Raw genomic sequence first — 54,814 nt, forward strand, 5'->3', positions numbered from 1 at the left:
GCGGAGCTGTGTCCTCGGCCTCTGAACTCTCCCCTGGTTCTGCCGTCAGTTCGTCTTTGTTCTCGTGTTCTTCGGTCGAAGGTTTAGTTTCTGTTGGTTCCGTCAGGCCTTCTGACTCCGCCCCCTGCCTGGCCTCACCTTCAGTCCCGCCCACATGTCCAGGTGTGTCATCAGTGACATCATCACTGTCTGAAACCTGTGATTGTTTCACACATTAAGTTTCAGAAATCATTTGAGAAGATCCTCCATGTTCTTGTTCCTGATTTCTCACCTGCTCGTCCTGAACGTCTCCTGAAGACGACTGCACCGTCTCCTTCACAGACTCCGCCCTCTCAGGCTCCTCCCTCTTAGTGCCTCCATCCGTTTCTTGCTCCTCCCCCTCCCCTCCGTCCTCCCCCTCCATCACTCCAGACACCTCCTCCTCCTCTACAGCAGGTTCCTCCTCAGCCTTCCCTCTGTTCTCCTCCTCCTTCTTCTTCTCCTCCTCTCTGGTCCTGGAGCTGGACGAGGATTTGGAGGAGGAGGCCCTGGAGTTGGAGGAGGTCCTGGTTCCAGAGATGGAGGAGGAGGAGGAGGCGTTGGCTCCGCTGCTCCTCTGGCTGCGACTGTCTCCAGATCCCCCCTGTCTCCGGTTCACACTGTCACAAAGAGAAACGTGTCAGTACATTTCTACAGCTTCCTGTTTATCACCATTTATCAGTAGATTTATCACAGCAGCTGTGATCAGCTGTGATCAGCTGTGTATCATGATGTACTATCACTGTGTCCTGACACTTAAAAACAGGAGGATTCTCTATGAAGTGAATGTGTTTGTTTATCACGTGTCTGTGTTCAGGTTTGAGTTATAGCTCAGACCATAACTAAGAATGAGGAGTAAACATCTGTGCACCTCCTCTATGTGAGGATCCACTCTCCTCTGAGGGGTGGAGTCCAGGTGGATGTTTGTGCCAAAGGTGAAGAAGTTCCATCGAAGTGTATCTGAGATATCGTGTTGACAAGAATGAGACGGACAACCCGAAAACAAAATGGCTGCTGCTCTGACTGTCGCCGGGCGGAGGAATAAAATTTAAGTCAAGAGTTATTTTATTGGCCGGATCCCTGTGAGTTTCAGGTGAGCACTAAAACCTGCTGTAAAGACTGTAACAGGTGTCCGGGGCGTCTGCTGCAGCCTGAAGCTCTGAACTCACGTGAGCGTTTTGTACTTGGTGCAGATGTTGAGGCGGATGGGTCTTCCTTTAATGTTCAGGGGGTTCACACTGTAATACTTCACCAGCATCTCTGCGTCCTCCGGGGTTCCCAGCTGGACAAACGCCTGGGTGGAGAGGTTGTATGTGTTTTTGTATGCTCATTAAAAAGCAAGAAAAAAAAGAAAAAAAAAGAAAATAATAATAATAATAATAATAATAATAATGATAAAATCTCTGCAACAATAGGAAAAAAACCCTCAGTTTACCTGGTCAGTTAAAAACAGGTGTTTCTCCACGATGCCGAAGCGTCTAGCGATGGTCAGCAGCTCCTTCTTCTTCTCCTCCTCTCTGGGCAGGTTGGAGAAGAAAACCACCTGGCTGCCGTGACCTTTGACCTCCCTGACAGGTCTGTCCCTCGACCTGTCCGAGGACCGCTCGTCCTTCTGAGGGTCAAACACAAAAAGCTGCGTCAGACTCTGAGGCGAGCGACAGTTTGATGAGTTTTATTTGTTGAAACGACGCGTCACCTCGATGACCATCAGCCTCTTGGACAGGTAGAAGGTGATGGGTTTGCCGTACAGAGACGCCGGATGCTGCTCGTAGTAGTTCACCATGTCCTGAGCTTCCTCGTGACTGTTCATCTCCAAGAAGGCCTGAGGGACACGGAGATGAACAGTCCAGGGTCAGGACATCTAAACACAATCTGTCATAATACAGCACAAATTCAAGAAGACGTGAAGCCGTCTCCGAGCAGCGGAGGCCGACCCGGTCTCTGCACCTTGTTTTTCAGGACCAGGTGTTCCCTCAAGCAGCCGAACGGCTCGGTGAAGGCGAACAGAGTCTTGTTGCTGAGAGGCTTCCTGTCGTACTTCACCACCACCACTCGGCTCCTCAGCTGAGGACAAACAACATTTCACTTCACTTTACTGCAGCACCTCAACCATTATCACACACCTTTAATTAGCAACCCCGTCTAACCCTGAATCAACTATCAAACTCTCCGACTGTGTTCCTTTAGTAAACACAGTCGGAGAGTTTTCTTCCTCCAGATGGTTCGATGCTGTGAGCCCTGACCTGTGTTTCCATTTACCCACATGATTAAATTCAGTGCATTAATTAGATCTTAGATTAGATGAATGTTTACAGGAGAGTGACAGAGGGGCAGACCGACCTTATTCTGTCCCAGCTGGTTGTTTCCTGACAGACCGGGACCTCCACCTCCTCCTGACAAACACACTGAGCGTTAACACGTTTTCTTTGTTTAATATCAATCTCCTGCTTTTTGTAAAGATAGAAGAAGAAGAATGAGGAAGAGGAGCAGAAGACAAGGAAGAACGAGGAGGAATAGGAGAAGAAGAGGAAGAATGAGGAGGAGGAGAAAAATTATGAGGAGTAGTAGAAGGAGAAGAAGAATGAAGAGGATGAGGAGAAGAAGTAAAAGAATGAGGAGGAGTAGAGGAAGAAGAAGAGTGAGGAGGAGGATGAGGAGGAGAAGAAGAAGAGTGAGGAGGAGGATGAGGAGAAGAAGAATGAGAAGGAGGAGTAGTAGTAGTAGAAGAAGAAAAAGAATGAGGAGGAGTAGAGGAAGAAGAAGAGTGAGGAGGAGGATGAGGAGGATGAGGAGAAGAAGAATGAGGAGGAGAAGAAGAATGAGGAGGAGGAGAAGAAGAATGAGGAGGAGAATAATGAGGAGGAGGAGGAGAAAAAGAATGAGAAGGAGGAGGAGAAGAAGAATGAGGAGGAGAAGAAGAATGAAGAGGAGCGGAAGAAGAGTAAGGAGGAGGAGGAGGATGAGGAGGAGAAGAAGAATGAAGAGGAAGAGGAGCAGAAGAAGAGTAAGGAGGAGGATGAGGAGGAGAAGAAGAATGAAGAGGAAGAGGAGCAGAAGAAGAAGAAGAAGAAGAGTAAGGAGGAGGAGGAGGAGGATGAGGAGGAGAAGAAGAATGAAGAGGAGCAGAAGAAGAGTAAGGAGGAGGATGAGGAGGAGAAGAAGAATGAGGAAGAGGAGCAGAAGAAGAAGAAGAAGAAGAGTAAGAGGAGGAGGAGGAGAGGAGGAGGAGGAGAAGAAGAAGAGTAAGGAGGAGGAGAAGAAGAAGAAGAGTAAGGAGGAGAAGAAAAAAAGGAAGAATGAGGAGGAGGATGAGGAGCAGAAGAAGAAGAAGATTAAGGAGGATGAGGAGGAGAAGAAGAAGAAGAGTAAGGAGGAGGAGGATGAGGAGGAGAAGAAGAAGAGTAAGGAGGAGGAGGAAGAGGAGGAGAAGAAGAAGAGTAAGGAGGAGGAGGAGAAGAAGTAGAGTAAGAAGGAGGAGAAGAAGAAAAGGAAGAATGAGGAGGAGGAGGATGAGGAGGAGAAGAAGAAGAGTAAGGAGGAGGAGGAGGATGAGGAGGAGAAGAGGAATGAAGAGGAAGAGGAGCAGAAGAAGAGTAAGGAGGAGGAGGAGGATGAGGAGGAGAAGAAGAATGAAGAGGAAGAGGAGGAGGAGGAGAAGAAGAAGAGTAAGGAGGAAGAGGAGCAGAAGAAAAGGAATAATAATGTGTGCGTCTCACCCCAGCTGGAGGACATCCCTCCTGCTGTCTGAGCTGAAGACATGGGGGCGGGTCCCAGCAGTCCTGCAGACAGGTTGGGGGTCTCCAGTACCCCCCCGCTGGAGCAGAAACACTGAGTTATCAAACAGCTCGGAGCTCAAACCTCTGAAACCTCTCAGATCGACAGAATACAGTTTACACCCTTAAAGATAAAGGAGAAAGCTCGACTTTACGGGTTACCACCGTCCACATGAAGGAAGGTGAATTATTGAGTATTATTAGTTATTAAGTTCAGTGTTTGAGTCGACACGGAGACGTTTGATGGATATGTTTCTTAACCTTTATACAGAAAAAATACACCTGGCTCCGAAACGATCGATTAGTTGATTACAGATAATTAAACTATTATGACAATCGATTAATAATTAACACAGCTTTTCAAAATAAAAATCCAAGAAGAAAAATTAAAAGTTTCAGCTTCTCAGTAGCGAGAACCGATTATCTCTGGATGTTGGAGTGTGTGTGTGTGTGTGTGTGTGTGTGTGTGTGTGTGTGTGTGTGTGTGTGTTGTGTGTGTGTGTGTGTGTGTGTGTGTGTGTGTGTGTGTGTGTCTCTTACCCTCTGCCAGAGGCCATACCAGGGTCCCAGTCTGGGTACCTGAATACAACACAAAATATAACCAACATTATACAACAGTTAGTTTGGACCGAGTCATTCCATGAGGCTGATATAGAGAATAACAGCACTGGGACTTTTCACTACATGTATCACTCCTCTTCACAGCTGTTCTATTAACCATTAATCAGCGTCACATTAACATTCAGATTGTAACAAACAAAGATGAAAATATTTCAGGAATAACATTTGAATGAAATGATGTCTTGTCGTCAGGAGAGGATGAAGGAAGAAGCCTGGATACTTCAGAAACACCTGAGGGAACGAGGAGACAAGGTAGCAAGCTAGCTAGCAGGACAACGTTTATGTGTTGCTTAGCGGATGTGTGATGTTCAGTGTGTGTGTATATGTGTGTGTGTGTGTGTGTGTGTGTGTGTGTGTGTGTGTGTCCATCACAGTGACTCACATGTCAAGGAGCTGTCGTCTGTTCTCAGCATGTCGGAGTCCGTTAATGTGCTGGTTCCACTCCTACAAACAGAGAATTACTGACACTCAGCGAGCTGTTCCTCCTGCAGTGAACCTCTGTTAGAGAGTTATCCTCAATATTAAACCTTTTGTGTTTGAGACAAATAAACACTGGATCCTTGTTTTCAGAATTCAAGAGCCAAATTCAAACTCCAGCCAGTATTAGAAATGAAAAGTAAAGTTGGCTTTAGGTGGGTCTCAGTCAAATGTCAGCTTTATAAAAACAGGTGTAACAGATGACTGCAGGTTCTCTTCACCACCTGAAATGTGACAATGAATTTCTTCCTGCTGTAACTAGACCTGGGTGTTAGAGCTGCTCGATTATGTATGTTCAAGTAAGTTCTTGTTATTATTTACAAGAAGGACGGAGCAGATGATAAATCCTGCCTGTTTCAGATATATAATTACTGGAGTATAAATCAACTAATGAGCAACAAGAAATTACAAATTATTCAAATCCACAATTAAATGATTCATATCAAAAAGGTGTTTAAACAAAATGAACATCAGCTGATATACCTGTGGAGCAATAGATCTGAACACCTGTTTTTAAACAGCTGATACTGAGATTCAAGTGTTTGAGGAGACAGCGAGTGATGTCATCATGTAATCAGCTGCTGATTGGTTCAAGAGACACTTTCCAGACTTGAATCTGCGTCTGCAGCAGGTTTGAACAATAAAGTTGAATTTTATTGTGACACTTTTCTGTTTAACTTCCAGGTGTCACATATGTGATTATATGTAACATGTGAATACTTTAACTGGATGATCTGAGGGTGAACTGATAGTGACAAGAACTGAATCTATCTGAAGATATTTGGCTGAAGAGATTCAGACCTGACTGGTTCATGTTGCAGAGCTCCAGGTGTAAGAAAATGAAGATACAGTTCATGCTGTCAGGTGACAAAAAACAAGGAAATTACACGATGCAAACTGGACTTCCAGTGACTGGAGCATGAGGGACGGTTACCACCTGCCACTGACTGACGTGGACAGAAGACTGGAGCTGAGCTCAGGTATCTGAACAGAAACATTTAAAGTTAGTCCGAAGGGAAAAGAGGAGGCTGGACGGTACTCACCATGGTGGAATGAACGTCAAAGTCACAAAGAGAGCACACATGGGGGAACATGGGGGGCATGACTCCCAAGAAGTCTTGGACTTTTCCGTTTGATGGGGAGCCCATCCTCCTCTGCATAAAGACGGAGTCGGACGACGGCGGCCCCATGCCGAGCCCACTGTAGGAATCGTGACGGGAAAGTTCAGAATACGGCCTCTCTCTGCTCCCACCCCCGCTGCTGCTGTAATTCAAGCCGTAGCCGCGGCTGGAGGAGACGTCCTGCAGTGAACTGTACCCAAAGTCAGTAGAGGGCTGGGTCCGGGCTGAACCCTGAGCCAGAGAAGGACCGTCCATCCTCCCCATGTGCACGTTGTCCCAGCTGTCCCTCCCTCCTCGATACGCAGCATCAGAGGACATGGAGGACGCCCCCCGCCGCTCTCCTGCGTCCCCCTTGCGGTTCTTGAGCTGCATGAGGATGTGCGGCAGCGTCTCCACGCTGATGTCCTCCTCTGGGATTTCAGCCAGAGCGTCCAGGTCAGAGGGCGACAGCCCTAAACTGGCAAACAGCTTCATGGTGCTGCCAAGATTGCTGCCCCCGCCACGCCGGGACATCTGACCGCTGCCGTCCTGGCCCTCCACACCACCGCCACCGCCCACCCCCACACCTGAGGCCATGCCCCCCATCTGCCGGCTGGATCTCTGCTCGTTCATGCTGAAGTTCAAGGTCTCTGCGGCAGCCAGGAGCCCCCGACCCACAGCGAAGTGTTTCTGACCACCGTCTGACTGCGACTTCTGAGACATGACGTCACAAAGTGGAGCCGCTCTCTCAGTACAGCTGAGTCAAGATAAAGAATGAAGCAGGTGTCTATCTTTAAGAATTGGGGAAGTTAATGTCAGTTAATGTCTTGTGCAAAGACTAAATGCGGTCAAAGTGAAGGGGAACTCCTCTTCTTCTCTGGAGAGTTTCTGATTTCTGCTGAAACACAATGAGGCAGAGACATTCTTCAGACGCTGCCTCCACTATGAAAACAGAAGCCAGCGGAAAGGCTCTGAGCCACAGAGGCATGTAAACAGAAGAAAATGACTGCGATTCATTAACAGCCACCTGAGCAGATGAAAGTTGTAATTACTGGGACATGAGAGGCAATTAAAAGAAGGCTAAGAAAGGAGACAGAAAAGGCTTTAAAAGACTCAAAATTCACCTCAGAAGAGGAGGAAGAAAATGAACTGATGTGGACAGAGAGTGATGGAAGCATCCTCAGTGAAAGAGAAACTTCAAAACATCAGAGAGATGTGATTAATATAATAAACCTCTATATCACTGTTTGTTAACGGCTTATAGTCACTTTTATAAAGACGTGAAAGAAGAATAAGAATCATTTTAACAGAGACTTTATTAAATACTTCATCTGCACAGACAGCGGGGTCCAAGAGTCTGAGACCACTTTCCTACTCTCAGACCTTTGAACCACACTGTACAGTACATGTACCCAGTGTCACTGACCCAGACCCACTTGTCTGGTTTCACACTCATTAAATGTGAATTTTAGCATCACTAACCCAAAATAGACGAAGTTTAATCCCTACTGTGTATTTGTAAATGATTGTCATTGACATCAAAGTATTCTAGAGTGTTGAAAGGATGGGGTGAACTGGACCAATACACAACACAGCAGGTTCAGCAAGTTAAATCCGAGTCTTTTTAAAGATTATAATTTAATACCTACTTCACAATAACACACACATCAAAATCAGAGGAGAATTCCTGATAATAACTGAAAATAATAATTTATCACAACCTGAATAAGCAGAATAAAATGGATGGAGAACCTTTATCCATGGAGTTAAGAGAACGTCACAGGTCTGAATCAATAGTTCTGGAGATTTCACAGCAGCTTTAACTAATAATCAGATATTTTACTGATTAACAGGCCTTGAAGTGTTGTTTTCAAAGACTCGTCAGGACCTGCACAGACCCTAAAGCAGTATACCCATAGTGAAACACTATCTGGAGAGTAAACGTGGAAAAGTTTCAGTTTAGTGAAAATTTCTACCACATTTGAATGAGGGAGAGCTGAAACCTGAGCTATGTTAGCAGCGAAGCTAACTCGCTGTTATCACCCCGGAGTTTGAAGCTACTGACGCAGTTTATCCAGAGAAGTTTGTAAATGAACGTGTGTATCAAGCTCCGTGACTTAAAATGCCGAAATTATTTATATTAGTTTTCATTTCACCTGGAGGCCGAGGTCAACAGTCGAGGCTAACGGCTACATACAACGGCTGCCACTAGCATTAGCCTGCTCCTACATGCTAATGCTATTCGTCAGCTAACGTAGTTTATAACTTCATTTCAGGGTTTTAATTTCCTACTGTGCCAATTGTAAATAAAACAGTTCACCATCGACTCATATATATAATGATGTCGTTTATATGTGTGAACTGAAGCACTTACCTTAGTTTTCCTTACTGCGTAGCTGGCAGCTAGCTAATCCTGCTAGCGCACAGGAGAGCGCAGCAACGAAGTATCGCGATATTTAGACTCTTCTCGCCATATCATCTGTGAATATGATAATTATCAATATGATTATTAATATGATTACTAAAACACACACCGTTCCGAGATTGTTCTTTAACGTGTATGTTGTTTGAGAGCGAGTTAAACGAACCGAACCGGAGCGCCGGAGTGCGGACTACAGTGCTGCCTTCAGGAACCTTTGCAAGTTTCCACTCTCTGAAGATGTCGCAGCTGTGAAGACGGCGGAATGAAATAAATAAAAAATATTCTTGATAAAACTGTGAAATACTGAGTCAAACTTTGTACAATATATTTTAATAATAGGAAATTCCACATTCATGGGAAGGGACTGGACACACTTTTTTTTAGATTTCTCGATATATATAATTTACACTTCCCACATCAACAAAACAAAACAGAGATCAATAATCTTAACGACAGAAAAAATAATACAATAACACACATTCACTCCACACGTCAAACAAGTAAACTCAACCTCAATATCTTCAAATCTGATTAATTTAAAGGAAATGTGTTGAATATATATAACTATACATCATATAGCGTATAGTAATGAAAATATACAATTGACGTATTAATGGAGGTTAAAATCAGACTTTATTGATCAACTTCAATCATACAACTGAATAAAACTGAGTGAAAGACATTAGTATTGTTTGAATATGTAGATAATAGCAAACAAAGAAATAAAAAGCAATACTGCTAATACATAGTAATCACGACGTTCATAAACATACAGTTCATTTATTTGAAAGCAATTTTGACTAAACAAAGGCCTAAATGTCACATGTTATTCCTGTGTCGAAGGACAGTTACGTCTGTGTTTTCTTTCCTAAGAGTAGACATCACAGAGAATCTTAGATTAACACAAGTGGCATTGATGGTGAAGTATTAACAGTTGTGCATTCCATTAAAATATCCATTAAATGTCAGAAGTGACAAATGAAAATGTGGAATGCAGGAATCGCAATCCACATTTCACGGTGTAGTTTCACTTTGTGAGCTCGTGGAGCCTTAAAATGTGATTTAAAACTGGATAACAACTACAACGCCAACGCATGCGCATAGGGAATATAACGTAACTGACGGGCGACCAAATGAAACGGAGCGTCAACATCTAAATCACAAAAATTACAAATCTCTCTGGTTTGAGAATTGAAAGAAACATTTGGGACAATGTAAGCTCAAAATACATAACATTATTTTAGTAATTTTTTAGATATTTAATGTGGAAAAGTTATAACTTAAATACAAGGGCGTAACCATGGTATAGACATTGGGGGGGTCCAAATGAGAGCCCTCCCCCAGAATATATATTTTTTTAAAGTGCATTTCCCACAATTCTATGATTTTTATGTATTGACCATCTGAATTAACATTTAAAGTTTTTCCCCAACCAGAATTAGCCTAACTTGTTATTTAGCCCAAATTGTGACAGGCTATCATGACATCGTTGGTACTAGCTTCATATTATACAAGTCTCTTCACTTCAAGCTAGCTTAACTAACAAACTGAGCCCTTTGTAACGAGTTAAATATTTCAAATTAATTCAAAAATTAACACGCTCATTTTGACAACATCACTCCTCTTTAGCTATCTAGTTGCTTATTGTCTGAAAAATTTTTCGTATGTCCTGCTTTTTCCGCTTTTTGGGCAACGTCGGACCAACTTCTCCCTCAGTCGTGTGGCTTCAAACGGAGCGGTGTTACATGGGCGCAACCAAGTGTACAATCGGCAGGGGGGTGGTCACACACTTTTTGAATTGAAAATAAATCGGAAATAACAAGAGACGGGTCAGTTGACAGCCAGGGTTCATAAAAGGAGGAACTATTTAACATATTCATTCATAATATTGGGGGGGACAGATTGGTATTTTCCCAGTATTGGGGGGGGACACGACCCCCCCAAAGGATGCGTGGTTACGCCCATGCTTAAATACCTATCTAACTACCAACCAACCTACATACCTACCTACCTACCTACCTACCTACCTAACTAACTAACTAACAAACTAACATAATATAACTTTAACTGTTGTTCCACAGTGTTGTCGGGGCTGTTCTCACATCGTATTCAGCCCATTAGAAAACTCTCATATCAAGTCTGTTTACCTTTTTTTTTTTTTTTTTTTTCAATCCAAGTTTATTGAGACATACAGAACAATACAAAAGAATAGTGCAATGAAAATCTCCAGGGGGTTACAAACATATAAAAGAAATAAAATATTACAGAGGTATTACAAAAATAAATCAAAGAGAGCACACATGGAAATAGTTTTAATAGCTTTCTTGTTAGTGGAGTAATTAATGGTTTTTATATATTGTTTGACCTCATTGTTAAAAATAGAGAAGAGTGGTTTTTGGGCAGTGTATCTGCATTTATGGATATGCCATTTTGCCAAATATATGATCAGATTAATTACATAAAAATGTCCTTTTTTTGTTGGTGGATAGTCAATGAAGCCAACCAATACAAGTCTGTTTACTTGTTCTCATTCTTGTTGGCTCCGCCCGCGTCTTCCTCCTGTTACCTAGTCAACCGTGACGTCACGGCACCGCCCATTGGACAGTTTAGTTTCACTTCTTGAGCTCGCGGAGCCGCGGCGTCCTCTCCCTCCGTCGAAAGGTATTTGTAAGCGACACTTTCCACAGTTTGACTCTTGAATGAAGTTTGTTCAGGTGAGTGAGGTGTTTACTTCCGGTAGGAACAGCAGAGATGTGACTAACAGTCAGCTCCCAGCTTTGACTGGACACGTCTCACTGGTTCAGGGCTCGAACCGTCCGGTACCAGTGGCGGGAAAAGTCCCGAGTTGTGAGTGAGAAGAAACCGTCCCGACATTGATGTAACTTGTGTTGTTTGTGTGGTTTAAAGTAAAAGTGCAGCACCCCTCCCCCACACGCCTACCAGGCTGTAGGCCTGTTCACTTTAGTTTCATATTTAACGTTCCCGCTGTTGCTGCGTCATGTCGCGTGCTGCCATGGTCCCGTCTGTGTAAACTGCGTAGACGCCATTTAGTGAAGGCGGGATTTGAACCTGTACTTCAGGAGAACCTACAGGTGAAGGTAGAAAGTCTCTGGGAGCTGATGTGGATTCAGGTAACATGGTTGATGTGTGGAGCTTTTGGCTGCGTGCTCTGACCGGATACAGTAGTACAGTACAGTGGTGTTCCAGATGTTGAAGAGCTTTTCAAAGTCCGTCAGACAGAAGTGAAAACTTCCACCAACATGGAAACTGTCAGATCAGTGTATTGATTATTGGGATGAAGCAGCTGTTCCAAAGCTCCATGGGTTTCCTCCCGTCAGAGCGCTGTGTGTTTGTCATGTGACTGAGAGGCATGATGGGAAATGATGTGTGCGCTCTCCCAGCAGGTTGTTGTGTTGGTGTGACGGTGGGGGCTCTGCTATGGATCAGTGTGAGGACAGAGAGGAGGAAGCCCCTCCCTCTGAAACCTCTCTGTGTGGGCAACATGACAGCACGACCACAGCTCAGAGGTAAGCATCTCTAACTGTTGTTCCATCAAGTCCACGTTAGGACGTCTATAATGTTCACTTCTATGTTTTATCATTGAGCTCAGAGTCAGTGATGGTGTTGTACTGGACTACATTATATTCAGAGGTGTTCCTAATATTCTGACCCCTGGTGTATGTAAACAGGGAATAGCTCTCAGTATAATGTCGTCAGTACAACACCAGCTTTAACTGTGACCTCTTTATAAATGTCTGACAGTGTCGACAAAACCTGAACATTATTATTGTTTTAAAGGAAGAATTTAAAGCACAACTGTTGTTCTGAATTACAACAGATTGCACAGCTGTATCTAATAAAGTGTGCACTCAGTGTATGTTAAAACTTTAACGTATTTTACATCAGTATTTTGTCCAATATTCACATGTATCATTGATGTTTTTGTATCAGGATCCATCAGAGACCTAAATCTCCTGATCCCAGCTGTGTGTCCTTCAAGAGCGACCGGTCGAAGGAGATTGTTACTAATTTTAAACAAAGACATTTATCTGATAAAAAGTAAGTTTGTCTCAGTATTAATAGTTTATTATATATTGCTTCAACTGAATATGTGACTGTTAATTCATTATTCATTCATTATTTTATTTCTTTGTCATCAGGATCCATCAGAGACCTAAATCTCCTGATCCCAGCTGTGTGTCCTTCAAGAGCGACCGGTCGAAGGAGATTGTTACTAATTTTAAACAAAGACATTTATCTGATAAAAAGTAAGTTTGTCTCAGTATTAATACTTTATTATATGTTGCTTCAACTCAATATGTGACTGTTAATTCATTATTTTGTTTCTTTTTCATCAGGATCCATCAGAGACCAGACTCTCCTGGACCTGGTTCTGAGCCTGAACCCAGCTGTGTGTCCATGAAGAGTGACAACAGTATGAAGTTACCTTTATCCTTCAAAGATAAACTCCAGTGGGTCGATCAAAGGTAAGAATGTCAGACTGATGATGGAAAGTCTTTCCTGACACATTACAGTGTGATATTCATCCTCTGTTGATGCTGCTCTGTTTCCCACTGAGCACAAACACGTCTAAACTACATCAGAGAGACATGATATCAGTTCACAGGAGTCAGGGTCAAAGTTTTCTTACATTAATTTAGGACGTTTCACTGAACATCACTAATAACACGTCTGAAAAACGTTGGACGTAAAGACGCTACGACTGAAGACATGATACCTGTCGTTTTGTAAAAAGGTGCAACTCACCTGAAGACCTCACCTACTAAATCTGAGATGAAATGACTTTATAAATATACATTGCAGTGTTTCCTCTAGGATTTTTTCGGGGGGGGGGGGGGGTAGAGTCAGTGGCAAAGTTTGCACCCAGGCTCATCTCTCTCTCCCGCTGCTCTGCTCTCTGCTCACTTTGTTTAACAACTCCTCCCTGTCTAATGTCACTTGTCTAATAAGATTACATTAAAAGTGTGAGTAACGTAACGCTAACAGCGTTATATAATTTACACGCACATCACATCTGATTACAAGTGTGAACATTAAAATACTATTTTTGACCTAACCATCATCATTTACGAGTCAGTAAAAGGCTTATGATGCTTCCTGACCAGCGTCTTCTTCATCTGTTGTTCTCTTCTTAGAGAAGTATCTGAACAAGCTCATCTGAAAATGCAGTCAGCAGTTAAAACATAATGACGTGTAGGTATTAGCTTAATGCTAACAATTAGTTTAAGTTAGCGTCACTGAGTTGGCTAATAAGTCTACCTTTTCTCCGGTAACTCGCTGCCTTATTCCTCACGACACGATCCCCCAACCACCCCATTCCCTCCCCTCCCCTCCCCCGCTGTTGCCCCCATCATCACACAGGCTGTGCTGTGAAGGTGCATTTGCGACAATTTAAAAAAAAAAAAAGAAATTTGACGGCGTGGCGGCTCGCCACTGCTAAATGAATGTAGAGGAAACACTGACATTCATAAAAAAGATCTCTGCAAGCTTTTCATTATTTAAAAATAATAATTCTGAAACTTCATTAAGAGAATAAAAACAAATAAAATGTGACACCTAATACATTACATACACATAATACAAAATACCTTTTAGTGAGGGAACCATAAACTGAAACAACAACAACAACAACTCCACAAAACTCTCATGTAGTCACATGGTTTGTGTTCAGTAGGACTACATCACTCTTCTCTCACCAAAGACACTGGATGAAATCACAGGTTTTCAGGTCAGACTTTAGATTTAAAGTAGAAATTAAACAGTGGTTGTGTTTCTATGGTAACGACTCACACAATCAGGTGGTAGGATGGTAGTAGTGTGTCTGCTGCTCAGCTTCCTCTTCACTCAGCTCACCTTATAATAACTGTCACTCAGCAGGACTAGTAAACCTTTACCGCTACAGGGAGTCGTCTGATTGGCTGTCGCATCCAAACGTGACTTCATGGACCTTTAGCTTGTGTCTGTCTCTGTGTGGACAGACATAATGTGAGCTCATTCTTCATGATTCCTCCACAGAGTGGACCAGGAGAGCTCAGAGGTTCCCAGGTCTCAGTCTGCCCAGCAGCATCAAACACAGCTGGACTCCATATTTATGGTCTGTACATGTACAACAACTACTGTTCCATCTGTTGTGTTCACAATAATCTCCATGCTGCACTTTCAGACCAGTGGACTGTCAGTCTGTCCAACATGGATCTGATGTTTGATGCTGTCATTCATATAGTTTTCTGTTCCAGCTGCTGGAGGAGAACATGGTCACTTTTGTCAAGAACGAGCTGAAGAAGATGCAGAAGCTTCTGAGTCCAGATTACCCAGAATCCTCAGGGAGTCAGAGGGAGGATGAGGAGGTGTTGGACGGTGAGGATGAAGAGCAGAGGAGGAGCAGCAGAGAGGCGTTTGAGAAGATCACAGTGAACTTCCTGAGGAGAATGAAGCAGGAGGAGCTGGCTGACTGTCTGCAGAGCAGTAAGAGGATTTCTCTAAAGATTCAACATGATGGAGAAATGAGACATTTACTAACATCAACACATGGAGGGAAACATGTTCATACATGTTTTCTTTAGGGAGATGAAATGATGAAATATTGACTTTATAGTTTCTTCATTGATCTTACTTGTTGTTTGTTCCTTCAGAACTTTTTGCTGCAGTTTGTCGACGTGAACTCAAATCTAACCTGAAGAAGAAGTTCCAGTGTGTGTTTGAGGGGATCGCTAAAGCAGGAAACCCAACCCTTCTGAACCAGATCTACACAGAGCTCTACATCACAGAGGGAGGGACTGGAGAGGTCAATGATCAACATGAGGTCAGACAGATTGAAACAACTTCCAGGAAACCAGTCAGACCAGAAACAACCATCAGACAAGAAGACATCTTTAAAGCCTCACCTGGAAGAGACGGACCAATCAGAACAGTGATGACAAAGGGAGTGGCTGGCATTGGGAAAACAGTCTTAACACAGAAGTTCACTCTGGACTGGGCTGAAGACAAAGCCAACCAGGACATACAGTTCACATTTCCATTCACCTTCAGAGAGCTGAATGTGCTGAAAGAGAGAAAGTTCAGCTTGGTGGAACTTGTTCATCACTTCTTTACTGAAACCAAAGAAGCAGGAATCTGCAGGTTTGATCAGTTCCAGGTCGTGTTCATCTTTGACGGTCTGGATGAGTGTAGACTTCCTCTGGACTTCCACAACACTGAGATCCTGACCGATGTTACAGAGTCCACCTCAGTGGACGTGCTGCTGACAAACCTCATCAGGGGGAAACTGCTTCCCTCTGCTCGCCTCTGGATAACCACACGACCTGCAGCGGCCAATCAGATCCCTCCTCAGTGTGTTGACGTGGTGACAGAGGTCAGAGGGTTCACTGACCCACAGAAGGAGGAGTACTTCAGGAAGAGGTTCAGAGATGAGGAGCAGGCCAGCAGGATCATCTCCCACATCAAGACATCACGAAGCCTCCACATCATGTGCCACATCCCAGTCTTCTGCTGGATCACTGCTACAGTTCTGGAGGAGGTGTTGAAAACCAGAGAGGGAGGAGAGCTGCCCAAGACCCTGACTGAGATGTACATCCACTTCCTGGTGGTTCAGTCCAAACTGAAGAATGTCAAGTATGATGGAGGATCTGAGACAGATCCACACTGGAGTCCAGAGAGCAGGAAGATGATTGAGTCTCTGGGAAAACTGGCTTTTGATCAGCTGCAGAAGGGAAACCTGATCTTCTATGAATCAGACCTGACAGAGTGTGGCATCGATATCAGAGCAGCCTCAGTGTACTCAGGAGTGTTCACACAGATCTTTAAAGAGGAGAGAGGCCTGTACCAGGACAAGGTGTTCTGCTTCATCCATCTGAGTGTTCAGGAGTTTCTGGCTGCTCTTCATGTCCATCTGACCTTCATCAAGTCTGGACTCAATCTGATGTCAGAAGAACAATCAACCTCCCGGTGGTCTGAACTGTTTAGAAACTATTCAACACTCTTCTACCAGAGAGCTGTGGACAAGGCCTTACAGAGTCCAAACGGACACCTGGACTTGTTCCTCCGCTTCCTCCTGGGTCTTTCTCTGCAGACCAATCAGACTCTCCTACGAGGTCTGATGTCACAGACAGGAAGTGGCTCACAGACCAATCAGGAAACAGTCCAGTACATCAAGAAGAAGATTGAAGAGACTCCCTCTGCAGAGAAAAGCATCAACCTGTTCCACTGTCTGAATGAACTGAATGATCGTTCTCTAGTGGAGCAGATCCAACAGTCCCTGAGATCAGGACGTCTCTCCACAGATAAACTGTCTCCTGCTCAATGGTCAGCTCTGGTCTTCATCTTACTGTCCTCAGAAGAAGATCTGGACGTGTTTGACCTGAAGAAATACTCTGCTTCAGAGGAGGCTCTTCTGAAGCTGCTGCCAGTGGTCAAAGCCTCCAACAAAGCTCTGTAAGTCCACAGATATTTGGATTCATGGAAAAGGTTTCTGTTATATTTTAAGATGAGAGAAAAACAAATGAATTAATCAACATGAAGTATTTCTCCACATTGACAGATGTCACAGATCACAGTACAGCTGCCTTTAGTCATCGGCCCACCAGCAGCAGTAGTTGGTCCTTAAAGAAAACTGTCAGTTTCACAGTTTTCATCAGAAGTTTTACATCATTTTTAATCATAACTATTGAATTGATCATTTTTAATACAGTGTTCAATTAAATCCAAACACATATGACTCTGTTATATTGAACACTGCCCTGATATGAAGTCATGCATGTAAACCACAGCTCTGTGCCTCATTCTGCAACATGTGGTTAAAACAGCACATGGTGCTGGAGTGAACACCAGAAACAGATCAATACTATAGTCCACCTTACTGAAATAAATCAAGTAGCCATAGAACTAAATCAGTTTTAATGCCACAGCTTCAGCAGACACGACCAGAACAGGTTTGATGGGAACAATTACATCTCTCTGATACAATCCTAAAACCAAGAATCGTGTAAATCATATTTATTTTTAAATGAATTAAAGAGGAAACAGATGAAACATGTTGAAAACAGAAAGTCCTGCGTTTGATTCATGCCTGAAAAATATGTTCCTCCCTCTGAACATTGCTGAAAGAAGTTGGTTGGTGCTTGGCTGAAGCTAACTGCCTCTGTCTTGAGTGGTGTGTTTAAACAGCCTCTCTCATGTCTTTATTTCTTCTTCTCCATTTCATCAGGAATTTACATTTTCAGTGTTGAAAAACTTTCAGTGATTTTCTTCTTCTTCAGCTTTATATAAAACGTACAGGTATAAACTCTCCAGCTTGTTTAGAATAGAGCATCAAATACTTCAAATAGGAGAAGAGATTACACATCACCAAAAACATAAAGTGTGATTTTATTTGAATACTAATGTTATTTCTGTTCTTGTTCATATCATCTCTTCAGACTGAGTGTCTGTAACCTCTCAGAGAGAAGCTGTGAAGCTCTGTCCTCAGTCCTCAGCTCCCAGTCCTCCAGTCTGAGACACCTGGACCTGAGTAACAACAACCTGCAGGATTCAGGAGTGAAGCTGATCTCTGCTGGACTGGAGAGTCCACACTGTGCACTGGAGACTCTCAGGTCAGGTCAACCTGTTCAAATATGGTCAACGTTCTAATCCTGATCAATAACAGATAAACCTGTGCATGCTCCTTCTGTTTATTATTATAGAACCAGTTATAGTCATTTATTCACTGATCAGTTTTTCAATATTTGAATCAGATACTTTCTTCTTGCAAAAATTGATCGTCACCAATCTGCTCTAGAACAGTACAGACTGTTTCATACCTTAGTGATGGGATGTGCCTCGGCACCATTTACTGTCATTTACAGTAATTCCTCTGAGTCAGCCTTTCTCAAAGAGTGGTCAGTGGTCCGCCAGTAAATTAGTCAAAATATCATGTTTTAAATTCAGTGTTTCTCAGACCGTCTGCGAGTGACCACAAAACCTAGTAGTGAGTATTATACATGTGTTGTTTTCAATATTAAATAAACTCACCTGTAAATTCAAACATTATTATTTGAACTGGTTGTTTTACAGTGCTGTTGGACTTCACTGTAACAGGTGACTCTGCCGACTCACGTATCTTCACCAGTTTATAGTTTATGTTTTATATTTTATGATTTAAATCAACAAAGAGCAGTGACCCATCTGAAAGGAAATGTGGATGAAGCTAACAGTTAGCTGCCCTGTGACTGAGCTAAATTTCACCAGTTATCAGCCTGTTAACTATCAAACACTGACAATGGACAAGATCCTGTAGATGTGGATTAAGACCAGGTCAGTTCAAAGAGAATCAAATGAAACCTCCGACACAACAGACAATTGTTAGGTTTTACTAGTGATGTAGTCACCACGACTGAGACTCGTAGTGCGTTTGATGACATCTGCCCAACGTTCATACGTGTATGATAAATTTGATGCTACATAAACAGCACCACTTGTTGCTGTGGAGTGTGTGAGACACAGGGTTTGCAGATAAATAAAACTCTGTTGTAACATGGAGCAACCCGATGGCCGACTGGTTAGGGTGCATATACACTGGGACTCCAGTTCAGCTTCCTGCAGGCCACGTTTCTTACTGCATTTCATTCACCTACTGCCGTTACCCTGTGAGAGTAGAGAGGCTCAGTAGAGAGGCTAACTCGCGTTAGGAGTTCAGTGGTGCTAGACTTTTATTTTAGTGGTTAAGTGATCCTTGGTCTAAAAAAGTTTCTCTAAGCTCAACAACACTGGGTGATTAATGAGAGAGTGTGAACAAGTTTGATTTATGGCTGAAATTCTCTCTTTGTGTATTTAAGTTTGTTTTAACCAACAACTGAAACTGAGAGCAGCTGATAAGGAAACGTAGCGTGCTGCCAGAGATGTCTGATTGTTGGTTTATATTACTGGTCACATGGATGAAATTCCTTTAGATAGAATGGTGGTGATGGTAATGTACTGGATCCCACTGATGCAGTAACTTGTCCAGTCCACCCTCAGATTGTGTAATGTGTTGTTTTGTGTGTCTTCAGTCTGTCAGGATGTCTGGTCACAGAGGAAGGCTGTGCTTCTCTGGCCTCAGCTCTGACATCCAACCCCTCCCATCTGAGAGAGCTGGACCTGAGCTACAATCATCCAGGAGACTCAGGAGTGAAGCTGCTGTCTGCTGGACTGGAGGATCCACACTGGAGACTGGAGACTCTCAGGTATGGAGAGGCCTGCAGCCACAGACACTGAGCCACATGCAGTAACTACTCATACCAGTGATTTATTTATTGTCTCTATGAAACATTGACTAGCAGTGAGAGGGTTGCTGATTCATGTCACGTCATGTGACGAGGGGAGCTGTAATAAGCTGCAGCTTTTCAGCCAGTATTGTTCTACTTTATTTCTATGTGTATTTACTTTGTATGAATATTAATAAGGAGCAGAATAAACTGAAGTGATTTTAGAGGATCTGTGGCATTCAGAGCTTTAGTTTCACTTAGGATTCTCTCCCTGTCATTTATATACAGTATATGTAGAGGTGTGTGTGTGTGTGCGTGTGTGTGTGTGTCAGTTGGCAGTTTATTAAGTACACCCAGTTAAAACTAATGCAGTCTAATACAGCAGTCCTGTAGTAAATCCTACCTAACCCTTCATACACTTGAGTAGAGCTGCCACTAACCACTATTTTTCTAACGATTAATCTATCGACTATTTTATCAATAATCGATTAATTGAAACCAATTTTCCTCCAGAAAATCTAAAGGACTGGCATGATCAATAATCCCAGATTGAGGCAGAAACAATTTCTCAAACACTTATTCAGTGTAAATTCTCAGGCAGCAGCAACGACTTTATGACTTTATGAGAGTTTTTATCAGCTACAAGGACCAAAGAGATTAAAAAGCTCCGTCCACTAATGAACAGACACTTACATGAAGTAATCCTTCACATGTCTGTGACTGATCTCACTGTGCAACATAATCAATAATCATCACACAGTAACACTGGTTAAACAAGACTTAGAGTGAAGGGGTTTGAACTGTGATGTGCTCATCCTCCCACAGTCAGACATTAAGCAGCTGTAGGGATGGGTATCGTTAGGATTTTATCTTGATCTGATCCATATCCTTATTGATCCAGCTCAGACTGTTACAGCTTCTTTTCTTTTTTAAAAGAATAAATTCAGAACAGGATGTGAATTGATTGTTCTGGTTTGTTTCAGCCAGTCGCTCAGTTACAACAATCTGCCACGTTGTAAGATTCATGGTGAAGTCAGATCATCAGTTACAGGCTTTCGTTGTAGCGTTTCCTAACAGTTGGTCATCAGCTGAACCAGCGCCATGTTGTTGTGTGAAAGACACCGGGAGTCGGAGGAGGAAACATGACAACATCTCTTTTCTGTTTGTTGCTTGTTGAACAGGTGGTTGGAGGAAGTTCTTATCGGCCTTTTAGGTTTTATTGCACTGACAGTAAAGTTCAGTGACAGTTGTCGTCGACTCCAGTAATCTTCAGTTCTCTTAATAGTGACACGTCACCACAAATAAATCAGTGTTTGTGTGAGAAACGATTCGTCGACGGCGTCGGTCATGGCGACTAATGGAAGGCGTCCCTCTGGGACAGGAAGATTAAGAACCTTGATGAAAGAGGATGAGGAAGAAAAGTGGACAGAACACGACAGTGAATGTTGTTTCCATTGATGATGTGATGAGAATCGATCTGGGTTTTCTCCTCTCACGATATCGGTCCAATAAACCTGATGATGGATTTCCAGCATCTGCCTCTCTGTTGGAAGCGGCTCCCTGGGGCCTGATACGACAGGAGCCACGACTTGAATGTGACAAAGTGTTTGCATTTCAGTTTTGTGAAATATTGCTTTGTCTTCAGCAGCAGTGTATTAAGCAGGTGAATGGAAACACACCTGTAGTCTCCATATACTGCAGTAGAGTGAAGGAGCACGGTCGATGTTTCCTCTGCTGTGTGTTCATGTATGTGTGAGGAGCTCCGCCCCTCTGTCATGTGAACAGTAACCGACACAGAGAGAAGAGGAAGAAGTGATGGGATCTAACCAGAGCGACCACGTTTGCTCTAAGTTCAGGTTGTAGGAAGCTCCAGGTTACAGGTTCCTCCAGGGACAGAGAGAGAAACAGAAGCAGCGCCTCTTACTGAGACACAACAGTAGAGAATGAGTGACCTGTGTGTGTGAGAGCCATGTAATGTCCATGTCTGCATGCTGGTCTGACCCCCCTCCTCCTTTCAGGGCGGAGCCTGGTGGAGTCCCATGGTTGACTCCAGGGCTGAGGAAGTGTAAGTGTGTTTTTCATTTGATTCATCAAAACAAAGCAGCACATTCAACCATCTTCAAACTGATGTCATGAGTCATCATCAAACTGTCAATAACTGATCACATGATCAATAACTGCAGCTGTGTCTTGTTCTCTCCATCAGATTCCTGTGAACTCACAATCGACACAAACACAGTTCACAGATGGATCAAACTGTCTGACAACAACAGGAAGGTGACACATGTGATGAAGGATCAGTCATATCCTGATCATCCACACAGATTTGACCAGTGTCTTCAGCTGCTGTGTTCAACTGGTCTGACTGGTCGCTGTTACTGGGAGGTCGAGTGGAGAGGAGGGGTTGATATATCAGTGAGTTACAGAGGAATCAGAAGGAAAGGAGTCAGTAAAGACTGTTGGTTTGGATGGAACGGTCAGTCCTGGAGTCTGAGCTGCTCTAATGATGGTCGTTACTATGTCCGGCACAATGAGGAAAAAACATTCATCCCCTCCTCCTCCTCTTCCTCCTCCTCTTCCTCCTCCTCCTCCTCCTCCTCCTCCTCCTCCTCCTCCTCTGACAGAGTAGCAGTGTATGTGGACTGTCCTGCTGGCTCTCTGTCCTTCTACAGAGTCTCCTCTGACTCACTGATCCACCTCCACACCTTCAACACCACCTTCACTGAACCTCTGTATCCTGGGTTTGGACTCTGGTATTATGAGTCTGTTTCTTCTGTGTGTCTGTTGTAGACAGAACCTCCTCCTGTTGGAGAAACTGTCTCACTGCTGACCAGATAGTTCAGTCTGTACAGGATCACACACAGCTGATGTTATTTAAAACCAACATGGTTTCCACATGGTTTCCAGTTTGTTGTTGTTTTCTGTGACAGTCTGTCGTTAACGATTGCAGATGTATCCAGAGGTTTTCCATGTAGATCCTGAACATCAGGCACAAACATGGTCTGCATGGATCACTTCATAGATTTTCATACTGAACAGCAACATAACATCACGTCACTGTTAACATGTCATACAAACAACCTCCTGTGTCTCTCTGCCCATGTTTGGCACTGGCAACAACATGAGCAAAACTCCACACAAGCTAAAATCAAGACTCAGCTGTGGAGACAAAACCAAAGATTTAAAGTGTTGGTCTGGAACAACTAGAAATCAGTCACAGAGGAGGAGCCAGAGAAAAATGAAGAGATATATATTCCCTCAGAACTACAGTGTATAACCTTACTGGTATTTGACACTTTTAACTGGTGTCCTGTTTTTCCTCCTGTATATTTTACCTTTGCTTTTATTTGATGTATTTTCATTTCAGTTCTTTCATTTGATTGTGAAGCTCTTCATGTCTGTGAGAAATGTTTTATAAGTAATAATACTGCTGAACGGCCGAGTTGAAGACAATCCAGTGGTCTTCCTGTAAATAACTGTGTTGCTTTGGGACCATAGACTGTAAATTTCACACGGTTCCAACTGAACAAATTATCACTAAATATAAATAACAATAATATATTTCTTCATATTTGCAGGAAGAACAAATTATAATAAAAATGATGTTGAATATCAATGTTGAAAGGAAAAAATTGATTGTGTGTAAAAAAAGAAATTAAATCTGTAGGAATCATTAGGAAAATGTCTCCTCTAGTCATTTAGTCTGGTGTTTTAATCTTATACTTCAGGTAATAAATCCAAACCTTAGCTACTGATATAGTGTATGGGCCAGTACTTCTCCACATATCTCCATAAAATCAACATGATCCAGAAAAGGTTTGTCAGACTGGCCACGTTTGAAAGTCCAAGGAGCCGTCTGCTTCTCTAGTTCATAAACTTAAACTATAGGAACTATTTTTGATATAAACGTCCTACAAACATGTATTTTCATTTATAAAGTGAGATCATGGAACAGAAATCTACCAACTGATGGAAATCTGAGAATGAAGAGTTGACAAGATGATGAAGTTGTCTTTATATATTTTAATAAGAGCTTTGCAAAGGATCAGTACAGTCACACAGAGTGTAATCACAGACTGATATCAAACAAACTGAACATGAACTTTATAGGAAGAGTGAAGGAGGAGGCGTGGTCAGGATGTGTGTGTGGACTCTTATGGATGCCATCAAAACTCAGAAGCAGCAGCTGCGTGCTCGAGGACAAGGACCCTAAGTCTGTAACAGATACCAGATGAGGAGTTTACAGGTGAGAACAGATTCATGTCCAACGTTACACAAAGTGCAGAATATGATTTTTCTATTACATTTCCTCCCTTTTGATCAGACTTGATCACCATTAAAGGAAAAATCCAGATTATATTTTCATCAGTGAACATCCTCACACATGGTAACGTAATGAAAACGTGTAACAGAGATAAGGGTCGGGGTTCACCCTGACCCTAATCCATCCCATATAAAGTACAAGTTTAGTCTTCATCAAGATCAGGGATGTCTTGAGAATGATATGGTGGCATCCAATCAGGAGTAGTTTAGTGAGTCATCTGATGAGAAACTGACCCGTCAACTGTCCAATCAAGCTCCGGACACACGGGACCAGCAACAAACACAACGACACAAACAGCCAGGACCACAGCGAGCGTCGTGAGACGTGGAGATGAGCGTTTCTTTCCACTCGCCAAACGTCCCCTCAACCCGTGACGTCACCTCATTGTCCACTCCTGCATTGTCCTTCAGTTCAACAGCTAAGGTTTCAAGCTCGGTCACAGCAGGTGTGAAGGTGCCATCCGGAGCAGTGTTATTTGGAGCGTATGTGCGACAGGAGCTGCCAAACATCACACAAACGCCGCCTTGTTCAGCCAACAGCAGATCCAGGGCCGTGCGGTTTTACCACGCCACTAGGCTGGCAGCATGTACCTGCTCACCCAAAGCTGCCAGGGCTTCACGTGTGGAGTTTACATAGTGTTGATGGTTATAATAGATGTCATTTATCCACTCAGTGTTTTTGGACGACTCAACTATTGTCTGAAAAACGGGAGTGCTGCAGTAAAGCCTCCCGCAATCTGGTCACGTTCTTTATATCCGTCAGGAACGCCGCGTGGCACGCCAGTAGAGTCAGTGTGGACCTGAGGGGCGTCAGAAAAGAGGTCACGCTTGCGACGGAGCGAAGTGTCTTTGTCAGTTTCAAAAGTGTGTGGGAAGCTGTTTCTCAGATGAGCTTCCCAGGCTGTAACAGCATTATCATTTGGGTCAGCTGGAGGTGTCGGCCCACTGTGTGTGTTGTGGTTCTCTGTCGGACGAGGGAGATAGTTGTGAACAGTCTCATCGTCTTCTTGTTTACACGAGGAGATTTTGCAGATGTCCATTGTCACAGGGAAAGCTGTTTCCATGCTCACAGAGATCTGCGATGTGTCCTCTGTAGACTGTGTTGTCATTATGAGCCCAGTGGGGGTTTTCCAGTCTCACCTCATCCTCTGGATATCCTGCTGAGACTGAGGCCCAGTTACTGCCCAGTTCTCCCATCAGGACTCGTCTCAGTTCAGAAGTTGGTGGGAGGAACTCTCTACAGAACACAGTCAGTTCAGAGGCAAATTTCACACCAGCTCCATCTGATGGTGATGGCAGGTGAGTCGTTGCCTGTTTAATGTCCTCCATAGTCCACGGTCTGTGGACTAGCATCACATGTCCTTCAGCACCTGCTTCCTCCACCGTGGGGAAGTTCAGGACCCGGTGTAGGTTTCCCTCTGCGTCAGGTCTCACTGGTGACGGGGGGTTGGACGGATTTAGAGACTTTTGAACAGCAGACCAGACCTGGTATGAGGAGGGGAGGCAGAGTCATGCTGCGGACCTTTTGCTGCTGTTTCCCCATCCAAAAGTTGTGGTAAGCTAGATGTATGAGGATAGATGAGGGGAACAGGAGATGGGGGAAGGCCAGGGTTATATGGCGCTGGTGCCCTCGGCCGTGGATCAGCCACCTGATGAGCCTGGATTTGGGCTGCAGGTTCATCATGTTGTTGTGGTGGGTTACAGCGTCATCTTGAGGTTTTATCTGTCCCTCCTTTGTGCTTCTTCCAGCCATAAACTAAATGATTTCCAGTCTACTATGAATTTACCTTTTTTATTCTCAGTGTCTTTTTCCTTCTCCTGCAGTCTTTCCCTCAGATGACTTAGCTGTCTGATACTGAAACTTCCTGTGCTCGGAAAACCACGTTCAGTCACACAAATGTTCATTTGTTTCACAGATGAATCTCCATAATTCACTGTCATGTAATTTATGTTTGGAGCGGTGAGATCCACATTATCATGTTTATGTTTTGTTCCATATTTACTGTTGATAATATCTATTTTGGTAGATTAAAAACTTAATAGGAGATTTAAGTTATGTCTTCAACTAATCTCCAAAGTACAGCCGTTAAGAATATCAGGAAACGAATCAATGTTAGTATGCCCAAAATAATACGACCAATTTTAGTCTGTTGTCTTATTACTGTCAAATTCTCAATTTTTAATTTTTTAAATTAGTCAAGATGATTAAAAACAGAATGGTTAGAACAGTCGACTTTTCCTACATGTGTTTTTCTGAGTCTTACTTCACACTATATAATACTGTGTTCTTAGTAAACTCTTTTAACCCTTTACAAACTGTTCTGGTCAGATTTGACCCGTTCTGACATTTGACAGCAGTAAAAATACGATATAAATAAATAAATGTCTTTTAGCCTGAAAGTTTGAAGACTTTTCTTAATATGACCCAAAATACACAAAAACGTTTAAAATATTATAATATTTTATACTTTTGTACAGGTGCTGTGAATGTCTGAGCCGTATCTATTGAAGTGGACTGTAGATCCACAGATATTAGATCTGTGGGTCAGATGAAGGAACATGGAGGTTTTAGGGGATCTTGAAACTGTGAAACTGTACATGCCCTGTCTGTGTGTGTTTGTTATGGGACAGTGGTGACACAGTTCAAGGGGGACCTCGACACTGTCACCAGAACCGTCTGTGTTCCCGCCACATCTGCCCAGGTTCCCCCAGAGACAGGCACCTGCTGGTCTCTGAAGGGTCATGGGGGGATCTGGAAACAGTGACAGAGTCAAACAGCATAGGAGTGATCATATATGGTGCACATCAGGAACAGAGGTCACACAGAGGTCACACAGAGGTCAGAGGGTGCCTCCACACAGACACCAGATCTGCACCTGCACAAGCACCTGCAATGTAACAAAACAATGTCCAAATAAACATTAGAACCATTTATTCTGATCTGAGATCAGAGCAGAGATCAAGGGGGGGGGATCAGAGCAGAGAGTGAAATATTTATTTTCTGGTTTCAACTCCTTTAATAGTGTATGTGGATCTGTTGGTGCCCTCGGTACCACAGCTTTATTCACTGCTTGTAGATCTTGTACCATCCTCCAGCCAGCAGAGGGCGCTGTTTCTTAACAGGGAATAGTGGTGTGTTGCATGGAGAGTCAGGACATTCAATTATGACTCCTGCCTTGATTAGACTTGGTTCATGCCTTATAACAAATGTGTGGGTGCAGCAGCTGGGAAGAGCAGAGAAGGTCACTCCGCTCCTCTCTGATGATTGCTGTCTTGAAAACAAACACAACTTTATAATATGAAAAGTTCACTTCAGGATGTGTACAGTTTTTCTTTAGGATAATTATGTTCATCTATTCATAAAGTATCATAACTTTTCCAACAGTTTGTACCGGACAACACCAGATAAGGAGTTTACATGTGGGGACAGATTCACATTCAGGGATATATAAAGTTCAAACCAGGTCACACAAAGTTCAAACCAGGTCACACAAAGTTCAAACCAGGTCATACAAAGTGCAGAATATGATTTTCTATAACATCAACATAATATAACTTTAACTGTTGTTCCACAGTGTTGTCGGGACTGTTCTCACATCGTATTCAGCCCATTAGAAAACCCTCATATCAAGTCTGTTTACCTGTTCTCATTCTTGTTGGCTCCGCCCGCGTGTTCCTCCTGTTACCTAGTCAACCGTGACGTCACGGCACCGCCCGTTGGACAGGTAAAGTTCACTTCTTGAGCTCGCGGAGCCGCGGCGTCCTCTCCCTCCGTCGAAAGGTATTTGTAAGCGACACTTTCCACAGTTTGACTCTTGAATGAAGTTTGTTCAGGTGAGTGAGGTGTTTACTTCCGGTAGGAACAGCAGAGATGTGACTAACAGTCAGCTCCCAGCTTTGACTGGACACGTCTCACTGGTTCCGGGCTCGAACCGTCCGGTACCAGTGGCGGGAAAAGCCCCGAGTTGTGAGTGAGAAGAAACCGTCCCGACATTGATGTAACTTGTGTTGTTTGTGTGGTTTAAAGTAAAAGTGCAGCACCCCTCCCCCACACGCCTACCAGGCTGTAGGCCTGTTCACTTTAGTTTCATATTTAACGTTCCCGCTGTTGCTGCGTCATGTCGCGTGCTGCCATGGTCCCGTCTGTGTAAACTGCGTAGACGCCATTTAGTGAAGGCGGGATTTGAACCTGTACTTCAGGAGAACCTACAGGTGAAGGTAGAAAGTCTCTGGGAGCTGATGTGGATTCAGGTAACATGGTTGATGTGTGGAGCTTTTGGCTGCGTGCTCTGACCGGATACAGTAGTACAGTACAGTGGTGTTCCAGATGTTGAAGAGCTTTTCAAAGTCCGTCAGACAGAAGTGAAAACTTCCACCAACATGGAAACTGTCAGATCAGTGTATTGATTATTGGGATGAAGCAGCTGTTCCAAAGCTCCATGGGTTTCCTCCCGTCAGAGCTCTGTGTGTTTGTCATGTGACTGAGAGGCATGATGGGAAATGATGTGTGCGCTCTCCCAGCAGGTTGTTGTGTTGGTGTGACGGTGGGGGCTCTGCTATGGATCAGTGTGAGGACAGAGAGGAGGAAGCCCCTCCCTCTGAAACCTCTCTGTGTGGGCAACATGACAGAACGACCACAGCTCAGAGGTAAGCATCTCTAACTGTTGTTCCATCAAGTCCACGTTAGGACGTCTATAATGTTCACTTCTATGTTTTATCATTGAGCTCAGAGTCAGTGATGGTGTTGTACTGGACTACATTATATTCAGAGGTGTTCCTAATATTCTGACCCCTGGTGTATGTAAACAGGGAATAGCTCTCAGTATAATGTCGTCAGTACAACACCAGCTTTAACTGTGACCTCTTTATAAATGTCTGACAGTGTCGACAAAACCTGAACATTATTATTGTTTTAAAGGTAGAATTTAAAGCACAACTGTTGTTCTGAATTACAACAGATTGCACAGCTGTATCTAATAAAGTGTGCACTCAGTGCAGGGGTGGACTGGGACAAAAATTCAGCCCTGGCATTTTCTGTCCAGACCAGCCCACTACATTATCAGCGGACACTACATAGAAGTCCACTAATCTCGCGGCATCTTCTCTCATGCATACTACAAAGAAGAGTCATATTCCTTGATAGCAGTTAACAAATAAAGCACTTAACTATGAACTCAAGGACTAAAATTGACAGCTATAGCAATCAATCAATCAATCTTTATTCATTATAGTGTCAAATCATAACAGAAGTTATGTCATGACTAGGGGTGGGACGAGACTAACGGGAAGAACCTTTATGCTACCCTTTCAGTTTTTAGTCTGTAAGCCCAGCATTAGTTAAAACCAGACTCGGACAATAATAACAAAAAAATATCCTGACAAATAATCTAAATAGAAACATATTACAGACAGTAGCAGCATTAGAGCTGAAACTCACTCGCTCAACGGTGAGAAAAAAAAATATATATAGCTGTGTGAAAAAGTCTAAGACATGGGTTACAGGTCTGAATAGATATGCATTCTCATATACGTGTATGTGCACAAGTATGTATTGCCCTACTTCCTCGTCCGCAGCCAGCCAGCTCCGCTCCTCACCAAATTCATGACCTGCAAGAAACAGCAAACAGAACTTGTACTCAGTATCTGTGTACTGTCAAGTATATGTAGCCATGTAGACTTTTTGTGACGTAGTGACACTTAGTGAACAAATTCATTTGTCATGAAGGATGACTTAAGTCTCAAAAGAGCCCTAAGGCCTACCTGCATAACTGTTAATTGAACTTAAAAGATATGCAGATGTTTGAAATTAAAACCATCAATATGAAAATATTCAACCAGGAAATAATCATAATCAAACCTTTTGTTTCAATCTGAGACAAAACAAGTTGCATACTCACAAAGTCAAGACGAAGCTCTCAGATATGATGGATGACTCAAGCATCATAGAAGAACTTCTAGCAGTTCAGGAAAACCTGTTTGACAGGAGATAATGGTAGCAGAGAATATAAAGAGACATTTATGAATGACCAATTGTCATTTTATCACACATATAGTATGTTTCTTCACATAAACCTTTAAACATACACATATTGCATTCCTCTCACCACATGAAATGAGCTCAGGAACCCAAAAGTGGCCCAGTGAATGATGGAGGAGACAAAGGAGGTCCTCAAAAAGGGACAGAGGGAAAACAACTCCTTAGGCTCTCATATATAGGGTGGTCAACCTAAAAGAGACATATACTTATATATACACAGCCATTTGAAAACTACAGTAAAAGTAACACATTTACACACAAATTAAAGTTACACACAAATTATGAAATAGTTATCACCTCAGTAAACAATAAATGAATTGAAAGATTACAATAAATTCAATGGCAAATATTGCAAATTAAACTAATTATTTCCTATAGGTTTACTTGTATTTTGTGCTAAAATTCAAAGTATCTCATCTGTATTTACAATACAGCTTGATTCTGCATCTCTACTTACAGCTCATTGGTCCATGTGAATGTTTACTGTTGCTATGGCAACAAGAGACTACTGATGTTAGCAGCTCTTAGCTAGCTTAGCTAAATCATCTGAACAATAATAACCCATAATATCACAATTCGGCATATTTAAACAAAATCAACCACAACTACCAACTTTCACAGCCCTTCAACTCTGGGCTAATATGCTGTCACAAGTAGGACTATGCAGTTAATTAGGTCACATCATTCAATGTAAAAACATTTTCTACTTTTTTTTGGACATGTCTCAAAAATGTAGCCTAGCCAGCCCCAGGCTAACGTTACTTACCATGTATGTCTCCTCTCGCTCGTCTCCCGGCGCGGCAGCACCTGCTGGGCCGGTGACCCCGGCACCAGATAGGTCCGTCAATTTAGAATATTTAGCAGCCGCCACCTCCAGAGACTTCAGCTTTTTAAGTCGCAGTTTTTCAGCGCCACCCGGGCGTTTCTTCCGCTTATCCATCTTCAGCTCAGCAGCAGCCTGTCCCGCGACTCCCGCCCATGGCATGAGGTCCCGCCCACCCTGGTTTGTGTTGTGATTGACAGCACTGTCAGGGCTCTCTGAGCCTGTCAGCCCATGATTGATTGACAATGACAAACAATAGACCAATAATATGTGTCGATGCTGGCAACACACTGCTAGCCCTCTGCAGCCAATCGGCCGGCCCAAATGGAGGGAATTTAGAGGAAAAAAAACAAAACAAAATAACATAGCGGACCGGACCGGCCCACATTGGGTCAACGGCCCACCTGGACGATGCCCGGTATGCCAGATGGCCAGTCCACCCCTGACTCAGTGTATGTTAAAACTTTAACGTATTTTACATCAGTATTTTGTCCAATATTCACATGTATCATTGATGTTTTTGTATCAGGATCCATCAGAGACCTAAATCTCCTGATCCCAGCTGTGTGTCCTTCAAGAGCGACCGGTCGAAGGAGTTTGATATTAATTTTAAACAAAGACATTTATCTGATAAAAAGTAAGTTTGTCTCAGTATTAATAGTTTATTATATATTGCTTCAACTGAATATGTGACTGTTAATTCATTATTGTGTTTCTTTTTCATCAGGATCCATCAGAGACCAGACTCTCCTGGACCTGGTTCTGAGCCTGAACCCAGCTGTGTGTCCATGAAGAGTGACAACAGTATGAATTTACCTTTATCCTTCAAAGATAAACTCCAGTCGGTCGATCCAAGGTAAGAATGTCAGACTGATGATGGAAAGTCTTTCCTGACACATTACAGTGTGATATTCATCCTCTGTTGATGCTGCTCTGTTTCCCACTGAGCACAAACACGTCTAAACTACATCAGAGAGACATGATATCAGTTCACAGGAGTCAGGCTCAAAGTTTTCCTGCATTGTAGAGGAAACCGTGGGGAGGCCCCGCCCACTAAGGTCAAACATGGAGAGAAGCGTTACTGGCAAAAAACGAAACTTTTCAGAGATGGAGATCGACATCCTGACATCCGAGGTGGCGCAAAATAAGGATGTGCTTTTTGTCAGTCTGAAGAGCGGGATCACAGGAGCTCATAAAGCCGCTGTGTGGAAGAGGGTGACGGAGATGAGTTTGGCTCTGCAGCGCCGCCTCCTGCAGCCGCGCGCCAACACAGCTGTTTGAAAAATAAAAGAATCATGTGTTTCCCCCCTATCGTTTAAAAGTGATAGCTTGGCATCACAAATCACCTGTACATTTATAGAGTGGTAGTTTTTGCGATTGATGAATGCGTAATCATTCATGGATGGTGCCTTCAGACGCACGTGAGTGAAATCAATTGCTCCAACCAAATTTGGAAACCCAGCAATCTGGAGATCCCTGCGGTCTCTGAAAACGTTCTCACGTCTGACACGCGCGTATTGTTCCTCCAAAACCAGTAAATCTGCCATGGTTATGATTTGATAACTGTCAAAGCATCTGTTTAAATAGTTGAGTGAGTGAACATCTGACCAACCACAGTGCAACAATGATTATCTCACCAGATGCTTTTAATTGTTGTTCCAGTTGTGTCACACCCATCGGAAAAAACAAAAAACAATTACACAATTTTGCCATGAGTTAATTTGCAAACACACATTTCTGCTTGTATTTATTATTATTTCAAATTTTAATGTGCAATAATTAGAGGTCATGTTAGGCTATTTAGCCTATCATATTGTTTTATTGTACAAAAAAGTATCGGTAAAAAACAAGGGCTTTTTTAAAATTCAAAATTTTTTTATTTTGTTTTATTCGTTTTAAGAATCCGTTTTGATCTGTTCTAAATATGTGACTGTTTATGTATTTTAATATATGAAAGGTTGTATGGAGGGTTGGTGAGAGCTGTTGGGACTAAAGCTACAAGCAGCTGTAGACTGAGCTGTTGATTCTCAGTGGGATCAGCAGGACTAGTAAACCTTTACCGCTACAGGGAGTCGTCTGATTGGCTGTCACATCCAAACATGACCTCATGGACCTTTAGCTTGTGTCTGTCTCTGTGTGGACAGACATAATGTGAGCTCATTCTTCATGATTCCTCCACAGAGTGGACCAGGAGAGCTCAGAGGTTCCCAGGTCTCAGTCTGCCCAGCAGCATCAAACACAGCTGGACTCCATATTTATGGTCTGTACATGTACAACAACTACTGTTCCATCTGTTGTGTTCACAATAATCTCCATGCTGCACTTTCAGACGCGTGGACTGTCAGTCTGTCCAACATGGATCTGATGTTTGATGCTGTCATTCATATAGTTTTCTGTTCCAGCTGCTGGAGGAGAACATGGTCACTTTTGTCAAGAACCAGCTGAAGAGGATGCAGAAGCTTCTGAGTCCAGATTACCCAGAATGCTCAGGGAGTCAGAGGGAGGATGAGGAGGTGATGGACGGTGAGGATGAAGAGCAGAGGAGGAGCAGAGAGGCATTTGTGAAGATCACAGTGAACTTCCTGAGGAGAATGAAGCAGGAGGAGCTGGCTGACTGTCTGCAGAGCAGTAAGAGGATTTCTCTAAAGATTCAACATGATGGAGAGATGAGACATTTACTAACATCAACACATGGAGGGAAACATGTTCATACATGTTTTATTTAGGGAGATGAAATGATGAAATGTTGACTTTATAGTTTCTTCATTGATCTTATTTGTTGTTTGTTCCTTCAGAACTTGTTGCTGCAGTTTGTCGACGTGAACTCAAATCTAACCTGAAGAAGAAGTTCCAGTGTGTGTTTGAGGGGATCTCTAAAGCAGGAAACCCAACCCTTCTGAACCAGATCTACACAGAGCTCTACATCACAGAGGGAGGGACTGGAGAGGTCAATGATCAACATGAGGTCAGACAGATTGAAACAACTTCCAGGAAACCAGTCAGACCAGAAACAACCATCAGACAAGAAGACATCTTTAAAGCTTCACCTGGAAGAGACGGACCAACCAGAACAGTGATGACAAAGGGAGTGGCTGGCATTGGGAAAACAGTCTTAACACAGAAGTTCACTCTGGACTGGGCTGAAGACAAAGCCAACCAGGACATACAGTTCACATTTCCATTCACCTTCAGAGAGCTGAATGTGCTGAAAGAGAGAAAGTTCAGCTTGGTGGAACTTGTTCATCACTTCTTTACTGAAACCAAAGAAGCAGGAATCTGCAGGTTTGATCAGTTCCAGGTCGTGTTCATCTTTGACGGTCTGGATGAGTGTAGACCTCCTCTGGACTTCCACAACACTGAGATCCTGACTGATGTTACAGAGTCCACCTCAGTGGACGCGCTGCTGACAAACCTCATCAGGGGGAAACTGCTTCCCTCTGCTCGCCTCTGGATAACCACACGACCTGCAGCAGCCAATCAGATCCCTCCTCAGTGTGTTGACGTGGTGACAGAGGTCAGAGGGTTCACTGACCCACAAAAGGAGGAGTACTTCAGGAAGAGGTTCAGAGATGAGGAGCAGGCCAGCAGGATCATCTCCCACATCAAGACATCACGAAGCCTCCACATCATGTGCCACATCCCGGTCTTCTGCTGGATCACTGCTACAGTTCTGGAGGAGGTGTTGAAAACCAGAGAGGGAGGAGAGCTGCCCAAGACCCTGACTGAGATGTACATCCACTTCCTGGTGGTTCAGTCCAAACTGAAGAAGGTCAAGTATGATGGAGGATCTGAGACAGATCCACACTGGAGTCCAGAGAGCAGGAAGATGATTAAGTCTCTGGGAAAACTGGCTTTTGAGCAGCTGCAGAAAGGAAACCTGATCTTCTATGAATCAGACCTGACAGAGTGTGGCATCGATATCAGAGCAGCCTCAGTGTACTCAGGAGTGTTCACACAGATCTTTAAAGAGGAGAGAGGCCTGTACCAGGACAAGGTGTTCTGCTTCGTCCATCTGAGTGTTCAGGAGTTTCTGGCTGCTCTTCATGTCCATCTGACCTTCATCAACTCTGGACTCAATCTGATGTCAGGGGAACAATCAACCTCCCGGCTATCTAAAGTCTTCAGGGACAAATCTAAACCCAAACATTTCTACCAGAGAGCTGTGGACGAGGCCTTACAGAGTCCAAATGGACACCTGGACTTGTTCCTCCGCTTCCTCCTGGGTCTTTCACTGCAGACCAATCAGACTCTCCTACGAGGTCTGATGTCACAGACAGGAAGTGGCTCACAGACCAACCAGGAAACAGTCCAGTACATCAAGAAGAAGATTGAAGAGACTCCCTCTGCAGAGAAAAGCATCAACCTGTTCCACTGTCTGAATGAACTGAATGATCGTTCTCTAGTGGAGCAGATCCAACAGTCCCTGAGATCAGGACGTCTCTCCACAGATAAACTGTCTCCTGCTCAATGGTCAGCTCTGGTCTTCATCTTACTGTCCTCAGAAGAAGATCTGGACGTGTTTGACCTGAAGAAATACTCTGCTTCAGAGGAGGCTCTTCTGAAGCTGCTGCCAGTGGTCAAAGCCTCCAACATCAAGACATCACGAAGCCTCCAATCATACAACTGAATAAAACTGAGTGAAAGACATTAGTATTGTTTGAATATGTAGATAATAGCAAACAAAGAAATAAAAAGCAATACTGCTAATACATAGTAATCACGACGTTCATAAACATACAGTTCATTTATTTGAAAGCAATTTTGACTAAACGAAGGTCTAAATGTCACATGTTATTCCTGTGTCGAAGGACAGTTACGTCTGTGTTTTCTTTCCTAAAAGTCACAGAGAAAATTAGATTAATGGCATTAGTGGCATTGATGGTGAAGTATTAACAGTTGTGCATTCCATTAAAATATCCATTAAATGTCAGAAGTGACAAATGAAAATGTGGAATGCAGGAATCGCAATCCACATTTCACGGTGTAGTTTCACTTTGTGAGCTCGTGGAGCCTTAAAATGTGATTTAAAACTGGATAACAACTACAACGCCAACGCATGCGCATAGGGAATATGACGCAACTGACGGGCGACCAAATGAAACGGAGCGTCAAAATCTAAATCACAAAAATTACAAATCTCTCTGGTTTGAGAATTGAAAGAAACATTTGGGACAATGTAAGCTCAAAATACATAACATTATTTTAGTAATTTTTTTAGATATTTAATGTGGAAAAGTTATAACTTAAATACAAGGGCGTAACCATGGTATAGACATTGGGGGGGTCCAAATGAGAGCCCTCCCCCAGAATATATATTTTTTTAAAGTGCATTTCCCACAATTCTATGATTTTTATGTATTGACCATCTGAATTAACATTTAAAGTTTTTCCCCAACCAGAATTAGCCTAACTTGTTATTTAGCCCAAATTGTGACAGGCTATCATGACATCGTTGGTACTAGCTTCATATTATACAAGTCTCTTCACTTCAAGCTAGCTTAACTAACAAACTGAGCCCTTTGTAACGAGTTAAATATTTCAAATTAATTCAAAAATTAACACGCTCATTTTGACAACATCACTCCTCTTTAGCTATCTAGTTGCTTATTGTCTGAAAAATTTTTCGTATGTCCTGCTTTTTCCGCTTTTTGGGCAACGTCGGACCAACTTCTCCCTCAGTCGTGTGGCTTCAAACGGAGCCGGTGTTACATGGGCGCAACCAAGTGTACAATCGGGAGGGGGGTGGTCACACACTTTTTGAATTGAAAATAAATCGGAAATAACAAGAGACGGGTCAGTTGACAGCCAGGGTTCATAAAAGGAGGAACTATTTAACATATTCATTCATAATATTGGGGGGGACAGATTGGTATTTTCCCAGTATTGGGGGGGGACACGACCCCCCCAAAGGATGCGTGGTTACGCCCATGCTTAAATACCTATCTAACTACCAACCAACCTACATACCTACCTACCTACCTACCTACCTAACTAACTAACTAACAAACTAACATAATATAACTTTATCCGTTGTTCCACAGTGTTGTCGTGGCTGTTCTCACATCGTATTCAGCCCATTAGAAAACTCTCATATCAAGTCTGTTTACCTTTTTTTTTTTTTTTTTTCAATCCAAGTTTATTGAGACATACAGAACAATACAAAAGAATAGTGCAATGAAAATCTCCAGGGGGTTACAAACATATAAAAGAAATAGAATATTACAGAGGTATTACAAAAATATATCAAAGAGAGCACACATGGAAATAGTTTTAATAGCTTTCTTGTTAGTGGAGTAATTAATGGTTTTTATATATTGTTTGACCTCATTGTTAAAAATAGAGAAGAGTGGTTTTTGGGCAGTGTATCTGCATTTATGGATATGCCATTTTGCCAAATATATGATCAGATTAATTACATAAAAATGTCCTTTTTTTGTTGGTGGATAGTCAATGAAGCCAACCAATACAAGTCTGTTTACTTGTTCTCATTCTTGTTGGCTCCGCCCGCGTCTTCCTCCTGTTACCTAGTCAACCGTGACGTCACGGCACCGCCCATTGGACAGTTTAGTTTCACTTCTTGAGCTCGCGGAGCCGCGGCGTCCTCTCCCTCCGTCGAAAGGTATTTGTAAGCGACACTTTCCACAGTTTGACTCTTGAATGAAGTTTGTTCAGGTGAGTGAGGTGTTTACTTCCGGTAGGAACAGCAGAGATGTGACTAACAGTCAGCTCCCAGCTTTGACTGGACACGTCTCACTGGTTCAGGGCTCGAACCGTCCGGTACCAGTGGCGGGAAAAGTCCCGAGTTGTGAGTGAGAAGAAACCGTCCCGACATTGATGTAACTTGTGTTGTTTGTGTGGTTTAAAGTAAAAGTGCAGCACCCCTCCCCCACACGCCTACCAGGCTGTAGGCCTGTTCACTTTAGTTTCATATTTAACGTTCCCGCTGTTGCTGCGTCATGTCGCGTGCTGCCATGGTCCCGTCTGTGTAAACTGCGTAGACGCCATTTAGTGAAGGCGGGATTTGAACCTGTACTTCAGGAGAACCTACAGGTGAAGGTAGAAAGTCTCTGGGAGCTGATGTGGATTCAGGTAACATGGTTGATGTGTGGAGCTTTTGGCTGCGTGCTCTGACCGGATACAGTAGTACAGTACAGTGGTGTTCCAGATGTTGAAGAGCTTTTCAAAGTCCGTCAGACAGAAGTGAAAACTTCCACCAACATGGAAACTGTCAGATCAGTGTATTGATTATTGGGATGAAGCAGCTGTTCCAAAGCTCCATGGGTTTCCTCCCGTCAGAGCGCTGTGTGTTTGTCATGTGACTGAGAGGCATGATGGGAAATGATGTGTGCGCTCTCCCAGCAGGTTGTTGTGTTGGTGTGACGGTGGGGGCTCTGCTATGGATCAGTGTGAGGACAGAGAGGAGGAAGCCCCTCCCTCTGAAACCTCTCTGTGTGGGCAACATGACAGCACGACCACAGCTCAGAGGTAAGCATCTCTAACTGTTGTTCCATCAAGTCCACGTTAGGACGTCTATAATGTTCACTTCTATGTTTTATCATTGAGCTCAGAGTCAGTGATGGTGTTGTACTGGACTACATTATATTCAGAGGTGTTCCTAATATTCTGACCCCTGGTGTATGTAAACAGGGAATAGCTCTCAGTATAATGTCGTCAGTACAACACCAGCTTTAACTGTGACCTCTTTATAAATGTCTGACAGTGTCGACAAAACCTGAACATTATTATTGTTTTAAAGGAAGAATTTAAAGCACAACTGTTGTTCTGAATTACAACAGATTGCACAGCTGTATCTAATAAAGTGTGCACTCAGTGTATGTTAAAACTTTAACGTATTTTACATCAGTATTTTGTCCAATATTCACATGTATCATTGATGTTTTTGTATCAGGATCCATCAGAGACCTAAATCTCCTGATCCCAGCTGTGTGTCCTTCAAGAGCGACCGGTCGAAGGAGATTGTTACTAATTTTAAACAAAGACATTTATCTGATAAAAAGTAAGTTTGTCTCAGTATTAATAGTTTATTATATATTGCTTCAACTGAATATGTGACTGTTAATTCATTATTCATTCATTATTTTATTTCTTTGTCATCAGGATCCATCAGAGACCTAAATCTCCTGATCCCAGCTGTGTGTCCTTCAAGAGCGACCGGTCGAAGGAGATTGTTACTAATTTTAAACAAAGACATTTATCTGATAAAAAGTAAGTTTGTCTCAGTATTAATACTTTATTATATGTTGCTTCAACTCAATATGTGACTGTTAATTCATTATTTTGTTTCTTTTTCATCAGGATCCATCAGAGACCAGACTCTCCTGGACCTGGTTCTGAGCCTGAACCCAGCTGTGTGTCCATGAAGAGTGACAACAGTATGAAGTTTCCTTTAGACTTCAAAGATAAACTCCAGTGGGTCGATCAAGGTAAGAATGTCAGACTGATGATGGAAAGTCTTTCCTGACACATTACAGTGTGATATTCATCCTCTGTTGATGCTGCTCTGTTTCCCACTGAGCACAAACACGTCTAAACTACATCAGAGAGACATGATATCAGTTCACAGGAGTCAGGGTCAAAGTTTTCTTACATTAATTTAGGACGTTTCACTGAACATCACTAATAACACGTCTGAAAAACGTTGGACGTAAAGACGCTACGACTGAAGACATGATACCTGTCGTTTTGTAAAAAGGTGCAACTCACCTGAAGACCTCACCTACTAAATCTGAGATGAAATGACTTTATAAATATACATTGCAGTGTTTCCTCTAGGATTTTTTCGGGGGGGGGGGGGGGGGGGGGTAGAGTCAGTGGCAAAGTTTGCACCCAGGCTCATCTCTCTCTCCCGCTGCTCTGCTCTCTGCTCACTTTGTTTAACAACTCCTCCCTGTCTAATGTCACTTGTCTAATAAGATTACATTAAAAGTGTGAGTAACGTAACGCTAACAGCGTTATATAATTTACACTCACATCACATCTGATTACAAGTGTGAACATTAAAATACTATTTTTGACCTAACCATCATCATTTACGAGTCAGTAAAAGGCTTATGATGCTTCCTGACCAGCGTCTTCTTCATCTGTTGTTCTCTTCTTAGAGAAGTATCTGAACAAGCTCATCTGAAAATGCAGTCAGCAGTTAAAACATAATGACGTGTAGGTATTAGCTTAATGCTAACAATTAGTTTAAGTTAGCGTCACTGAGTTGGCTAATAAGTCTACCTTTTCTCCGGTAACTCGCTGCCTTATTCCTCACGACACGATCCCCCAACCACCCCATTCCCTCCCCTCCCCTCCCCCGCTGTTGCCCCCATCATCACACAGGCTGTGCTGTGAAGGTGCATTTGCGACAATTTAAAAAAAAAAAAAGAAATTTGACGGCGTGGCGGCTCGCCACTGCTAAATGAATGTAGAGGAAACACTGACATTCATAAAAAAGATCTCTGCAAGCTTTTCATTATTTAAAAATAATAATTCTGAAACTTCATTAAGAGAATAAAAACAAATAAAATGTGACACCTAATACATTACATACACATAATACAAAATACCTTTTAGTGAGGGAACCATAAACTGAAACAACAACAACAACAACTCCACAAAACTCTCATGTAGTCACATGGTTTGTGTTCAGTAGGACTACATCACTCTTCTCTCACCAAAGACACTGGATGAAATCACAGGTTTTCAGGTCAGACTTTAGATTTAAAGTAGAAATTAAACAGTGGTTGTGTTTCTATGGTAACGACTCACACAATCAGGTGGTAGGATGGTAGTAGTGTGTCTGCTGCTCAGCTTCCTCTTCACTCAGCTCACCTTATAATAACTGTCACTCAGCAGGACTAGTAAACCTTTACCGCTACAGGGAGTCGTCTGATTGGCTGTCACATCCAAACGTGACTTCATGGACCTTTAGCTTGTGTCTGTCTCTGTGTGGACAGACATAATGTGAGCTCATTCTTCATGATTCCTCCACAGAGTGGACCAGGAGAGCTCAGAGGTTCCCAGGTCTCAGTCTGCCCAGCAGCATCAAACACAGCTGGACTCCATATTTATGGTCTGTACATGTACAACAACTACTGTTCCATCTGTTGTGTTCACAATAATCTCCATGCTGCACTTTCAGACCAGTGGACTGTCAGTCTGTCCAACATGGATCTGATGTTTGATGCTGTCATTCATATAGTTTTCTGTTCCAGCTGCTGGAGGAGAACATGGTCACTTTTGTCAAGAACGAGCTGAAGAAGATGCAGAAGCTTCTGAGTCCAGATTACCCAGAATCCTCAGGGAGTCAGAGGGAGGATGAGGAGGTGTTGGACGGTGAGGATGAAGAGCAGAGGAGGAGCAGCAGAGAGGCGTTTGAGAAGATCACAGTGAACTTCCTGAGGAGAATGAAGCAGGAGGAGCTGGCTGACTGTCTGCAGAGCAGTAAGAGGATTTCTCTAAAGATTCAACATGATGGAGAAATGAGACATTTACTAACATCAACACATGGAGGGAAACATGTTCATACATGTTTTCTTTAGGGAGATGAAATGATGAAATATTGACTTTATAGTTTCTTCATTGATCTTATTTGTTGTTTGTTCCTTCAGAACTTTTTGCTGCAGTTTGTCGACGTGAACTCAAATCTAACCTGAAGAAGAAGTTCCAGTGTGTGTTTGAGGGGATCGCTAAAGCAGGAAACCCAACCCTTCTGAAGCAGATCTACACAGAGCTCTACATCACAGAGGGAGGGACTGGAGAGGTCAATGATCAACATGAGGTCAGACAGATTGAAACAGCTTCCAGGAAACCAGTCAGACCAGAAACAACCATCAGACAAGAAGACATCTTTAAAGCCTCACCTGGAAGAGACGGACCAATCAGAACAGTGATGACAAGGGGAGTGGCTGGCATTGGGAAAACAGTCTTAACACAGAAGTTCACTCTGGACTGGGCTGAAGACAAAGCCAACCAGGACATACAGTTCACATTTCCATTCACCTTCAGAGAGCTGAATGTGCTGAAAGAGAGAAAGTTCAGCTTGGTGGAACTTGTTCATCACTTCTTTACTGAAACCAAAGAAGCAGGAATCTGCAGGTTTGATCAGTTCCAGGTCGTGTTCATCTTTGACGGTCTGGATGAGTGTAGACTTCCTCTGGACTTCCACAACACTGAGATCCTGACTGATGTTACAGAGTCCACCTCAGTGGACGTGCTGCTGACAAACCTCATCAGGGGGAAACTGCTTCCCTCTGCTCGCCTCTGGATAACCACACGACCTGCAGCAGCCAATCAGATCCCTCCTCAGTGTGTTGACATGGTGACAGAGGTCAGAGGGTTCACTGACCCACAGAAGGAGGAGTACTTCAGGAAGAGGTTCAGAGATGAGGAGCAGGCCAGCAGCATCATCTCCCACATCAAGACATCACGAAGCCTCCACATCATGTGCCACATCCCAGTCTTCTGCTGGATCACTGCTACAGTTCTGGAGGAGGTGTTGAAAACCAGAAGGAGAGGAGAGCTGCCCAAGACCCTGACTGAGATGTACATCCACTTCCTGGTGGTTCAGTCCAAACTGAAGAATGTCAAGTATGATGGAGGATCTGAGACAGATCCACACTGGAGTCCAGAGAGCAGGAAGATGATTGAGTCTCTGGGAAAACTGGCTTTTGATCAGCTGCAGAAAGGAAACCTGATCTTCTATGAATCAGACCTGACAGAGTGTGGCATCGATATCAGAGCAGCCTCAGTGTACTCAGGAGTGTTCACACAGATCTTTAAAGAGGAGAGAGGCCTGTACCAGGACAAGGTGTTCTGCTTCGTCCATCTGAGTGTTCAGGAGTTTCTGGCTGCTCTTCATGTCCATCTGACCTTCATCAACTCTGGACTCAATCTGATGTCAGAAGAACAATCAACCTCCTGGTGGTTTAAACTGTTCAGAAACTATTCAACACTCTTCTACCAGAGAGCTGTGGACGAGGCCTTACAGAGTCCAAATGGACACCTGGACTTGTTCCTCCGCTTCCTCCTGGGTCTTTCTCTGCAGACCAATCAGACTCTCCTACGAGGTCTGATGTCACAGACAGGAAGTGGCTCACAGACCAATCAGGAAACAGTCCAGTACATCAAGAAGAAGATTGAAGAGACTCCCTCTGCAGAGAAAAGCATCAACCTGTTCCACTGTCTGAATGAACTGAATGATCGTTCTCTAGTGGAGCAGATCCAACAGTCCCTGAGATCAGGACGTCTCTCCACAGATAAACTGTCTCCTGCTCAATGGTCAGCTCTGGTCTTCATCTTACTGTCCTCAGAAGAAGATCTGGACGTGTTTGACCTGAAGAAATACTCTGCTTCAGAGGAGGCTCTTCTGAAGCTGCTGCCAGTGGTCAAAGCCTCCAACAAAGCTCTGTAAGTCCACAGATATTTGGATTCATGGAAAAGGTTTCTGTTATATTTTAAGATGAGAGAAAAACAAATGAATTAATCAACATGAAGTATTTCTCCACATTGACAGATGTCACAGATCACAGTACAGCTGGCCTTTAGTCATCGGCCCACCAGCAGCAGTAGTTGGTCCTTAAAGAAAACTGTCAGTTTCACAGTTTTCATCAGAAGTTTTACATCATTTTTAATCATAACTATTGAATTGATCATTTTTAATACAGTGTTCAATTAAATCCAAACACATATGACTCTGTTATATTGAACACTGCCCTGATATGAAGTCATGCATGTAAACCACAGCTCTGTGCCTCATTCTGCAACATGTGGTTAAAACAGCACATGGTGCTGGAGTGAACACCAGAAACAGATCAATACTATAGTCCACCTTACTGAAATAAATCAAGTAGCCATAGAACTAAATCAGTTTTAATGCCACAGCTTCAGCAGACACGACCAGAACAGGTTTGATGGGAACAATTACATCTCTCTGATACAATCCTAAAACCAAGAATCGTGTAAATCATATTTATTTTTAAATGAATTAAAGAGGAAACAGATGAAACATGTTGAAAACAGAAAGTCCTGCGTTTGATTCATGCCTGAAAAATATGTTCCTCCCTCTGAACATTGCTGAAAGAAGTTGGTTGGTGCTTGGCTGAAGCTAACTGCCTCTGTCTTGAGTGGTGTGTTTAAACAGCCTCTCTCATGTCTTTATTTCTTCTTCTCCATTTCATCAGGAATTTACATTTTCAGTGTTGAAAAACTTTCAGTGATTTTCTTCTTCTTCAGCTTTATATAAAACGTACAGGTATAAACTCTCCAGCTTGTTTAGAATAGAGCATCAAATACTTCAAATAGGAGAAGAGATTACACATCACCAAAAACATAAAGTGTGATTTTATTTGAATACTAATGTTATTTCTGTTCTTGTTCATATCATCTCTTCAGACTGAGTGTCTGTAACCTCTCAGAGAGAAGCTGTGAAGCTCTGTCCTCAGTCCTCAGCTCCCAGTCCTCCAGTCTGAGACACCTGGACCTGAGTAACAACAACCTGCAGGATTCAGGAGTGAAGCTGATCTCTGCTGGACTGGAGAGTCCACACTGTGCACTGGAGACTCTCAGGTCAGGTCAACCTGTTCAAATATGATCAATGTTCTAATCCTGATCAATAACAGATAAACCTGTGCATGCTCCTTCTGTTTATTATTATAGAACCAGTTATAGTCGTTTAAGAGCGATTCACAAAGCCATTTAGCGCTAAAAGCTCGTAAGTCTGGGAGAAGTTAGAAGTAGTGGAGAAGACTCCTAATTCACTGAGACCAAATCAATAAGAATCTTAAAGGGCTGCTGTCATTCCACGTCGCAGTGTTTTGGAAACCTCACACGATGCTGAATCACTGAAAAGATACGACTCAATCAGGAGGGAATAATGATCGTTGTGGAGTTTGTGAAGGATTAAATAACATCTCCAACTGAAACAACCTGATCAGCGTGGAAATTAAGTGTTTGGTAACGCTGCGTTACTTGGCAACAGAGAAAAAACGTTCTATTCACCAAACAATAAGTGCGCTCTGACCCGACATCCCGATAGCTCGTCTGTGAAAATTGATGTCAGCCATAGCAACAGAGTTTCACTCTTAGGATAAGAGTTTTCACTTCTCTTTACTTAAAGTTGGTCTCAGCAGCTTTGTGAACAGGTCTTAGGAGAAAACTTTTAGCCGGACTTTGGAGAACTCTTAGTGGGAAGATAAAATGCTTTGTGAATATGGGATGTAGTGGTAGGATGTGTACCCCAGAGTAGTGCTGACCAATAAATTATATTTTCATCCTCATGGTTCCACCCCCCCTTTCAGTAAAAAACTTTCAGTGATTTTCTTCTTCTTCAGCTTTATATAAAACGTACAGGTATAAACTCTGCAGCTTGTTTAGAATAGAGCATCAAATACTTCAAATATGAGAAGAGATTACACATCACCAAAAACATAAAGTGTGATTTTATTTGAATACTAATGTTATTTCTGTTCTTGTTCATATCATCTCTTCAGACTGAGTGTCTGTAACCTCTCAGAGAGAAGCTGTGAAGCTCTGTCCTCAGTCCTCAGCTCCCAGTCCTCCAGTCTGAGACACCTGGACCTGAGTAACAACAACCTGCAGGATTCAGGAGTGAAGCTGATCTCTGCTGGACTGGAGAGTCCACACTGTGCACTGGAGACTCTCAGGTCAGGTCAACCTGTTCAAATATGATCAATGTTCTAATCCTGATCAATAACAGATAAACCTGTGCATGCTCCTTCTGTTCATTATTATAGAACCAGTTATAGTCATTTATTCACTGATCAGTTTTTCAATATTTGAATCAGATACTTTCTTCTTGCAAAAATTGATCGTCACCAATCTGCTCTAGAACAGTACAGACTGTTTCATACCTTAGTGATGGGATGTGCCTCGGCATCATTTACTGTCATTTACAGTAATTCCTCTGAGTCAGTTTCTCAAAGAGTGGTCAGTGGTCCGCCAGTAAATTAGTCAAAATATCATGTTTTAAATTCAGTGTTTCTCAGACCGTCTGCGAGTGACCACAAAACCTAGTAGTGAGTATTATACATGTGTTGTTTTCAATATTAAATAAACTCACCTGTAAATTCAAACATTATTATTTGAACTGGTTGTTTTACAGTGCTGTTGGACTTCACTGTAACAGGTGACTCTGCCGACTCACGTATCTTCACCAGTTTATAGTTTATGTTTTATATTTTATGATTTAAATCAACAAAGAGCAGTGACCCATCTGAAAGGAAATGTGGATGAAGCTAACAGTTAGCTGACTGAGCTAAATTTCACCAGTTATCAGCCTGTTAACTATCAAACACTGACAATGGACAAGATCCTGTAGATGTGGATTAAGACCAGGTCAGTTCAAAGAGAATCAAATGAAACCTCCGACACAACAGATAAGTGTTATGTTTTACTAGTGATGTATTCACCACGACTGAGACTCGTAGTGCGTTTGATGACATCTGCCCAACGTTCATACGTGTATGATAAATTTGATGCTACATAAACAGCACCACTTGTTGCTGTGGAGTGTGTGAGACACAGGGTTTGCAGATAAATAAAACTCTGTTGTAACATGGAGCAACCTGATGACCGACTGGTTAGGGTGCATATACACTGGGACTCCAGTTCAGCTTCCTGCAGGCCACGTTTCTTACTGCATTTCATTCACCTACTGCCGTTACCCTTTGAGAGTAGAGAGGCTCAGGCGTTAGGAGTTCAGTGGTGCTAGACTTTTATTTTAGTGGTTAAGTGATCCTTGGTCTAAAAAAGTTTCTCTAAGCTTAACAACACTGGGTGATTAATGAGAGAGTGTGAACAAGTTTGATTTATGGCTGAAATTCTCTCTTTGTGTATTTAAGTTTGTTTTAACCAACAACTGAAACTGAGAGCAGCTGATAAGGAAACGTAGCGTGCTGCCAGAGATGTCTGATTGTTGGTTTATATTACTGGTCACATGGATGAAATTCCTTTAGATAGAATGGTGGTGATGGTAATGTACTGGATCCCAGTGATGCAGTAACTTGTCCAGTCCACCCTCAGATTGTGTAATGTGTTGTTTTGTGTGTCTTCAGTCTGTCAGGATGTCTGGTCACAGAGGAAGGCTGTGCTTCTCTGGCCTCAGCTCTGACATCCAACCCCTCCCATCTGAGAGAGCTGGACCTGAGCTACAATCATCCAGGAGACTCAGGAGTGAAGCTGCTGTCTGCTGGACTGGAGGATCCACACTGGAGACTGGAGACTCTCAGGTATGGAGAGGCCTGCAGCCACAGACACTGAGCCACATGCAGTAACTACTCATACCAGTGATTTATTTATTGTCTCTATGAAACATTGACTAGCAGTGAGAGGGTTGCTGATTCATGTCACGTCATGTGACGAGGGGAGCTGTAATAAGCTGCAGCTTTTCAGCCAGTATTGTTCTACTTTATTTCTATGTGTATTTACTTTGTATGAATATTAATAAGGAGCAGAATAAACTGAAGTGATTTTAGAGGATCTGTGGCATTCAGAGATTTAGTTTCACTTAGGATTCTCTCCCTGTCATTTATATACAGTATATGTAGAAGTGTGTGTGTGTGTGCGTGTGTGTGTGTGTCAGTTGGCAGTTTATTAAGTACACCCAGTTAAAACTAATGCAGTCTAATACAGCAGTCCTGTAGTAAATCCTACCTAACCCTTCATACACTTGAGTAGAGCTGCCACTAACCACTATTTTTCTAACGATTAATCTATCGACTATTTTATCAATAATCGATTAATTGAAACCAATTTTCCTCCAGAAAATCTAAAGGACTGGCATGATCAATAATCCCAGATTGAGGCAGAAACAATTTCTCAAACACTTATTCAGTGTAAATTCTCAGGCAGCAGCAACGACTTTATGACTTTATGAGAGTTTTTATCAGCTACAAGGACCAAAGAGATTAAAAAGCTCCGTCCACTAATGAACAGACACTTACATGAAGTAATCCTTCACATGTCTGTGACTGATCTCACTGTGCAACATAATCAATAATAATCACACAGTAACACTGGTTAAACAAGACTTAGAGTGAAGGGGTTTGAACTGTGATGTGCTCATCCTCCCACAGTCAGACATTAAGCAGCTGTAGGGATGGGTATCGTTAGGATTTTATCTTGATCTGATCCATATCCTTATTGATCCAGCTCAGACTGTTACAGCTTCTTTTCTTTTTTAAAAGAATAAATTCAGAACAGGATGTGAATTGATTGTTCTGGTTTGTTTCAGCCAGTCGCTCAGTTACAACAATCTGCCACGTTGTAAGATTCATGGTGAAGTCAGATCATCAGTTACAGGCTTTCGTTGTAGCGTTTCCTAACAGTTGGTCATCAGCTGAACCAGCGCCATGTTGTTGTGTGAAAGACACCGGGAGTCGGAGGAGGAAACATGACAACATCTCTTTTCTGTTTGTTGCTTGTTGAACAGGTGGTTGGAGGAAGTTCTTATCGGCCTTTTAGGTTTTATTGCACTGACAGTAAAGTTCAGTGACAGTTGTCGTCGACTCCAGTAATCTTCAGTTCTCTTAATAGTGACACGTCACCACAAATAAATCAGTGTTTGTGTGAGAAACGATTCGTCGACGGCGTCGATCATGGCGACTAATGGAAGGCGTCCCTCTGGGACAGGAAGATTAAGAACCTTGATGAAAGAGGATGAGGAAGAAAAGTGGACAGAACACGACAGTGAATGTTGTTTCCATTGATGATGTGATGAGAATCGATCTGGGTTTTCTCCTCTCACGATATCGGTCCAATAAACCTGATGATGGATTTCCAGCATCTGCCTCTCTGTTGGAAGCGGCTCCCTGGGGCCTGATACGACAGGAGCCACGACTTGAATGTGACAAAGTGTTTGCATTTCAGTTTTGTGAAATATTGCTTTGTCTTCAGCAGCAGTGTATTAAGCAGGTGAATGGAAACACACCTGTAGTCTCCATATACTGCAGTAGAGTGAAGGAGCACGGTCGATGTTTCCTCTGCTGTGTGTTCATGTATGTGTGAGGAGCTCCGCCCCTCTGTCATGTGAACAGTAACCGACACAGAGAGAAGAGGAAGAAGTGATGGAATCAAACCAGAGCGACCACGTTTGCTCTAAGTTCAGGTTGTAGGAAGCTCCAGGTTACAGGTTCCTCCAGGGACAGAGAGAGAAACAGAAGCAGCGCCTCTTACTGAGACACAACAGTAGAGAATGAGTGACCTGTGTGTGTGAGAGCCATGTAATGTCCATGTCTGCATGCTGGTCTGACCCCCCTCCTCCTTTCAGGGCGGAGCCTGGTGGAGTCCCATGGTTGACTCCAGGTCTGAGGAAGTGTAAGTGTGTTTTTCATTTGATTCATCAAAACAAAGCAGCACATTCAACCATCTTCAAACTGATGTCATGAGTCATCATCAAACTGTCAATAACTGATCACATGATCAATAACTGCAGCTGTGTCTTGTTCTCTCCATCAGATTCCTGTGAACTCACAATCGACACAAACACAGTTCACAGAAGGATCAAACTGTCTGACAACAACAGGAAGGTGACACGTGTGGTGGAGGATCAGTCATATCCTGATCATCCAGACAGGTTTGACCTTCGACCTCAGCTGCTGTGTTCAACTGGTCTGACTGGTCGCTGTTACTGGGAGGTCGAGTGGAGAGGAGGGGTTCATATATCAGTGAGTTACAGAGGAATCAGAAGGAAAGGAGTCAGTAGAGACTGTTGGTTTGGAGAGAACGATCAGTCCTGGAGTCTGTTCTGCTCTGATGGTCGTTACTATGTCCAACACAATGAGGAAATCACTCCCCTCTCCTCTTCCTCCTCCTCTTCCTCTTCCTCCTTCTCCTCCTCCTCTCACAGAGTAGCAGTGTATGTGGACTGTCCTGCTGGCTCTCTGTCCTTCTACAGAGTCTCCTCTGACTCACTGATCCACCTCCACACCTTCAACACCACCTTCACTGAACCTCTGTATCCTGGGTTTGGACTCTGGTATCATGAGTCTTTTTCTTCTGTGTGTCTGTTGTAGACAGAACCTCCTCCTGTTGGAGAAACTGTCTCACTGCTGACCAGATAGTTCAGTCTGTACAGGATCACACACAGCTGATGTTATTTAAAACCAACATGGTTTCCACATGGTTTCCAGTTTGTTGTTGTTTTCTGTGACAGTCTGTCGTTAACGATTGCAGATGTATCCAGAGGTTTTCCATGTAGATCCTGAACATCAGGCACAAACATGGTCTGCATGGATCACTTCATAGATTTTCATACTGAACAGCAACATAACATCACGTCACTGTTAACATGTCATACAAACAACCTCCTGTGTCTCTCTGCCCATGTTTGGCACTGGCAACAACATGAGCAAAACTCCACACAAGCTAAAATCAAGACTCAGCTGTGGAGACAAAACCAAAGATTTAAAGTGTTGGTCTGGAACAACTAGAAATCAGTCACAGAGGAGGAGCCAGAGAAAAATGAAGAGAGATATATTCCCTCAGAACTACAGTGTATAACCTTACTGGTATTTGACACTTTTAACTGGTGTCCTGTTTTTCCTCCTGTATATTTTACCTTTGCTTTTATTTGATGTATTTTCATTTCAGTTCTTTCATTTGATTGTGAAGCTCTTCATGTCTGTGAGAAATGTTTTATAAGTAATAATACTGCTGAACGGCCGAGTTGAAGACAATCCAGTGGTCTTCCTGTAAATAACTGTGTTGCTTTGGGACCATAGACTGTAAATTTCACACGGTTCCAACTGAACAAATTATCACTAAATATAAATAACAATAATATATTTCTTCATATTTGCAGGAAGAACAAATTATAATAAAAATGATGTTGAAAATCAATGTTGAAAGGAACAAATTGATTGTGTGTAAAAAAGAAATTAAATCTGTAGGAATCATTAGGAAAATGTCTCCTCTAGTCATTTAGTCTGGTGTTTTAATCTTATACTTCAGGTAATAAATCCAAACCTTAGCTACTGATATAGTGTATGGGCCAGTACTTCTCCACATATCTCCATAAAATCAACATGATCCAGAAAAGGTTTGTCAGACTGGCCACGTTTGAAAGTCCAAGGAGCCGTCTGCTTCTCTATTTCATAAACTTAAACTATAGGAACTATTTTTGATATAAACTTCCTACAAACATGTATTTTCATTTATAAAGTGAGATCATGGAACAGAAATCTACCAACTGATGGAAATCTGAGAATGAAGAGTTGACAAGATGATGAAGTTGTCTTTATATATTTTAATAAGAGCTTTGCAAAGGATCAGTAAAGTCACACAGAGTGTAATCACAGACTGATATCAAACAAACTGAACATGAACTTTATAGGAAGAGTGAAGGAGGAGGCGTGGTCAGGATGTGTGTGTGGACACTTATGGATGCCATCAAAACTCAGAAGCAGCAGCTGCGTGCTCGAGGACAAGGACCCTAAGTCTGTAACAGATACCAGATGAGGAGTTTACAGGTGAGAACAGATTCATGTCCAACGTTACACAAAGTGCAGAATATGATTTTTCTATTACATTTCCTCCCTTTTGATCAGACTTGATCACCATTAAAGGAAAAATCCAGATTATATTTTCATCAGTGAACATCCTCACACATGGTAACGTAATGAAAACGTGTAACAGAGATAAGGGTCGGGGTTCACCCTGACCCTAATCCATCCCATATAAAGTACAAGTTTAGTCTTCATCAAGATCAGGGATGTCTTGAGAATGATATGGTGGCATCCAATCAGGAGTAGTTAAGTGAGTCATCTGATGAGAAACTGACCCGTCAACTGTCCAATCAAGCTCCGGACACACGGGACCAGCAACAACCACAAGACACAAACATCCAGGACCACAGCGAGCGTCGTGAGACGTGGAGATGAGCGTTTCTTTCCACTCGCCAAACGTCCCCTCAACCCGTGACGTCACCTCATTGTCCACTCCTGCATTGTCCTTCAGTTCAACAGCTAAGGTTTCAAGCTCGGTCACAGCAGGTGTGAAGGTGCCATCCGGAGCAGTGTTATTTGGAGCGTATGTGCGACAGGAGCTGCCAAACATCACACAAACGCCGCCTTGTTCAGCCAACAGCAGATCCAGGGCCGTGCGGTTTTACCACGCCACTAGGCTGGCAGCATGTACCTGCTCACCCAAAGCTGCCAGGGCTTCACGTGTGGAGTTTACATAGTGTTGATGGTTATAATAGATGTCATTTATCCACTCAGTGTTTTTGGACGACTCAACTATTGTCTGAAAAACGGGAGTGCTGCAGTAAAGCCTCCCGCAATCTGGTCACGTTCTTTATATCCGTCAGGAACGCCGCGTGGCACGCCAGTAGAGTCAGTGTGGACCTGAGGGGCGTCAGAAAAGAGGTCACGCTTGCGACGGAGCGAAGTGTCTTTGTCAGTTTCAAAAGTGTGTGGGAAGCTGTTTCTCAGATGAGCTTCCCAGGCTGTAACAGCATTATCATTTGGGTCAGCTGGAGGTGTCGGCCCACTGTGTGTGTTGTGGTTCTCTGTCGGACGAGGGAGATAGTTGTGAACAGTCTCATCGTCTTCTTGTTTACACGAGGAGATTTTGCAGATGTCCATTGTCACAGGGAAAGCTGTTTCCATGCTCACAGAGATCTGCGATGTGTCCTCTGTAGACTGCGTTGTCATTATGAGCCCAGTGGGGGTTTTCCAGTCTCACCTCATCCTCTGGATATCCTGCTGAGACTGAGGCCCAGTTACTGCCCAGTTCTCCCATCAGGACTCGTCTCAGTTCAGAAGTTGGTGGGAGGAACTCTCTACAGAACACAGTCAGTTCAGAGGCAAATTTCACACCAGCTCCATCTGATGGTGATGGCAGGTGAGTCGTTGCCTGTTTAATGTCCTCCATAGTCCACGGTCTGTGGACTAGCATCACATGACCTTCAGCACCTGCTTCCTCCACCGTGGGGAAGTTCAGGACCTGGTGTAGGTTTCCCTCTGCGTCAGGTCTCACTGGTGACGGGGGGTTGAATGGATTTAGAGACGTTTGAACAGCAGACCAGACCTGGTATGAGGAGGGGAGGCAGAGTCATGCTGCGGACCTTTTGCTGCTGTTTCCCCATCCAAAAGTTGTGGTAAGCTAGATGTATGAGGATAGATGAGGGAACAGGAGATGGGGGAAGGCCAGGGTTATATGGCGCTGGTGCCCTCGGCCGTGGATCAGCCACCTGATGAGCCTGGATTTGGGCTGCAGGTTCATCATGTTGTTGTGGTGGGTTACAGCGTCATCTTGAGGTTTTATCTGTCCCTCCTTTGTGCTTCTTCCAGCCATAAACTAAATGATTTCCAGTCTACTATGAATTTACCTTTTTTATTCTCAGTGTCTTTTTCCTTCTCCTGCAGTCTTTCCCTCAGATGACTTAGCTGTCTGATACTGAAACTTCCTGTGCTCGGAAAACCACGTTCAGTCACACAAATGTTCATTTGTTTCACAGATGAATCTCCATAATTCACTGTCATGTAATTTATGTTTGGAGCGGTGAGATCCACATTATCATGTTTATGTTTTGTTCCATATTTACTGTTGACAATATCTATTTTAGTAAATTAAAAACTTAATAGGAGATTTAAGTTATGTCTTCAACTAATCTCCAAAGTACAGCCGTTAAGAATATCAGGAAAATAATCAATGTTAGTATGCCCAAAATAATAAGACCAATTTTAGTCTGTTGTCTTATTACTGTCAAATTCTCAATTTTTCTTTTTTTAAATTAGTCAAGATGATTAAAAACAGAATGATTAGAACAGAGTCGACTTTTCCTACATGTGTTTTTCTGAGTCTTACTTCACACTATATAATACTGTGTTCTTAGTAAACTCTTTTAACCCTTTACAAACTGTTCTGGTCAGATTTGACCCGTTCTGACATTTGACAGCAGTAAAAATACGATATAAATAAATAAATGTCTTTTAGCCTGAAAGTTTGAAGACTTTTCCTAAATGAACCCAAAATACACAAAAATGTTTAAAATATTATAAAATGTTATACTTTTGTACAGGTGCTGTGAATGTCTGAGCCGTATCTATTGAAGTGGACTGTAGATCCACAGATATTAGATCTGTGGGTCACATGAAGGAACATGGAGGTTTTAGGGGATCTTGAAACTGTGAAACTGTACATGCCCTGTCTGTGTGTGTTTGTTATGGGACAGTGGTGACACAGTTCAAGGCGGACCTCGACACTGTCACCAGAACCGTCTGTGTTCCCGCCACATCTGCCCAGGTTCCCCCAGAGACAGGCACCTGCTGGTCTCTGAAGGGTCATGGGGGGATCTGGAAACAGTGACAGAGTCAAACAGCATAGGAGTGATCATATATGGTGCACATAAGGAGCAGAGGTCACACAGAGGTCACACAGAGGTCACACAGAGGTCACACAGAGGTCAGAGGGTGCCTCCACACAGACACCAGATCTGCACCTGCACAAGCACCTGCAATGTAACAAAACAATGTCCGAATAAACATTAGAACCATTTATTCTGATCTGGGATCAGAGCAGAGATCGGGGGGGGGGGGGGGGGGGGGATCAGAGCAGAGAGTGAAATATTTATTTTCTGGTTTCAACTCCTTTAATAGTGTATGTGGATCTGTTGGTGCCCTCGGTACCACAGCTTTATTCACTGCTTGTAGATCTTGTACCATCCTCCAGCCAGTAGAGGGCGCTGTTTCTTAACAGGGAATAGTGGTGTGTTGCATGGAGAGTCAGGACATTCAATTATGACTCCTGCTTTGATTAGACTTGGTTCATGCCTTATAACAAATGTGTGGGTGCAGCAGCTGGGAAGAGCAGAGAAGGTCACTCCGCTCCTCTCTGATGATTCCTGTCTTGAAAACAAACAGAACTTTATAATATGAAAAGTTCACTTCAGGATGTGTACAGTTTTTCTTTAGGATAATTATGTTCATCTAGTCATAAAGTATCATAACTTTTCCAA

At 42.9% G+C, this 54,814-nt stretch overlaps 2 protein-coding genes and 1 long non-coding RNA gene across 10 annotated transcripts in view; 1 reads left to right on the top strand and 2 right to left on the bottom strand.

Moving 5' to 3' along the window:
* matr3l1.2 (matrin 3-like 1.2) overlaps positions 1 to 8,598 on the bottom strand; it is a 14,237-nt gene extending 5,639 nt beyond the window's left edge. Inside the window, exons 1-13 of one of the 5 annotated variants that reach the window (XM_056382556.1) lie at positions 8,578 to 8,595; positions 8,364 to 8,468; positions 5,933 to 6,884; positions 4,795 to 4,856; positions 4,332 to 4,370; positions 3,735 to 3,832; positions 2,359 to 2,411; positions 1,966 to 2,082; positions 1,715 to 1,840; positions 1,454 to 1,630; positions 1,188 to 1,312; positions 272 to 638; positions 1 to 196 (exon numbers count right to left, since the gene is read on the bottom strand). The exon at positions 1 to 196 is cut by the window's left edge and continues 11 nt beyond it. In XM_056382556.1, the coding sequence (XP_056238531.1) occupies positions 1 to 196; positions 272 to 638; positions 1,188 to 1,312; positions 1,454 to 1,630; positions 1,715 to 1,840; positions 1,966 to 2,082; positions 2,359 to 2,411; positions 3,735 to 3,832; positions 4,332 to 4,370; positions 4,795 to 4,856; positions 5,933 to 6,712 (2,140 nt within the window). In that variant the 5' untranslated portion in view covers positions 6,713 to 6,884; positions 8,364 to 8,468; positions 8,578 to 8,595. Of the gene's footprint in view, positions 197 to 271; positions 639 to 1,187; positions 1,313 to 1,453; positions 1,631 to 1,714; positions 1,841 to 1,965; positions 2,083 to 2,358; positions 2,412 to 3,734; positions 3,833 to 4,331; positions 4,371 to 4,794; positions 4,857 to 5,932; positions 6,888 to 8,363 lie in introns of all 5 variants that reach the window. The other 4 variants (XM_056382557.1, XM_056382558.1, XM_056382553.1 and 1 more) reach the window with 4 other exon arrangements.
* Positions 8,599 to 10,659: 2,061 nt separating this feature from the next.
* LOC130173557 (protein NLRC3-like) lies at positions 10,660 to 50,763 on the top strand. 3 transcript variants are annotated; one of them, XM_056382942.1, is made up of 14 exons: positions 10,661 to 11,072; positions 11,813 to 11,938; positions 12,363 to 12,470; positions 12,572 to 12,679; positions 12,770 to 12,898; positions 14,448 to 14,526; positions 14,669 to 14,897; positions 15,065 to 16,862; positions 17,846 to 18,019; positions 44,230 to 44,403; positions 45,327 to 45,500; positions 46,911 to 47,084; positions 49,124 to 49,170; positions 49,312 to 50,763. In XM_056382942.1, exons 2-14 carry the CDS (start codon positions 11,850 to 11,852, stop codon positions 49,866 to 49,868), a joined length of 3,840 nt encoding a protein of 1,279 aa, XP_056238917.1. In that variant the 5' UTR covers positions 10,661 to 11,072; positions 11,813 to 11,849; the 3' UTR covers positions 49,869 to 50,763. The 3 variants fall into 3 exon arrangements, with proteins under 3 accessions (XP_056238918.1, XP_056238917.1, XP_056238919.1); XM_056382943.1 differs by lacking the exons at positions 44,230 to 44,403; positions 45,327 to 45,500; positions 46,911 to 47,084; positions 49,124 to 49,170; positions 49,312 to 50,763 and adding exons at positions 19,454 to 19,627; positions 21,667 to 21,713; positions 21,855 to 23,343 and having other exon boundaries at positions 10,660 to 11,072; XM_056382944.1 differs by lacking the exons at positions 10,661 to 11,072; positions 11,813 to 11,938; positions 12,363 to 12,470; ... (4 more) ...; positions 15,065 to 16,862; positions 17,846 to 18,019 and adding exons at positions 40,699 to 40,909; positions 41,052 to 41,280; positions 41,448 to 43,245 and having other exon boundaries at positions 49,312 to 50,762.
* On the bottom strand, positions 28,973 to 31,258 carry LOC130173561 (uncharacterized). 2 transcript variants are annotated; one of them, XR_008828452.1, is made up of 4 exons: positions 30,775 to 31,258; positions 30,076 to 30,197; positions 29,869 to 29,943; positions 28,973 to 29,578 (listed from the first exon to the last, which is right to left on the bottom strand). It is a non-coding gene; the product is annotated as an uncharacterized LOC130173561 (long non-coding RNA). The 2 variants fall into 2 exon arrangements; XR_008828451.1 differs by lacking the exon at positions 30,775 to 31,258 and having other exon boundaries at positions 30,076 to 30,766.
* Positions 50,764 to 54,814: the final 4,051 nt, after the last annotated feature.

Source organism: Seriola aureovittata, chromosome 8 (genome assembly GCF_021018895.1).
Source record: "Seriola aureovittata isolate HTS-2021-v1 ecotype China chromosome 8, ASM2101889v1, whole genome shotgun sequence".
In the NCBI taxonomy this organism is placed as follows: Eukaryota; Metazoa; Chordata; class Actinopteri; order Carangiformes; family Carangidae; genus Seriola; species Seriola aureovittata.

What these genes read in the sequence shown, in the direction of transcription:
- LOC130173557 (XM_056382942.1), top strand. Translation starts at nt 11,850, where the DNA reads ATGGATCAGTGTGAGGACAGAGAGGAGGAAGCCCCTCCCTCTGAAACC. An exon ending in AGCACGACCACAGCTCAGAG is followed by an intron (nt 11,939 to 12,362) that starts GTAAGCATCTCT and finishes TTTTTGTATCAG; the next exon opens with GATCCATCAGAGACCTAAAT. An exon ending in AGACATTTATCTGATAAAAA is followed by an intron (nt 12,471 to 12,571) that starts GTAAGTTTGTCT and finishes CTTTGTCATCAG; the next exon opens with GATCCATCAGAGACCTAAAT.